The following is a 72,089-nucleotide window of genomic DNA, read 5'->3' as shown; positions in this document are numbered from 1 at the left end:
TCATAATTATGTACAATTGATTAAAATATTAAGATAACTATAATATTTTACAAAAAATGTACAAATCTTAATTTAGTATAATATAATTTATACCATCTTGAAGCATAAGATAAAATATGAAATTAACAAAGTAATGAAAGTACAAGTATTATTGAGTTCTTTGCTGTTATGCCCATCGAGTTTTTCGGAGACAGTGAACCAAAGTAAGGTACACAAGCACGTGCACGCATGACTAGGGTACACTCTCAGCTCTATCTTCTGTGATTGATGCTTATTGCTGTCCTATCTAATCAACCATCACGTGCCCATCAAAATAAAAATAAAAAAGCATATTTTTATCATGAAAGTATTATATTTACCTTTTTTTTATTTAAATTAAGCAACTGTTTTTAAATAGTGATTTTTTTGAAGCTACTGTTCACAGTTTAAATAGTGATTTTTTTTCCTGTGAACAATAAGAGGGAAAATTGAGTCGTTAGCTAAATAAATTCAATAATAATAAAAAAAAATCAAGCACAATTATGCTACAATGCTTAAGTGGATAACTCCTTCAAGAATTGTAAGAAATAAAATGTTTTTGATAAATCAGTAACTGATTTGGGTCCTTTTCTTCTGGCCCCTTAATGCTCTTTTTTTGTTTGTGTTTGATAGAATATTCTATAGGATTTGTTAATAACACCTCCTATGGTACGAAGTATACCCCCACCTTTGTTAAGCAATGCTGTGTCCTCTGAATCAAATCAAACTTCATCATAACAAAGCAATTGATTAATCTATTTTTAAGGATTTTTTGTTATTGACTATTTGTATACAACAATTTACAAAATAATTGTGCATGTCAGTTCAAAACTGAAATATAATAAATCTGTAAAAGAGAAGACCCCAAACATGATAAAAAAAAAAAAAATTCAGGTTAACATTTGACCAATATACTTTTCCAATCTTACCCATTCAACCAATATAATCTCATAAATTTACTTTCAAATTTATTCATGGTGGGATAAATTATAGGTCCAATTTGTTTGCTAATTAGTGCAAGGGAAGAAGTAAGGTTAGGAGAAAGTTGTTAAGAGCTTATGCATTTATAGCTGTTGAGTGTTTTATCTTCAAAAAAGATAGATTCTAATTTCCTATAATTCTGCATTTAAGATTAGGTTTTAGCGTCACAAAAAACATCATTGTCAAGTTGAAGAAGGAAAATAAATATTGTAAACTTGTCCGGTGGCAAACACAACCAAATTCATCTTTTAGCAAATGTGCTGTTAAATCAAATTTGATTTGAGTGTTAGTTTGAAAAAAATAAGAGCAAAGTCAGTCAACAAGCTAGGAACTGTATTACCATTAAACAAGAGGTAATAGAGTCAGCACTAAAAGCCTATTAAATACAAAAAAAAAAAAAAGATAACATAATTCAATTTCATAACTTCAAAAAAAAAAAAATGACTTAATCTTGCTTTCAAGATGAAGAATGAAACATGTTACTGGCACCATGAGAAACGATCAATTTCATAACTGTAATAACTGTTGTTCTTTTACATTTTTCAATTAGGCCTTATTGCACACGTGCATAACATAACATCAGTCACCCTAATCATTTTTTTTAAACTAGCACAAGTGTTATTTGAAATTACACCTAACATTCAAAATTATTACGTTAAATTCCAATTAAAATAGGATAACTGCTTCCTATTTACTATACTCTCCTATAATATTTATTATAGGGATATGATAGGTAGATACAAGATACACAGATACAAGGTGTGTAAATATTTAAACAGACACCAAAATTTATATTTGGACAATGATATGATACTATGATTCTTAATTTTTTACTCTATCTCATTATTTTCTGACGTAGTTTATTATAAGTTATTGATTAATGTATTATTATCTTTTTTTTTTGAAAGAATCAATAATTGACACTAAGCCACGTCAAAATAAACTATGAAAGTAAAAAAATAGAAATCAAAGTATAATTTTCCTTTTTATTTATATAATATTTTGTTGAGATTTTTAGGGCTTTTGAAAATATGAGAGATATGAGATATATGAGAGATATATGTGATATGTTATACGGAGGAACATGTTTTTGTATTTTATTGATATACCCTACATATAGAGCAAAATATAACAAATATCAAGTATAAAATATTTATAATATCTCATTCCTAATCTAAAATAATAACTAATTTCCTAAAACTGAAACATATATTTAAAACTAAAATATTTTCTAAAAACTAATTTAAATAAAAAAGATATTAAGTAATATTCTCAACATATTTTTATTCAATTAAAGTATTGAAACTGTTATGCTTAAAGAGAGTACATAATGAATCATGTTAGGTTCTCTCAAACCTTATTAAATATCTTGAATTTTTTCTTTCTCTTTGTCGATAAGACTATATTTAAAATATTCTTGACTGTTTTAAAATGAGTGTTGTAAATCTATAGTTGCTACTATGTTAACATAGTCTACTCGTCTATTTGTTATCAATACCACTTTTTAATTTGACAAGGAATATATGCATTGTAATCATTCAAATTAGCACATAATTATACCAATTTAAATTATTAATAATAAGTAACACATAAATATAAATTTATATAGTCATTATTTACCGTCTTCCAAAATTATAATTGATTTTTCAAACATAAAATATTTAATATTAATGAGGCAACATATATATCTATGTCCATTTCTATTCACCAACTCACAATTTTGTTATTGATCCTCAATACTACCTACAAGACCTTCTACTCATACATATCGACATAAAGATACAATCATCGTAGGTGAAAATCACATCCACAAAAGTGCAAGGGTAAGCAAGTGAAATAATAATATACTGTAAGAAATTAATAATAGTTATTCACATAACATTAACACAAATCATACTCAAATAATCTCACATACAAATTCTATACCATAAACTATTCATCTATGGTAATTGTATCATTCTTTCTTTATAAAAAATCTATCAAGATTAATTGAAGTTCGCAGGGGCTAGTAAGGATAAATGAACAAATAATATACTCATTTAAATCTCCAAGATCATACTTCCAGCAATGACTAGGAATGACAACAGTTCGGGTCAGGCACGAATAGTGCCTACCCGCAACCCGACCCATAACAAAAAAATTCACATGCTACCCGCCCCATTTCCCGAGCGGTTACCCATTTAAAAAATACTCGCGGATATTTTAAAATTCGCGGGTACTCGTGGATACCCGCAAATATTAAAAAAATATTTTATAATTTTTTAAAATTAAATTTAAATAAAATTACGAAAAAGATGTAAAATGAAATATAAATTAAATTTAATTTAAATTTAAATTAAATTTATCTAATAAAATATAAAGTAAAATTTAATTTTAATTAAATTTAACTTAATAAAACATTTTTAATTTTAATTTTAATTTTTTGCGGATACGGGTATCTACAGGTACATATAGTATGATACCCACATATGACTCGTTTACAAACGGGTATTAAAATATCTGCTACCCGTGGGTACCAACTATCTGTTGCGGATAAAATCTATGGATACTTAGAAACACATGTATTTTTGTCATCTCTAACTACGATAGATCAAATTTTCTTTATTATACTTTACAATAGCTAAGTAATTTACTCATTTAAATTTCCAAATTCACACCTCCAGCTACAACAAATCAAATTCTTTTATTATACTTTGTAGTGTCTAGTCAGAATAAATGAACAAATAATTTACTCATTTAAATCTCTAAGGTCACATCTCCGGTTATAATAAATCAAAATATATATTCACATAAAATTATATAATGTCACACTTCATCGATTCCATCATAACAAATCATATAACAAAAAAGTATATCACATTGCTACCTATATTGATATCAGTTAAATATAACAATTCTCATTGACTCAACACTTAAGGATTTCTAATAAGATACTTTCGGAAGACAAGTATACTTCGGACTCTATATCCAAGATACATGTATCTCCAACTGTACTTTCGGAATACATGTAACAGTTATAACTATTTTTTGAAATATACATAGTACTTCTAATTATATTTTCAGAATAGACATAATATTTTTAACTCTACTTTCGAAAAGTTACTACACTTACAATCATCACATTTAATTTATTTTATAATATTTACAACTTATTCAATTAAAATATTACCAAACTTAAATATACTAATTTTCTCAAAATAACATTATCATACAAATAATAATATTAACAATATTAAAAATAGAATATCTAAATTATAATTATATATTTTATACTAAATCGTAAAAAATAAGTAATATATAATTTACTAATGTCTCCTACTCATCCAATTAGCCAAATACCATACAATCTCATATTATTAAAACAAATTTCATAACATAAAATTTCAATTAAAGTTAGATATATATAGAATTATTGAAATATTAGTATAAGAATATTATAAATTTCTAACTAAATTGTGAGTCAATGATAAATAATTTATCAATCATAATTCACGGATAAATCATAATACTCACATAATTAAAATTAAGTTATTAACATCGATAAATACTATAATTAAATTAACTCCTCTTACTTTAGAAATGGTTTTTTTCTTAAAATCAAAATAAAAGACTCTACAAAATCTTTTATTTAAGATCTAACAAAATTAACCTCACTCCTACATAGATTAATAATTACGTAATTTTAAATCAGAACAAATTTATTTGAGTGAAAATAACTTAATATAAATATAAATTAAATAAATATATACGTAGTATAAATAAATAAGTAAATGAGACCGGTGCATACTAAATGAATAAAATCAATGTATAACTGAACATTAAATTAAATAAATAGATAAGTATGTAACTTAAGATAAACAAAAATTAAAATAAAGTTGATGATATTTTACTTAGGATAAATTTATAAAAGTAATTATGAATAAAAGAAAAAATAATAATAATATATCTGTTTCTTTACCTTAATTATAGAAGATATGTTTAAAAAATTTGAAGATAATCTTTATATTTTCTTTTTTCTCCTCTTTCTTTTCTCACACCTGCACAGACTCCGTTTTCTTTTTCTTACAGCCTCTGTTCTCACCTTCCATTTCATTTACCTCCCCAACCCTATTTATAATAGCTATTGTAATCATTACCTTAGTTTGATTCCAATTAAATTCGTTTAAATACTATTCCAATTTCATTAATTTCATTAGCTTCTAACGTTTCACTCCTAAATTTTTCTTCTTTCAAAAGAGGGATAAGGTCTACACCTTCCATGTACAATCTTATCTCACTTTAAATACTATTATAATATTTTAATAGATTTGTTTCGTAACTTAATTTTATATAAGGTAACATATAAAATACAATGATGTTATTCTATTATTCTATAAAAGAAATTAAATTTATAATATATATATATATATATATTATTGTTTTATATATATATATATATATATATATATATATATATAAAATTATTTTATCAAGATATTTACCATAGAATTTTGCTTTAAATTAAGTTTTTCTTTTCTTATATTTTATTATTATAATAAGAGTGATTATACATTATTTTTCATTAACATGTATCTACTCCTCAAATTATTTAATATTTTCTTTATAGAATATTCAATTATTTATATAATATAATTTGTTAGTAAAGAAATAATTAACTGAAGTTATTATTGTAAGCCCATTTTTTTTTCACTTCAGCTTATAAGTGATTGAGCCTGGCCTATTCGTAGGCCCAAGGCTAGGCCATAGGGGACCCCAATACCCCCTCTCCAGCCACTAATCCTTCACTTTGTTTCTTTTTTCAAAAATTTTCTCTTTTCCTTCTCACGGTGCTGAAGTAGGAGCTCTGCTAGGGCACAACTGGTTTTTCCCTCAAAGAGAATTGAACCCACCTCCACGTAAGTAGAAATCGAAGCTCAATCTCGTTTATGGTTCCTTTCACCTCTTAAGCTTGATTTCGTGTTGGTCCCAATCATAATCTCTCTTATTCTTGTCTGCTATGTTTCCAGCTTCTTAAAGCTGCTTTTGGTCTTGGAACTCCTCCTGCTACTTGTTTTCTTTCCCCTAAGCTCAACTTTACTCAAGGTAAGGGAAGCTAGGTCCTTTTTCGTATTTTGAAGTATGTGGTCTGTTTCTGCTTCTGTTGTATGCTTAAAATGATTTAAAAGTGTTTGTACTCGTATATGAATGAACTGTATGGATGTGCTTGGTTGTTTTTGGTGCTGTGTGCGTGAAACAGTGGGGGAGAACTGATATTCTCGCCCAAGCGAGCTCATCTCGCCTAGGCGAGAATTGCAGAAGCTCGCCCAGGTTCTACTCGACCATCTCGCTCAGGCGGAGAGTTCTTGTTCCGAGCGACGCATCATCTTGCTCAGGCGAGAACGGCTCGCCCAAGCGAACCCTCGAGAAAAACCTGGTGTTCTCTGCTTGAGTCCTCGTTCAGGCGAGAGATTTTTGGTTTAAGCGAAGAGTGGTCTCGCTCAGGCGAGAAGGTCTTGCCAAAGCGAGAGCTCGCAGAGTGCCACTATTAACGTGCTCGCTTAGGCGAAATAGCCTAGCTTAAGCGAGGTAGTCTTTGTCGCTTGGGCGACAACTTCTAGCTTAAGCGTCGCTTCTAGCTTAAGCGAGAGTAGTGCAGTTTGTGTGTTATTTTCCTGATTTTAGTTGTGGTGGGTTGTTTATCTTGGAAAGCATGAAGTATGTGAAAATGCAAGTGTTATTTAATTTGAATGAACTGAAATTTGTATGCTTGGATTGGTTTATGGCATGAAATTGATGGTTGGTGGTGTGGTAGCATGAGAATTGGATGCTTGAGAATAAAAGTGGTGATTATGGTATGAGGAACATGAGTTTGGTGTGAGATACGCGTAATTCCATGAGTCTTGGGGGAGATCTCATGGTGGTGTATAGTGTATATAATTAAGATAAGGATTCAAGTAAGGATTGCATCCCGAAACTCTAAAGGATCAGTTAGTCTCACATAGAACAAACTGATCCAAGTGGTGAAAGTAGTAGAAGGCCCTAGTCTTTGGCAGGATAATGACCTTAGATGCTTGAAGGCTAACCTTGTGTGTGGTAGGGTGAAACCCATTGGCAATGGCTCTATAGAGCAGTAGAGGTCACCACAAGTGCAAGCGTCCAGTGAATCCGATCTTATTATATGTATCCGGATAATTGAGTCATAGTGTTCTGCTTGTTTGCTATAACATGATTTTTTGCCTACTTTGTTGCATGCTTGAAACCTATTTTAAGTATTTGCTTGCTATAATATGAAAAAATAGCTTACCCTTTCATTTGTGTTTGTTCTTGTCTTACTTTCTCTTTTGCGATGATCACCTTATTGGTGGGAGCAGATGGGGGAAATCCTGAAGGTAGACTTGATGGTGGCAGTGATACAGTTTAGTTGGTCTGTTATATGTGGCTTTTAGAAGCAGTTTTAAGGCTTTGGTGTCTTTGTAATTCCTTGTTCTTGGAGCAACCTTTTGCAAATTGTTAAACCTTTTTAGATTATGTTCTGCTCATGACATTTTTTGTGTGCCTTAATATCTTTTAAACACTTGCATGGATGACTGTAACAATGAATTCTTATATGTATACTGTTCATTTGGTTGCTTTTTTATTATTATAATTATGTGATATTTTATTTTAGTAAATTTATTCTATTTAAATGGATGTCACAATTATATTAATACAATTTATTTTGTAAATTGAGCTACAACAACAGGTATAATAAAAACTACGAACATTTTTTTTATGCATAAAATGTTTTATTAATAAAGATCTTAAATCCAACGTAGTTTCTTTAAAATATATTGATTTGATCATAAAATTTTATAAAAATAGATTGTTAGTAATATATATTAATATGATTACTGGGGTTTTATTTTGGGATGTTACAAGTTTGATTTATATAACGTGTGTACTAGACATTTCTATCATAATCTAGTGAGTGCAAGTTAATCTAAAAAGTAACATAGGTCGGTGGTAGCGCATATAGTTACCATATGTTTGATGTGACAATATTCTTGGATATTCTATTTGGATTATGTAGGTGATCTAGATAAAATATGGTTTATAATTAATTGTCCTTTCACAATTAGGAATTTATTGGTTAGTTGGAAAATAATTCTACAACCTATTATTTACTAGTAGGTACACATTTTACATCAGTTAATATAATTGTAAGATTATTGGAATGACAAATATGTTTTTGTGTGAAATCATGATATTTTATATTCTTAGTTTTTTATAACATTATAATTATATGTATACTTATTGATGTTGCAATTGTGGTAATAGTGTAGGTCAATAGTGTCTAACTCACACAAAGTGGACATTTAAGTAGTGTCGAGTCGAAGGAGTTTCACGGTAAGTGTTTATAATTTGTAAAATTTTTATATAAATTTGACACTTATTATGCTTTAATTGATCATATTTTGTAAGTAAAGAATTCATTTTAGTTTATAATCACAGAATGAGGTATTAAAAAGAAGAAAAATAAGAAATTGATGAATTTTTGATGATTTTGTAGCAAATTATCGAAGAATTAAAAATGATGCACTTGAGCCCCAAAATTCACGGTTGAGCTTCAGTAAGGTAGTAAAAGAAGGATCCAAAACATGACTTTTGGAGCTAAGCCACCACAAAATGGTGCTTAGCACTTAAGGCGGTACCTGACTGAGTCACGAGAGATGTGTTCAACACGTAAGGCGGTGCATGACTGAGCCATAAGAAAATGTGCTCAACACTTAAGGCGGTGCATGAATGAGCCATGAAAGAATGAGATCGACACTTAAGGCGATGCATGACTGAGCCACAAGAGAATGTGCTCAACACTTAAGGCGGTGCATGACTGAGCGCCAAAAGTTGGGCTAAGCACTGCCCAAAAATTTCTATAAATAAAGACCTTGGGTCTTCATTCTAGGCACTGAGTGGAGGCTCCACAATGTAGCAATAGGATAGAATAGGTTCTGTGAGGCATGAAGGAGGTGCTCTTAGAGTAGATCTTATGTGAAAATGCTATTGGAATTGTATTGTAATATTCTATGAGTAATTAAACTCCCTCGTGCCCAAGTTTGATGTAATCAATTCTGATTCTATTCATTTCTACTTCTTGGGTATTTATCTTTGCTTTCATTCAATTGTTTGTGGTTTGATTTATGCTTAATGATGACTTGATCACTCATCTATTTAACTGGTTTAGATTGAGTTGGGAAATCAGTTTCAAACTGTGATTCAATCAAATTATCATACATGTACTAGATGCTCCATGGCATACTAGAGTGAATGTTGGAGGAGAAAGTCTTGCACATTAAAGCAAGGACTCATTCTACTAGGAGTTAAGGAATCACACCAGGTTTGGAGTCCTTAGGTTCTAGTGTATCAGGGATGAACCTATATCTACATAAAAAAAGTACTCTCAGGATATTGAATGATTTACATAATAAGTAAACAAGATGGTAGTAGTGTGGTACAAGAAGATGTGATGAAATCAATTTATAACCCCTACTTCACTCAATCTATCTAATAACTACTATCTAATTTTACTTGTACTCTTTATCACAAGTAAAAAAACCCAAAAATCAAACTACCAATATACTTGCTAAATCCCTTTGGATACGATACTTGCTGATACTACTACATACCAGTACACTTACTGGGAAATAGTTGTTGTGAAATAGTCATCACTCCACATGGTAGATAATATGATATGAAAGAGTATCATACTTAGGGAACTAATGGGATTAATTCTGTCATGGCTTGGTTTGGGAACATTGGCCTTGTGTGTTGAAACATCAATGGAGGAATTGCGAGAAGGCATGATAGGTGTAGAGTTTCATGAATCCATTCAATTCATTGGTCTTCCGAAAACATAATGTAGAATTATTTTTGTTGTTTGAGCAACATTAGGCTGATGGTTGTTTGAGACATTGGACTGAGCCATTTAGGCTAATACCTGGTATATGATTTGATGAATATGAATTGTTTGCACCTTTGGGATGAATTTTGTTAACTGGAATGTTTGGATAGAGCAATATGGTTTGATGTTGGATAATACATGTTTAATACTTAAGATGTGAGTTTCTATGTTGGACTTTGAAGAGAAGGTTCATTGAATGAGTAATTGAGAAGTAAAGATAAAGAGAAATGAGGAAGAATTGTTGATCTAATGAACAACTGATATTTAAATTTATTTTATATCCCTTCTTTAATTATAAATTATCTTTTCCTTATTTTTATTTAAATGTTTTAGCTTATCTTATAGTTCTTATTGGTGTGTTGTCTGTTTTTTTTTTCCTATAATGATCGTATGATAATACGTAATACGGTAGCAGCAGTAGGTGTAGATGAGACCAGTAACTTTGAAACTAAGACAAGACTTTGAAGACTAGATAATTGTATTTAAATAGGAGCATCTATAGTCTTTTAAGATGTTACATGTATGTAGGAAAAACTTCTTCATCTTCTGAAACTCTAAAATGTTATTGTGTTTTGTTTTAAATGGTCCTAATTGACATAGACATGGAATATATATATATATATATATATATATATATATATATATATATATTTTTTTTTTTTTTTGTTTAAGATAATTTTAGAATAATACATAACTTCTTTTTTAAATAATTATAATTACTTATTGGCTTGAACATCTCCATTATGTTGTAGTTAATCTTTATTAACTGTTGTTCACATGTTACACCACAGGAAATAAAAGATTTAACCTAATTGATAACTTGGTAGAAACCATATATTTATTTAGAAATTTGATATCTCGTAAATAAATAAATAAATAAATAAATAAATAAATAAATATATATATATATATATATATATATATTATATATATATATATGAACAGCCATAATTCATATTCATAATGTAAGAATAAGAATTTAGAATTTTGGTAAGTCAAAGTATTTCAAATTCACGTAAAAGAAATAAATCATTATCAATGGTCTCAAAACCATCTGTATCAAGGAGACATAGAAAAGTACGTCAATTATATAAAGAATCACAAATAGATTTGGATTTATGGTTTGCATGTGTGAACAGGGGGGAAATATGTTGTTTTCGCCCAAGCGAACAACCCTCGTCTAAGCGAGAATAGCAGAAACTTCACCCAAGTTTCTGCTCAAGTTGTTTTGTTGTTCAGGCGAGAAACTCCAGTTTTGAGCAAAGGGCAATCTCGCTCAGGCGAGAACGTCTAGCTTAAGCGAGAACACTTATGCCGCTTAAGCGAAGACTTCTAGCTTGAGCGAGACTGATGCAGGGATGTGTTTTATTGTTTGATTTCTTTTATTATTTGTTGTTTTACTTCTCAAGAGTGTTATTCATGATGATGTGCATGTATGGTGTGGTGTTTGAGACTGTATTTTATGTGATTGGCATGAGATGTTAATGTTATGAGATAACATGTGGACTTGGTGTGGGAATTTCATGGAGAACATCCCTTTTAATGATAAAGTAATGTGTGTAGTGACTTAAGGATTCAAGTAAGGTTGCATCCTGACACTCTAATGAATTAGTCAGACTCATATAGAGTAGATTGTTTCATGTGGTGAGAATAACATGAGGTCCTAGTCTTTGGGAGGAGAATGACCCTAGATGATCATGGACTAACCTTGTGTGTGGTAGGATGAAATCCACCACAAGTGCAAGCAATAAGTGAATCTGATCTCACTACATGTATTTAGATAATTGAGTTAGAGGGTATTTTACTGTTTACTACATGCTTTGGGTGTTTATGGGTTTACCTGTTTGTAACCCGCGTGCTTATATATCAAAATCATTCTTTTTTTTATCCAGCTTACCCTTTCTCTCTATGTCTGTTTCTTGTTTGGTTTTCTTTTTGCAATGATCACCTATATGAGTGTGAGCAGATGCGGAGACCCCTGGTGATCATCATGATGAGGAAGATGTTGCGGTGTAGTTTAGCTATGTTGGATCTTGCTCGTTGTTGAACCTCTTTTGAAGAACTTTTTAATTGTAATTCCTTACTCTGATGAGCAATCCTTTTGCCAAACTATTTAGCATTTTAAGACATGTTTATGACATTGTTCTGAGATCTTTGGTATTTCCTTTTCATTATAGTTTTGGATAACGGTAAAAGATTGATTTTGATATTTTGATAACTGTGCATTTTGATATTTTCTTTATGTAATTGCTCAACTTTATATTATATTTATTTATATTATATTTATGTAAAGTTTTATTTATTAGACTTATCTATTAAATAGGATAAGAGAATAACTATAATAACTATAACGGTAGTGATAGTACCATGAAGTATTTAGGTTTGAGGGTGAGTTAAATTTTGCTTTCTTAATTAATTTGAAAAAGTTATTTTAGTTTTTCAAGTTTAAACAAAGCACAATTTTCTTTTTCAAACATTAAAGTGAAAAATTAAAATTAGGCCTATTTTAGTTCTAGACATTAAATTTGAAATAATAAATTTATAAATTATAAAATTTGAGAAATCAAAATGTTTTTTAAATTAAAAGCACTGATTTGAACTTCTAAAACTAAATTCTTAAAGTAAACTCATTTTTATCTACCACATCACCTATATTGAAAGGTAGTCTTTTTTTTTTTTTTTTTTTAATAGTTTGTAACATGAGATTCTAGATTTCTACAATAAGATAACACATAATGGAAAGTTAAAAAATATATATAATAAATTAATTACTTTATTTATTTCTCTATTTATTTACAAAAGTTAAATTTCATTCTTTATCTTTTAATATGTTTTATTTAATCTATCAGTTTTTTATTTTAAATCGATATTTTCTAATATTTCTCAGATAATGATGATGAACAATGTGAAAGGTAAAATTATGCTACATCTTGTCGACAAAGAAACACAATATGGAGGTTTCCCATAAAGTCAGAGTTTGGGAAAGAGAAAAATCATTAAAGTGAAGCGGTTGAAAGACGGAAATTGAAATATACAACATTCATTCTCATAACATTATAATCCGGAAAGCCTGACACGTAACTGTACTGTTCTGTATTTGTTCAGTATGGTTGTTACAAGTGTTGTCAGATTTGTTTTCTTTATATTTTGTAAATAAAACACAAGTAAAAAATAATAATAAATAGGTTTGTCTGAGTATATTTGTTTTAAATAGTTTTACAATTTTTTATTAAGAAAACTGTTATTACACATTTTTTAACCTAGTAAATGTAAAAATAATTTATATTTAGTGATTAAGTAAAAATAAAATAAAATAAAACATAAATACAATTATTTTAAAATTATCCTTAAAAGTTGATAATCTTCTATTATTTCTTTTGTAGTGTATAGAGTATAAATTATTTTGAAAACTAGAGCTCAAAACGTCTTTCACTCAGTTTAGTTATTTTGTCATTCTTATCAACTGTTTTATTATTATTATTATTATTATTATTATTATATACATTTATTCATTTACCTCAGAAGGATAGTCAAATTATTAGTTAACTTTCCAAGACTGTGCATCTAACATGGTGCATTTAAATGTAATAAGTCACTCTTTATAATTATTACCATGACATGTCTAAACTGTAACACATTATCACTAAATACTAAACAATAAATATATATATATATATATATATATAATTTTTTTTTCTTCATATAATAAATATATGTCAGAGGATAATCAATTATTTATTATACAGAATAATATATATATATATATATATTTATTTATTTATTTATTTATTTATTTATTTAAAAAAAGTTGATTAAATAACATGATGTATTTAAATGTACTAAGTCACTCTTTACATTAAATTAATAATTATTACCATGACATGAGTAAGTAATAATTATAAGTACCATTCAAAATATTATGATTACCGAGTATGAATTCATACAACCACACACTACTTCTTCTTTTGTTAATATTTATTTATTTTTAAACTATTGGATATATAATATTTTATACAATCTCATAATTTATGAAGAAATTATTATTATTATTTTTATTATTAACTGATAAATAAATCTAAGAGAGAAATAATTTAAATAGAAAAGTAAAACAGGAAAGGTGAGAGATTTGTTAAATATAAGTGAAAGAATATAACTTTACAAGTATGATCTATTAAATTATGTGTTACAATATAATTTTGTACAATTAACCCACAAAACTCTGACAACAAAAAAAAAACAACTAGCGTTTTACTGGTTTTGTAATAATCATCGTCTGTTATTATTCAATTCCATGTTATTATTCAAGGTTAAGGTGACAAATAGTTTTTATACACTGTTTTCTCGCATAAAAGAATCAATATTTACTTCTCATATATTTTTTTAATGTTTTAATTTTTAAGAGTTAATTTTAGTAAAGTTCCAAAATTAAGGTGAACTTTTAAAAATATTTACATAAAATAGGTTGGATTTAACATGATAAAAAAACACTGTAAATTATTACTTAATCACTTCTTTGTAAGTTCTTTAATAAATTTAGTCAAGTAAATAAACTGAATAAACTACGTTGGAAGTTACATTTGTTGAGAATATATAATATATTATTAAAAATCCATTTAATCTATACCAAAAACGTAATACAAATAAATGAATAGAATAATGTTTAAAATACTAATGTTACTTAGGGGTGAGTCTAAATTACTAACAAAAGTATTAATGAATGTGAGATCTTAGATAAACTCTTGTATATTTATTACATTTTCTTTTTGCCTTGCACACCATCTCTCAATTGATTTTAAAAACAATTATAGTGTTGTCATTGATCCAACTTGACAACTAGAGAAGAAATACGAGGTTACTTGAAAATCAGTGAAGTTAACTGGTGTTTTTGTTGGATCTATAATCATAACCAAAATTTATTCTACTTTCATTTCTTTCTTACATAACAATAAAAATAAAAATATTATTATTATTATTATAAAAATTATTATTATTATAAATAGAAAGATCTTGGGTTTTATACATACCTTGGATTTTTTCTTCTTCACCATCACAACCTCTTCTTCCCCCTCTCTCTCTCTCTCAAACCCTAATCCTGGATCTTCCTTTGTCCCTCTTTCTCTATTTGTCTTTAGCTTCGGCAACAGGATCAGGTACATGACTCTTTTTGTTTTCAATGGTCTCAACTGTATTTTGATTTCTTTCATCTTATTTGTGTTGTTGAATTTGACTCATGAGGTATGAAAATTCCATTGATTTTGCATGGTTACGCTGAATCCAGATTTGGATTGCTTTTTGTTCTTGATTCATTGCTTTGTGGATTGATTCAAATCGATTAGCAATTGGGATGCTGAAAAGATTGTCTTGTGCCGCATGCCTGATATAATTCAGGTCCTGGATCTTATGATTATGTTACTGAATTATGCGTTCTCGACGTTCTCGACTTTCTCGGTTGCTAGGAATAGTTGGGATTGGTGATTTTTGAAAATTGAGTTTTGCTGTGTTGTGTTTGACGTTTTTCTAGATAAACTAATTGTAATAATGAAATTGTCTGTAGTACTCTTAGTTTTGAGTTTGATTTGTTGTTTCTTTTCTTTCTATTTAGGAATCAGAGTGTTGAAATGGAAGAATTTGATGTTGGGTATGGGTCCAATTTCTTCTTCTCATGGAAGTTTCTTAACAATAAATATTGGTACAAGTTTGGATAGTCTTTGAATTGTTTCACGTTTTATGTAGGTTTCATTAGGAATCTTGTAGGGTTGTTAAAATCCCGATATCATGTGGGATGTGGAATTGAGAAAGATTTGATCAATTGTTGCAATGATGTGATTGGCAATGGAGTAGGTATTTAATTCATTTAAGATATATTCATTGTTTTCTGAGTCATAAATTTGAATATACTGGGGGAGCATGGAGAAATCATCTGATGTTAGCCAGTTGGATGCTGATGTTCTTTTACCACCTCGGAAGCGTCTTCTTGCTGGATTGAAGAAACAGGGTTCGGATAGTGATGCTACTGCCTCACCATCTCCAGTTGCTGCTTCTTGTGTAACCGATGTTGCTTCCCCCTCATCATCATCCTTTTCATCTGAATTTGAGGCCCGGCTGAAGCATTTGTTAACTTGTCATTCAGATAACCCTAACCTTACACCTGAGGAGGTTGTGGAGGCCTCAAAAGCTGCAGCAATTGCTGCGACTAAAGCTGCAGAGGCTGCCAGAGCAGCAGCTGAAGAAAAGGCTGCAATAGCTGCGACGGCAGTAGCTGCAGCCAAGAGGGCTTTAGATTTGGTTGCATCTTTCTCCGAGGAGGCGGCAAACAAGGAAAGAAATCTGAAAAAGAACAAGTCAAAGAAGCATCTCCCAGTTCAACTGTTGTACAAAAAAAACCAGCCAATTGAAAATTGTAGGACAGACGAAGAATTAGCCCGTAAGTTACATCGAGCCATGAACAGTTCTCCAAGAATCTCTAAGAATTCTCCAAACTCAGACTCTAAAGGTAGTAAACATAAGAAGCCAAGAAGCTCTTCAAGTTTTGAAATGACAGAGGGATCTGAATCTGGTGTGGCACTTGGACATGATTGCTTATCTTTGAACAACGAGCATGCAGTAGCTGGCAAGATTGATTCTGAAGGATCCATCCAAGAGGTAAGCTCAAGTAAGAAAGATAAGAGAGGGGTGAAATATTATAGATCAAGCCAATTAGAGATAGATAATGGGGAAGCAGAGTCGAGTCAATCAAAAGGGAAGAACTGTGAAGAGTCATCTCCCATAGGTAAGAAGAGAGGAAGGGTGAAGCTAAAAAAGTTACCCTTAAGCATTTGCACCTCGAAAGATAAGGCGCTGCCAAAAGAAGAAATAAGAGCCAGAAGTTCTCCATTGACTGGAATGAACACCGGCAATAATGCTGTTGATAGTATGCATTTGTTTACAGTTGAGTCATCCACTGACAGAGCGTTGCCTATTGAGGCTACGTCAATGTGGAAATGCCAAGATTTCAAGGCACCGGCTTGTATCAAACAAAATAAAGCTGTGCAGTCATAAAATTCATATATTACAATGGAATGACCATGTGCTACTGTGATAGATGTTGATAGCTGAGGTAGGAATCATGATGCTTCTTTTTTACAATATGGAATTTATCTTTTTTGTTCATTTTGGTTTTGTAATGGATTTGTACTGATTAAATGTAAATTTAGATTTAGTTGCTTGCTATACATCTTTCAGTTCAAAGTTGTGCTACTTTAACTGGCAGGAAAGCTTGAATTTAAAAAAAAGGAGGATCCAATGAATTGATCAGCTTTTTCATTGTGCTGCTTATTTCTGCTCCTCATTTCTGTTGGAGAATAAAAAGTGAAGACCTGGTGGTTTTTTATTTATACTCTCTGTTATGCTGTTTATTTTTTTCTATATTCAAATTGTGTGAATGAAATGCTGACAGTTTTTTTCCCATTTGCTGCTTTAATATTGAAATATGGATTATCTTGGCATTAAAAGTTTAGAAGTTACGTACTGAATTGGTAGATTATTACTTTCCTGGCATTAAATGAAGGTAAGTTATGACTAAGTTGTTACAAATGATATTATCTTCATTTCAAATAACTATCTCTTGTTTAAGAGCATGATGTACATATTTTAAAAAAATAATTAATTGTATCAAAGAAAATGATAAAATAGTCTTCTTTAACTGAAATACTGTTACTTTAATCTAAGTGTTTCGAATGTATCTAAAAAGTGTATAAAGAAACGTTTACTGATCTAATCCTTTGTATTCTGAGTCACAGATACTTGTCTTGACAAAGAATATTATACAGAACAAGAATGTCAATACTTCTTTTAATTGGTTGAGCATTATAACTTTGACCACACAACAACCTATTAATTTTCTTCATCAATCAGAATGTGTTATAAGGATGCATATGCATCTTTATATTTTATCCTAGGAAACAATTATTTCACACTGAACATACATTTAATATATATTCTTTTGTTAAGTTTAATCTCATCAACATCTCAAATTTATATTTAGCCATTTAAATCTAACCTTACTCCAAAAACAAAAGTGGATTAAATAAATAAAATGTAATTTTTTTCTAAAACTTATTTTATCTATATAGTCTATTGTAGCTATACTTACGCGATGAGCTCAACTTGAGTAATACATTAATTTATTCTTCTAAAATTAAAATGGGATCAATATCCTATTGAAAAAAAATGTTATTCGAACTCTCAACGTTATCTACCATCATTGATTGTAGTTTCTAATATCAAATTTTGATCCTAGAAAGTTAGTGTATTTTTCAGTTAAAACAGTTTTGCGTTGATTGAGTTTGAAGTTAAAATCACCCTCAGCTAAATAATGTTTAAATATTGTGTTGGTTGACACAGATGGAAAACTAGTTAGGCTTTATTTAGATCCAATCTCAGAGTATATTTTTCAGAACTTTTATATTAAAATATAATTTTTGAATATAAAACATTGAAGACTAAGATAAATTATCATTAAGGATCTTGACTTAAGATTTTTTAAGACTATAAATTTATTGTCAAAAAAGGTGAAAAGAGGTAATGTGGTGTTTAAAATTGACATTTTCAAAGCATTTGATATTCTCAGTTGGGATTTTCTGACTCAAGTGTTAAACTGTTTTTTTTTTTTTTTTCATGAAATGTTTCTTCTTAGATTTTGGAGATTCTTAAATCTGTTAATTTATCTATTAGGATTAATGAGAGTTTTGTTGGCTTTTTCTTTCGTGGAAGAGGTGTTAGATAAGGAGATTCGTTTTCTCTTTTTTTTTTTTTTTTGTTTGGCTGAGGAGGTTCTTAGTAGAGGGATTACTCAATTGGTTCATTCTAAACAGATTTTTCCTATTACTGGTCCAAGAGGTTTGGAGCTCCTTTTCCATGTTCTTTATTCATATGACATCTTTGTTTTTGCAGTGGGAATAATAGATCTTCAAGGACTCTAATGAGGTTTTTAAATGAATATGGTGCTGCATCTGATCATATTCAATACAGAAAAGAAGACATTTTCAATATTGTCGAATCATCTTTAACTCTCACCAAAAGAGTTGAAAATGTTTTAGCTTGTAACAGAGGAGTAATTCCCTTGGTGTTCCTATATTCATTGGTGCTCATAAGTCCAATTTTTTTCAACCTTGGTGGATAAGATTAGAAATAAATTGACCTAGTTATTCATTATGATGGAAAGGGTTTAATTGGTGAACTTGGTGGTTGCTCGTATCCTCTCTTATAACTTTCAAGTTTATAAATGATCAATGAATATGCTTACTCAAATCGAGAAATGGGTCAGAAATTTTATATGAACCGAAGATATTCAAAAGCAATGTCTAGTAACTGTAAGTTGGTGGGAATGATAATGGTTTAGTGGTTAGATGAAAGAGAAAGAAAGGAAAGGTCGTAGATTTGAAGAAGGTTGGCTAACAATTTGAAAAAATAAGTCTGGTTTGGTGGGTTTAGAAGGGATGGTGGGAGAGATTGTGGGTTGAATCTTTTCTTCTCGGTGAAGATTGCATGGAATTAATTTAATTAAATTGATTTTTTCTTCCCGTGAAGGTTGCATGGAATGGATTTAATTGGCAATATGTTTCATCATTTTCTTCTTTGTGTGATTTTTCATTTCTTTGGTGATTGAAGACAGGGACGTGGCTAATTGGATGTTGGAAGATTTTGGACTATTGATTCAAAAATATGCTAGTGGTAAAGTTTGATCTGGTAAGGTTTATCCTGTCTGGTAAAACTCTTGTTCTTTGGAAGTTACTTCGTAATAGAATGTCGATTAATGATGTTGTCCATTATAGCGAGTATTTTTATGCTCTTTGTGTTTCTTATGTAGATAGAATGTAGAGTCTCTTTCTCATCTCTTTTTTTGAATGTGATATGGCTGATGAGGTTCTGGTTGTAGCTGCAACAAATTTCTCAAATATAACTTTTGATGATGAAGATGTTGATACCAAAAAAGTATTTAGAGTTTGGCTTTTTTTTTTTAAAAAATTTTGTTTGTCCTTCAAACAAGATATTCACAATGATTTTTTATTCAACATGGAATCTACCTTCAAAGAAGTTAAAAAGGAAATTATACCAAGTTAAAATTAAACTCGAACGTAAATAATAATAATAATAATATTCATAAATAAGGAAATATTAATCAAAATAAATAATAATAATAATTATATAACAATAAAAATAAGATAAGAATATGGATAACAAAATATTCATAAAGTTGAAAAACAAATAAAAATAATAATAACAATATAGAACAAAATTATAAATGAAGGAATGAATAGAAATAGTCTAGGTTGAGGTATACATAATGTTGTACTTAGAGAAAACATTTTCACTGTACAAGATAAAACAAAATTATTTGCACTTTTCTCCTAAAATAGAACAACTCGTTAGATCGATCAAGTGCAATGAAAGATCTATGAACACTATTAAACTCTAAACCCTAAACCTTATAAACACCACTATTTTAAAAAATAATGTACAGAAGAAGACATAACACTCTTTTGAGTTGTAGTGTTTGTTATATTATGTATTTTCCCATACAGATAGGTGATATTTATAGATAGAAAAAAGAGACTTAAGAGTAAATTATAACAATATGATTTTAAAATAAAATAATATGTAATCAATAAAATAAGGATAAAAAACCGTTTACCCATAACTAGGATTTACCTCTAAAATTAATATTGCATAAAAGATAAGTAACACCAAAATTTTATTTTAATTATTTACTTTATAAATTATATTAAATATTTCCAACAACTGCATAATTTAAGAAATAAAATAAAATAAAATATATTATCTTTTAAAGCAAAATATGTATTTCAGTGTAAAGAACCTTCTAGGTTTGAGCCTTACACCTAATGCTTATAAACTTCAACTCGAGAAGATGCAAAAACTCAATTGTTTTGAACTATATCTTCTATAATTGGGCTTTAGTAAATAACACATACAATATTGATGTTCATTTTAGGTTATAATCAGTGGGTGCATGTTACGGCCTTGTGCATGTATCTTGTTTCATGAGTGTCCCTTAGAGACCTATCCAAGTCTGATAATGGCGGCCCCACCATCACACTCACTAGGTAAACTCTTAAACGATGATTTGTGACTCACACCCCTACAATAATCGTCATTGAATTTATTAAGAGGTATTTTAAAATTTAAGCATAATAATGCACATATCTCAATCTAATTATTGCCAATATTTATAGTGCACATCACCATAAGAATGACACATAATATTCACTCATATCATTTGGTGTCCTTTAGTCAATAACTACTTCTTTATTGTCTATTGAACTCCATTCTATGAGATTGTCATTCATGTGGTGAGTGTTCGCTGTTGTAATTAATTTGTGAGTTTTAATCTCATTGTCCTTAAGGACTCAAATACTTGTTAATGCATCAACCTTTGTAAGCGAATCTGCAATATTTTTTTATATCGTGACAAAGTAAAAAAAAATAATATCATGAGTAATAAGTTTCTAATATGTCTTACTCTCATATATCTTTTTTTAATAAATTTTTGCTATATTATATATATATATATATATCAACTTGACTATCACTAGGGGTGGGCAAAGTTAATTGTATTGTACTAAACTATGGATTAACTATACTAAATTAAACTAAAATAATTGAACCAATTTCAACAAAGTTTGAACTGAACTATTATACAATTCAGTTTAAGAAAACTGAACTTCTACGGATTAAGTTCAGTTAACTGTGGGATAATTGAAACTGCTGTCCAACTTGCTCTGTTGTTACAAAACACATTTCATTTACATAGATGTGTGCTTCTGTAAAGTTCCATTGTGCACAATTTTCTCGATGTATGATTTGTCAGTGGAAGTTGAATAGAAGTGTAGCGTCTGTCAGGTGATAAATCAAAGATCAAATATTTAGTTTTTAAACTTTATTAATTATTCAGGTTAGGATTACCTCAAGGCTGAAATTATAACATAATGCATTTTGTAGTATTTATCTTATACTGCCATAGACTAACCTCTAATCAACATGGTTTATCTTATACTATTTTGACATCAAAGAAGTTTTTATTAAAATATTTCTTTTAAAAAAGTAATAAATTCTCTTAACCATCTCTTCTACAGTATGCTAATTTAATTATATTTGTTTTAGGAGACTTAACTTGTATTTTATATTTAACATAAAAAATATTTGTTTAAATTAATTTATTAAAGTAATATGTGTAAGGTTTAAAATGAATAATTTTTAGTTGAATAAACCACAAGATAAAATTTGTCTAATTATGCAAAATAAATAAAAAATCAAATATTATTTCAAAAATTTAACAAAATAGTGAAAAACACATTGAAATGGTTAAAAAATAGTACAGTTCATAAAACAGTTCAGTTTATAACGGTTCAGTTCAGTTCATATTATAGTGCAGTGCAGTTTAGTACAATTCAATTCAATTTAGTTTGTTAGAAAAAAAAATAGTTCAGTTCAGTTCATCTAAACTGTTTCTCAGTTCAATGCAGTTCAGGTGAACTATTTTGTAGTTCAGTGCAATTTTTAATGGTTCAGTGCAGTTCAGTACAATTTGGTCAGCCCTAACTATCACAATGCAATATGAGGTATGTCTCAATAAAAATAGTATATACAACAAGAATCTTTGCTTCCGTTGTACATCATGCAACAATAGTTTTCTTAGCCGCAGTGACGGATCTTGACCACTAATTTTGGAGAGTCAAAATAATATTTTTAAAATTTATATGTTTTATCACTATCACTAGTACAACAAAAATAAATATATAATTTAATTATATCTATAAAAGAAATCACATATATATAATAGATTTTTCTCTGTAAATTTAAATTATTGAACCCATCAATAATTAAGCCAAAACATACATCTTTTTTCAATGTAAATAATTATATTGTATACAAAAAATTTATCTTCTATTTTATTTCACAATCTTGTTTAACAAAAAAAAAATCTTTTTGTTTAAGTAAAATGTACTTATTCTTGTTAAAGATTGCTATAGCTCAAAGATGATTGATAGATTTTTAAAATTTGAATAATAAAGAGTATTAACAATAAAATACTGAAGTTAAAATTTTAAATTAATTTTCTATTGAATATGATATTAGCAATTTAGTTATGAAATTACTAATTAATCATAAGTGAATGAGTAAAAAGGTGTTAATAAATAGTTTTATCCTTTTTAAATTCATTAAATAATTAAATTTTACCTATAATTAAATTATTTTTTTAAAAATCATAAATATATTATAAATTTTAGTTAGTAACCTATAAAAAAAATATTGGGAGTGAGGGCCATGGCCCCCTGTGGACCAACTAAGGTCCACCCATACTTACCCGATTTTCATGATACTCGCCTCCATTCTAAGTAAACATGACTAATAGTTGATTTTTTGTCTTCAGAATCAAAATTAAATTTGCATTAATATATTAACATTTGCAAGACGTTCCATATTATGAAATATTTTAAATATGGTTCTCTTTTCATTCATAACTCATTAGAAGTTTTATCACAGCCTTTATAAGGAATTATGTTCAAAATAGCAAGCGAAATATAATGTTTCACCTTATATAATTTTAGGCAAGTTAGAACTTGAAGTATAACATTTATATCAAACAAAAGCATTTTATTTTTCCTTTCACTATACCATTAGATTGACATTATATGAAGATGTTAGTTAATGAATAATACCATAAATTTCACAAAAATCACTCATTTATAAAGACATATATTCATCAATTTCCTTTTTAATTAATTTTGTACCTCTAAATTTTATATTTTGAATAATCTCTAACCAAACTTCTCACCAATTGTAATAATAATATGTCATATATCACAACTTTCGAATTTGTAATAATCAAAAGAACTATTAAATATTTTATTACAAGATAAATGTATAACACTTAACTCAAACAAACCATCACAAATATACCATTTACCAACAAAAACACTAAAAAATACTTAGTAATAAACAAAATATTTTATTTTTATTTTTGGTATAAACAAAATAAATTTTTATTAGCATACACATTAATATTATCCACATAAACCAATTGTTTGAATTAAAAACATAATTTAACTAAGGGTTAATGACATGATACCTTTCATATTAGAAATCATATGTAACATCTATAGTAATAGCATAAACTTCAGGCTTGTAATTAAACCGAAAAAGTCTGAACAAACTTTAAAAATAAAAATGATGTTTTCTCAACACAAATATACATAACCAAAACATAAAAAAATAATTTAATAATTTTTTAGGCTTATGTTTTAAACATCGAGTATAATCAAACTATGAAGGAAGTAATTTTGAAATCATAAAAGTAATAAGTATGATGTCAAGTAAAACAATTATTTTTATTTTCATTTAATAAGGAAAATTTTTAAATTCATGAATTTGATAAAAAACATATATTAATAATTTCAAATTCAACTATTTTTCACAAGAATATTTACATAAAACATTACAAGAGACTCACATTTCAAATTAAGTGATTCCCATTACTTAATACCAGTCTAGTATAATAAATCATTTTATAAATATGATTAGACAATATGTCCATCAAATATGTATATCTGAAACATCATAACATATTAATTAGTAGCTCTATATATAAAAATAGAAAAGTATAATCATATTTCAATAAGCCAACATTTTATTTTTTGTTATTTGTAGAAAAAGGAAAGTTTATCCATAATTTTTTTAGATATACTTGAAAATACTTAATCATATCCATGACAAACACATTACATAACATCATCTCTAACTTTTGCAATTAAAACAAATAATCATGAATGAAGTAAAATAAAAATACTTTTCTCTCTAAGAATGTTAGGAAAATATTAATGAAAATTTTGATAATAATTATATAATAATAAGAATGAGACAAATATATGGATAACAAAATTATAAATGATGTAAGTAATAGAAATAGCTTGGGTTGAGACATGCATAACATTGTTCTTAAAGAGAAAACGACTCCACTGTACAGGACAAAACAAGGTTATTTGCATTTTATCCCAATATACTACAACTCGTTAGATCAATCGAGTGCAGTAGTGAAGGATCTTTGAACTTTATGAATATCATTATTTTAAGAAATAGTATAGAGAAGAAGATGGAAACTCTTGTGTGAGCTGTATTGTTTGTTGTGTTGTGTATTTTATCCATGCACATATGTGGTATCTATAGATAAGAGAGGATTAGAAGTCCTCACATCGACTAGAGATAAGACAATTTCATAGTATATAAGTGAGGTACAAACCTCACCTTACAAGGTGGTTTTGTGAGGTTGAGTTAGGTTTAAAACTCACATTCTACCATGGTATCAAAGCCTTTGTTTAAAAAATAAAAACGCTTATCCTAATGAGATTTTTTGGATATTATATAATTTTAAAATAAAATAATATGTAGTCAATAAAATAAATGTAAAAAATCATTTATAAATAAATAATATTAATCTCTAAAATTAATATTGCATAAAACATTAGTAAGAACCAAATTTTATTTTAATTTTTTTTTAAATTATATTAAATATTTGCAAGGTACAATTTTTCTCTAAAGTTATCCTCTTTATTGCTTAATTAAGCGCTCATACCATCGTCAAACAATGATAAACACACTAAAGCTAATCATACCACTTAAGTGGTATTGCACTTTGAGAACAATGGTTATCAATTCTTAAAGAATTCAACAAGACTAAGACCTAAGCGTATTCAAATCTATCCTATATATCAATCCTGTTTATAATTAATTCCAAATGAATTACTATTTTTATACACAAACACACACACACACACATATATATATATATATATATATATATATATATATATATATATATATATATATATATATATATATATATATATATATATATATATATATATATATATATATATATATATATATATATTAAAAAAAACTTTTAACGTATGTTATTATTAAAGGTTTGACATTAATGCGGGAATAATATAGATTACTTTTTAAAAAATATTTACCAATATTTTTCTTCACCGAAATTATGAAAAATTAATATACAATATAATAATACATGACACATATTTCAAATAAATGTGTAAAATATAGAAAATACGATACTTCGTACCTTCACATGCGTACTAATTTAAATGTAATACTCCGTACATTTAAACAATCATTTTGATGATTATACGCAGAATAATACCTTCTTTTACCTAAATTTACAACCCTTACAATTAAAAATCTTTCTGTGACACTTCTATAAATCCAACTGAATTCCATATAATTCACTAAATCCCGAACATCAAATCACAAATTTGATCAATTTACTTTGATATCTTCTCGATGATGTAATATAGTGGTTAATTTACAAAATGGAATTAATTTACTTTTTTATTTATGTAATGGGGTTGAGTTTATAAAATATTATAGAATAAGGTAAAGTCTTGGTAGGTATGACGATTTCAACTCTTTATTTTTTTTTTAAATACTTTTTCATAACTTTTTCTTTTACTTTTTAAAATTTTAAGTAATTTATATTAATCGAATGATTCAAAAATTTAATAAAATAAATAGTTTATTAATGTTATAATTATTCTTAATATTTGAATTAGCTTAATTAAATATAGTTATCTGTACTAATAGAATGACTAATTAAAAAGTTTATTATAATAAGACTAAATATAATTCTTAAGTAATATTAAAAATCAGTAAGCAAATAAATAATACAAAATGATACATCATTATTTATATGGGCAATTTTCCTGATTGATACATTCTTTTTAATTTTCCTCAAATTCTTACTTAATAATATGAATCACTACAACTTTTCTTTATTTTATTATTTTCGTCATGTATTTAATTAATTTAATTAATTTTAAATATTAATTTAAATAAAAATTCAAAAAATATAATAAAATAAAAAGTCACTTTATTTTAAACAAAATTAAAAATGATGTTGGCATAATAAATATTATTTTTAACTAATGTTTTCTATCACTTAAAAAAAACGGGCTAAACTAAAGTCATCATGCGTGACACAACTTCAAATTCTTTTTCTTTTGTAAGTAAAATTGTCATTCCTACGAAGATTTCACTCTATTCTCTAATATTTTAAAAATTCAATCCCATTGCATAAATAAAAAAATAAATTCATCCACTTTAATAAATTAACTTTAATATAGTAGCATGATAGAGTTATGTTATGGATATTCTCTGAACTTAGGAAGAATTATAGTTATTTTCCAAACTAAGGGAGTATAACGAGTCATTATAAAAATTAGTCTTATTCATTACATCAAATTTTCTCTAAACACAAATTATAAAACAAAATCAATAATTAAAGAGTTGTTAGTTATCTTCCTATTATATAGAATGGATTTCGAAATAGAAACATAATAAAAATGGATAAAAAAAAAGGAAAACTTTTCCATTAGAATTATCCAACATTTTTATCTTCATGTTATTATCTTAATTATGTATAGATTGATTCAAATACGATTTAATCTTGAGATATAATGATATCTATTATAATGTTAATTTCATCCAAATTATATATAGAGAGAGAGATTTAATTTAATTTAATTTAATTTAATTTAAATTCAAGTTTAAAGTATATGAAGAAGGATGAATTAATTTGATCCAATTAAAGAATCTTGGATTACAAATCCGATCTATGAAGAGTGATGCGTGTTTTGTGTTCCTCACCCAACAAATCTGAAGCTGACAATAAGACACCAGAGAATGGCCATTTTCCCACCTTAGTATTCCACAATTCAATTTATATATTTACTATATTAGCATTTGCGAACCTTGACTTAAGGTCACAACCACACCTCATCGCTACACAAAATTTCTCATTCTTCCACCTTCGTTTCCCTTTGCAGGCTCTTGCTTCTTCTGCACCCATCGTCCTCCATTTGCAGAAGAACCACCACCTTCATTCCTTGTCCAAATGGGGTTTCACGGTGCTGAAACCCCACGAGAGGACGTGCCTCTTCTCTCGGATGCACCCCGTCTCTCCTCAACATTCAAGACCTTCGCCAACATCTTCATATCCATTGTGGGTTCTGGCGTGCTCGGTCTCCCTTACAGCTTCAAGAAAACGGGTTGGGTCACGGGTTTGCTCATGCTCTTCCTCGTCGCCTTCCTCACTTACCACTGCATGATGCTCCTCGTGCGCACTCGCCGCAAGCTTGAATCCAACAAGGTGGGCTTCCCCCATCTCAACTCTTTCGGTGATTTGGGGTACGCCATTGGAGGCCCTCCTGGCAAACTTTTCGTTGATGTCATGATAGGGCTTTCTCATTGCGGTTTCTGTGTCGGCTACCTTATTTTCATCTCCACCACGTTGGCCAATCTCGCCGGTGACACCTCAACATGGTCTTCTTTTCTGGGTTTGACGCCAAAGGTCTTGTTTCTGTGGGGTTGTTTCCCCTTTCAGCTCGGCCTTAATGCTATCCCAACTTTGACCCTTTTGGCTCCCTTGAGCATTTTCGCTGATGTTGTTGATATTGCGGCCAAGAGTATGGTGATGGTGGACGAAACGTTCGTGTTCATGAAGAATAGGCCTTCTTTGGAGGCCTTTGGGGGTTGGTCCGTGTTTTTCTACGGCTTAGGGGTGGCAGTGTATGCGTTTGAAGGGATAGGAATGGTTTTGCCGTTGGAATCAGAGGCGAAGGATAAGGAGAAATTTGGTGGGGTTTTGGGTGCGGGAATGTTTGTGATTTCTCTATTGTTTGCAGCGTTTGCTGCTATAGGTTACTTTGCTTTTGGTGAAGAAACTCAAGGGGTTATCACTACCAATCTTGGACCAGGTTTGGTAAGTGCTTTGGTGCAGTTGGGTCTCTGCATCAACCTGTTCTTTACTTTTCCTTTGATGATGAATCCGGTGTACGAGTTGGTTGAGAGACGTTTGTGTGATTCTAAGTACTGCTTGTGGTTGAGGTGGTTGTTGGTGTTGGGGGTGAGTTTGGTGGCAATTTTGGTGCCTAACTTTGCAGATTTTTTATCATTGGTTGGTAGTAGCGTCTGTGTGATTCTTAGCTTTGTGTTGCCAGCTACGTTTCACTATTTGGTGTTCAAAGAAGAGATGAATTGGAGTTGTCTGGTTTCTGACGGGGCAATTGTGGTTTTTGGGTTGGTTATTGCAGTCACAGGAACCTGGTCTTCGTTATTGCACATGCTTCGCTAAACAACACAAAAACTCTCTTCTTCTTACTAAATACTACGTACTTAGTCAACAGTTTCATAAAACAGAGGCAGTTTCTTTTTTGGATGGAGAAATTTTTGAGTTGCTGAGATCATTTTTAATGGATGTGCTTTTTAAGGGTTTTTCCATTAATACAAATATTATTTTAACACAACCTTGTACACATTTTTTAAAAATTAAAGCGAGCTGGTTTTAGAAACCCTACTATTATGAGGTTTCTAGGTGAAATATCAATGAGTTCATTTTGGTTCGTAATTGTGTACTGTTTACTTAAATTATTGATCATAGTAAACCAACTTTGTAAAAGGTTTGACTTTTCTCTCAAAGGGTAAACATGAGTTGTATCTATTTCTATATATCATAATAATGGTTCTAGTTCAAATATATGACATTATTTATTTATTTTTATTTTTGACCAACTTTTTTATAATAATTTTAATAATATATTGACATTATTGATATTATTATTGATGATTATTTATTTTATTATATTTAAGAGATGTATTCTTATTTTAAACAGACTTTTTAATGACTGTATTTATATTGGTGACTTGATGAATAAAGAAAATGAATTTTATTGTAATGATATCAAAAGCTCGAAAAATTTTAGGGAAAATTAATTTTTTCTTCAAAATTGTAAGAAATTATGACGAAAAACAATATGGACATTCTTATACTCTATCAACTTAGGTGAGCCAATAGAAATATTTAACATCATTCCAGCACAATGACAATAATTTCTTAACATTTTGAATGTTCTCAAATTCAAGGATCGTCTTTCTGACAAGAATGACATTTCTTGAATTATTGAGTAGAAAGCCTCATAACATGTGCTAGAAATTTATCTTGTCTGATAAATGTAAAAAAAATCTTTATACTCCAATTGGATAGTGATATTGACATTATTACTAGTATCAATATGATTATTTATTATTATTGATATAGTTATTTATTTTATTATATTTATGAGATATATTCTCGGCTTAAAGACATTTATCACTTGCTATAATTTTACTTGTTATCAATGTTTTGTAATATACATTTACATTGGTAACTATAAATAAATGTGATTTTCCTTGTAATAAAATTTATCACGATAAATATTATTAAAGTGACATACAAAAACAACTATAATTGTATACACTAGAAAAAAAACTCTTAAATAATAACTAATGTTAGTAACAAAAAGTTTTTAGTCACTATAATGACTCAATTAGATATCAATTTACAAAATTAAAAATTATTGTTTATTAAAATAGTCACTATTATGAATAAAAGATTATAATTGGTCGCTAAATTAGTCACTAGTTAAGTAAAGACCAATTTATAAACTAATTTCTTCGGTAGCTAACACTACTAAAAATTTTCATATTTCGTGAGATTTTTCTTCCAAATTTGTTATAAAATTTTGCAAGAAAAAACTTTTTTTTATTAGACAAATGGCCTCAAGAAGAGGAGTTGAATTGATACTTTAAAAAAAATTGTCTTGATGTTTATACTTAAAAAATATCATTTCTTTTATTTATTAAGTGCATTACCAGAAGCATAAAAGAAAATAAAGGAAAGAAGAAATTCACACAGTAATTTATATTGATTCAGTTATAGCCAACCTTACATCCAATTTCTAGTCACCTGAGAATGACAATCCCAATTCACCATCTTTAGAGTATTTCAATTACAACCACAATGACCTAGTGAAACATGCAAAAGAAAAATTCTAAAAACTGATAAACACTTCCCTTGAACCATTTCAAGATATGACAATTCCCTTGAATCACACAAGGATGACACCTCCTCTGTAAAAAAAATGATGAAAATTACAATTAAAAATTGGAACACTATCACCTGGAAAGTAAGAGTACAAAAATAGAATGCTCACTAGTCAGTTCCTTTCACAAGTGAATTTTCTCAACCAACTTGAATAATAAAGGAAAAAACTTAAACAATATTTTCGTGCTTCCACACAGTAGCAATGTGTTGTATTTTGTCTCTTTCTCAAATTGGGTTATTTAAAGAGTTTTACTTGAGTTTTCTTAAAAAGAATAATTCAATTAATTCAAAAATAAAATCAAATAAATTTGAAAATTAATTTTTATTCTTTACTGAAAATATGATTTTTAGGAGAAGATATAGTCAGTAGGGAATGGCAAAGGGACGGAGCGAGAACTGATTTTGCTATACTCAAATCCAACGGGTGTCAAACTTTGTCTCATCCACATCCCTACCGAATAACGAGTATATACTCATACCCATACTCGTACCCGTCTTCTTACTGTTTCAATATTAATTAACATTTGGTGAGAATCAAAATATTTATTAAATATGCAAAAATTAACAAACCTAATTGATAAAATTTAAAAATATCTTTAAAAGAATATAAAAGAAAAAAATATTTAAATTAAAATATATTTTAAAGATTTGTTTACTTCAATTTTTTTAAATATAGTTATAATACATCACTTATCAAAATCACACAAAGAACAAAGATTAAACTAATAATAATAAAATTTTAACATATATCTTGTATCTTTTGAACTTCAATATATGTTTGATGGTGATAAAAAGAAATTCATGACAATTACATTAAATTTTTATATTACAGTAAATAAACTTTATTTATACAATTATAGTAACAAAATTATAGTATAATAATCAGTTAAAAAATAAAAGATAATCATATAAAATATATCAAAATAATATTTTATATGATAAAAATAAACAACAAATAAAAATATTAAAAAATTATTAAATGTGTGTGCTAGAAATAATTTGAGAGACTATTGAATGAAACCAAACAAAGAAAAACAAATGTATAATTAAAGATATGATAAAATAAAAAATACTTTAGAGATCTAAGAAAACTTTTAAATATCAACATAATCAATGGTTGAGAAACAAAATAATTCTTCAAATGAAACAAAAATTTATATTATCTAGTAAATGAAATGTTTATGCTATTGAACACTTAAATTGAGATGTTAAACATTTTCATGTTAAAGGAAAATATACAATAACAAAATATTAAAAAAGATAAAAATATTCAAATGTGAGACATAAAAAATACATAATTGACATACATCATTTGAAGATCATTGTATAAAGGTTATGATAAGATAAGATGATAAGATGAAACTATATTGGAGACACAAATAACTTTTATGACAAACCAAACATTTAGAAGAAATAAATAATATAAAATGTGTAGTAATATATATAATTTTACTTAATTGATTATGAATATTTTAATAATTTAAACGATGACAAGGATATGGCGGGGACGGACGTTATGGCGGGTCTAAGGACGAGGACGAGATGGATATGTACATCCCCATACCTAATTGAAAAAGTCAGAGATTCCTCATACCCAATTGATAAAGTGAGGGATTCCCTATACCCACACCCAATCAATGTGGGGATTTCTCGTTAGAACAAGAACGAGTTCGGACAATATCCACGGGAACATGTCTATTCGTCATCTCTAATAGTCATAGAATACTTGATTTAAAATCCAATTTCAATTCAAAAGATATTTTAATTTTTTGAAAATTTGTAGAAACATAATTTAATTAATTCAAATAAAATAAAATAAATTCTCTGTAGAAAATATTATTTTTAGAAGAAAATATAGTCATAGAATACTTGATTTAAAAATTAGTTTCATTTCAAAAGATATTTTTATTTTTGAAAAAATGTAGAAACATAATTTAATTATATTTTAACCTTAATTGATTATGTGCGTGAAAAAATGATTTCACTTGTGAAGATAGATGATTTGACTGATAATTTCTCTTATGTTTCCTCTTTATCCAGAGTGACTTGACACCCTAAATACTCTGTATCTTTATCTTGAGTTTCTCTTCATCTTGTAGTATGTTTGCTTGAGTATACATCAAAATCTTTAGTTTCAAAGGGGTAGTGGTGACATCCTTTTTGCTAACATTTTTTTGCTATTTTTCCTACGAATTTTAATTGGCAGATATTTTTCCTATGTAATTATTTCCTATAAAATTATAAAATTCGCAAGTATTTTCTACAAGATATTTTCTGCGAAAAACATTTTGTACAAAATATCTTTGCAAAAATATTGACAGCAAATTCTTACAAACCATTATTCATAATAAAATTTGCAAGTTTCCTAAGAAAAAAATTATAAAGAAAATTAGCAGAAATATGTGTTTTTTTTGTAGTAGTGTAAAACTTTGGTAGCTAATGCTTAGTGATTAATTTATAAACTAATTTTTTTGGTAGCCAAATCTATGGTAGTTAAATTTTATAAACCAATTTAAAGATCAATTATAATTTTTTATTCATAATTAGTGACTTGGTAACCAATAATTTTTTATTTTGTAAATTAGTATATATAAATTGGTGTAATTAACAATTTTTAGCCACTAAAATTGGTTAATGGAAAATTTTCTTGATATATTATCTTTAAATTTCTTTTACTATATCGTGACCTGGAACATGCATATTAAACCAAATATCAAACATATAATTCACCTTCACAATTAATTAGGTTTTGTTTTATGTCACATTACATACTTATAAAGTAATTGTTTGATGTGATTACTATCTAAATCATTACGTCTATAAAATTATACTACTTTGTCATATCCATTCACATAATACTTCTGGTTTTTCTATCATAGTCACGTTCTTTTCAGCCTAACGATCATAATTCATTGAAAAAACTGTAATGCATTGATTAATTATAGGTTAAAATACTTCGATGGTCCTCGTTTTGGTTCAAAAATCTCAAATTGGTCCTCGAATTGATTTCAATTTCGTCCTCATTTTAGTAAATGTGTTTTAAATCAACCCTTTCCGTTATCAATTGACAAACGGCGTTTATTCCTGATGATGTGGCTGTTTTGTGTATTCTGACGTGTCATTCAGTTGTTTTGGCACATGTGTTCTTGGTTTCTCTTTTAAAAAGAGTTTATGTTCATAACATTTGAAGCTTAGGGTTTGAAAAGGTTGAGATGAAGTTGTCTCCTGCGTTCTGATTTGGTAAGATTGGTAATGTCTCCCTCTCATTCTTGCTCGTCCTGCACTTGCAATGGTTGGGAATTTTCTTTTCATGGAGGTGCGGTGAGGAGGTTCGATTTAACACCTGTTTACTATTGCGGTGAAAAGGCAATCACGAGAACTGCTAGAACTACTAAGAACAGGGGGAGAAAATTTTTGGGTTGCCCAAAGTTCAAGGTATGATATTTGTTGTTTTGGTGGACGTTTTTTTTTTTCGTATTTTGGTATTGGAAAACCTAATTTTGTAATTGGTATTTAATTGGTGGTGTTGATTTTTTGTTGGACAGGGTGGAAGTGAAGAAGTTGTTGGCTGCAATTTCAATCTCTAATTCAGTAATTTAGGGTTTCAAAGATAGTGTTTATTTTAATTATTAGGATCCACGCACCAATTTTTTAGTCCTCAAAATAATAAATAAAGTCACGTCAGAAAATTAAAATGAAGTTAACGTTATATATAAGTTTCAAAAAGCAAGATTCAATTTTTAAAAATAATACATTCATTACCCACCACTAACCCATTCATTACTGAGCCAATGTAAAAGAAGGTACCACGGAGAGGATGGTGGAACCAGTTGTGAAAAGAATGGATCTTGAAATGGGTCACAAATGTTATGTATTGTAAATTTGTCTTAGTTATAACATATGTGAAATAAGAGTGTTTGTAAGACCTACCAAAAAAGATAAAGAAGAGTTTTTTTTTTTTTTTCATTTTCTAAAAGTAATTTATATTTGAATCATGTATGAATAGAGACAATTTTGATGGGATGAATGGTAACTATCTTGTCTATTCTTATTATAATTAAGTTTTTGAAAGTTTCGCATGATTTGTTTGATTTTTTTGAAATTTTCAAAACAAGCTATTTTGTTCATATCTTTTAGTTTATTTATAATTAAAATTAAAAGAATTTAGTTTTTTGGATTTTATGCTAATATTTTAAAATCAAATTATAATGGATTGGACTAAAAAGTACTTTCATATGATTTAAAATCAAAATAATTTACTAAAGAGAAAATTAAGATATACAATTATGTGAGGTTTTTTAGGGAGACTTGAAAGAATTTCAACGTCAATAAATCGAAATAAAAATTAAAAAAAAAATTATGGATACTTCTATATATATATATATATATATATATATATATATATATATATATATATATATATATATATATATATATATATATATATATATATATCATATTTTTTATATGTAGAATATGTTGTAATGGAAGAGGGTGTAAGAAAGTTACAGCCAATCTCAAAATTTTGGAGGTAGGTTGTATAACGTTTTGAACAATTTAACGTTTAAAGATATAATACAATATAATAAACAAGTTATATTATTTGTAGAGTTCTATTTAATTATTTATAGTGTTATGTATTTTTCCATAAACTCACGTCTTAAAATATATCCTAAAATCAAAGGGCTTTGTGTTCGGACAAAATTGTTCTTCTTTGTAAATTGTTAACTTACTATTATATTACAAATTTTAATTTTTAAATGAAATAATTTTTAGAGTTGTCTGTTTCTCATTAAATCACAATGAACTTTATTTCATTAAGTATATTATTATTATTATTATTATTATTATTATTATTATTATTATTATTAAATACATGTATGCGTTTTAATTCTTTTCATGTATATCATATATTTTTGTCAACACTATCAAAATTAATAAATATAGAAACATGTGTTTCGATTTAAGTAATTTATTTATAACTTCTAAATAAGATTATGTTAGGCACATGAAATTTGACATCTTAACTAAATTATACTTCAAAACTCATCAATCATTTTATCTTCATATCAAATTTTATTAAAAAATAAAATAAAATAATAAACAATATGAGAGACCACATCAAACCTATGACGAGATTTACACTTTAAGAAATAAGCAAACTATAATTACTATGAAAAAATATAAATAAATATATGGAAGCAAAATATTAAACCTTATATTATTCTTTATGAATGAAAATTAAATTAACTAACTTATGAAGAGTGATTTTCTTCACAAAAAGCATGAGAGACTTTGAACTAACTTTGAACTACATTTGCGTACTAAAGTACAAGTATTGATGTCATCTCCTTCTAAGATTTCAAGGAACCATTCATTAATCCAAAAAATCATGATAGACTAAAGAATAATCACCCTACAACCAATGCCCTCCCTCCAAGCATGCTCCAAAGCATGAATGACCTTTATAAACTTAGCATAATTAGGAGTCTGTACCCCTAAAAAAGCTAAAAAACTACCTACATATTCATCTGTGGACTTCCTTCACAAATACAATCATATGAAGCCAAATCACGACAACCCCCTATCTACACCATTAATATTCACCTTCAGCCAATTAGTAGATGGAACTTGGCATATTACGTCCATAAATGAAACTATCGTACCCTCCTAATTTGAATATTGAAAATTTTCAACACAAAAAAATCAAGGACATATGCTTCTTAGATTTATTCACAACTATACTTACTAACTCCTTAATTTGAGAAATAACACAAGGAAATGCAATTGGATTCTAAAATTTACTATGATTTCTCATCTTCCAAATCATCCGAATAAATGCAGTAATAACAACGCTTTGATCACTTTAAGCAAAAAATTACAAGGAGACTTCATAACTGAACAACCAAATAAAAAAAAAAAAAACTTTACAAATCCTAAAAAACTTCTTGCAAATATTCCCACAATCGTATAGTAACAAAACAATGAAAGAAAAAATGAGAGAAAAATTTAACATTATTACCATATAAAGAACACAAAGCATAAAACTATTCCTTTTTGTTGAACCTTCAAACCAATAGGTAAATGACTATTCAACAACTTTCAAAGAACCAAAGTTTTAGCTAGCAACACCTCATTTAACCAAATCAAGTTTTCCCAATCCACATGTTTTATACCAATAGAGTAAATTTTTTTTGTAACTTTTTGAGATTCAACCAAATCAAGTTCTCCCAATCCACATGTTTTATACCAATAGAATAAATTTTTTTTTTGTAACTTTTTGAGAAAGTATACCAATATCGTCCAAAATATAATTAGACCCATCTTGATACTCATTAACCATGAAAAAAAGAAAAATCACATAAACTATCCACTTTAAAATCCATAGACCATTTCACAGTAACCAATTATTTCTACGACTTCTTCTCTACATTACAATTAGGGGTGGGCATGGATTGGATTTTTAATGATCCAATCCATATCCATTTTAGATCCAAATAATTGGATTAGATTTTTGATCCAAATCCATTTTTTCATCAAAACTAGTTTGGATTTTTTTAAAATCCATATCCAAATATTTGGATCAAGATTTAAATCCAGTCCAAATATTTGGATCAAGTTCAAAATCCAGAATCCATTTTCTATAAAATAAATTTAAATTGAATTTTCTAAAACTTGTGTCCTTAAGGCCAACACAACTTAACTTGTCCAAGTCGTCGAGCTCGTTGGACCCATCAAGGTCTCGAGCCTGCTTAGTCTGTATACGATCCATCTGAATTGTCATGCCGACCCAACTATCCCATCCAAGTCTTTGGGCCTGCCTGGCCCATTCTAGCATCGGGCCTACCCGATCCATAAGGGTCATCTAGCACGGTCTGTCTGAGTCGTCGGGTCGACTCAACCTGTCCAGGTCGTCGGGCCCGCTCGGTCCATTAGAGTCATCGAGCTCGCTCGGTCCATCAGGGTCGTCGGACTTGCCTAGTTCGTACAGATCATCGGGCACGACCCATCCGAGTTGTCGGGCTGACTCATCTTAGCCCATCTGAGTCTTCGGGCCTGCATATCACATTCGCGTCTTTGGGTCCACCTGGCTCGTTCAAGTCATTGGGCCCGCTTGGCCCGTTTGGGTCATCGAGTCTGCCTGGACCATTCGGGTTATTGGGCCTGTTTGGCCCGTTTGGGTCATTGGGCCCGTTGGCCCGTTTGATTCTTCGAGCTCGCTTGGCCCCTTCGAGTCATCGAGCCCACTTGGCTCATTCACGTCTTCAGGCCCACCTGACCCGTTTAGGTTATCGAGCTTGCTTGGCCCGTCCAGTTCCTTGGGCCCCATAACCCGTTCGGGTCTTCGGGCCCACTTGGACTGTTCACTTCATCGGGTTTGTTTTACCCGTTCGGGTCATCAGGCCCATCTGGCCTATTCGATTCTTCAGGCCCGCCTGACTCGTTCCGGTCATCGGGCCCACCTAGGCCGTTTGGGTCTTCGGGTCCATTTGGCTTGTTCGTGTCATCAGGCCCACCTAACCCATTCGGGTCATCAAGCTCACTCGACTTTTTTGGGTTGTTGGGCCCGATCGACTCATCTGGTTTGTCAGGCCCGCCGAGCCCGTTCATATCTTTAGGCTTGTCCAGCCTGTTCTGGTCGTCGGGCCTGCCTGACCCTTCAGGGTTGTCGGGCCTGCTCGGTCCGTACAGATCATCGAGCAAAGCCTGTTTGAGTCTGAATTAGGCTAGTCCATCTCAACCTTTAGCCTAACCCAACTAAAAATTTAAATTGAAAATTTGGATTGGATTTTTTGGATTATCCATATTTGAAAATATTGATTTATAGAATGGATATTCAATCCATAAAATATATAAAATGTAGATTAGATTGAAATCTAGATCCATTAAAATGGATTTTAAATGAATTGAATTTTTAATAAAATAGATTTTAAATGGATTGGATCGGAGCAAAAGTGGATTGGATCAAGAAAATTAGATTTTTTGCCCACCCCTAATTACAATGTATTTTTTTTAATAAAGAAAAGATTTAGTTGTATTAATGTAAATATTTACTACATTGATTTATTAATAATTTCATTATTCTTGAATAATAACTATATCTTTTAATTTAAAATTATTAAAACATGTGAATATTATTTTTTTAGGAGCATCCAAATATTCATTTAATTCTTAACCAGTTGCTTTTTGTACAGATTTATTATTAAGAGAATACATTAATTGTATTTCTAAAAAAAAAAATCAACAAATCATTAATCTCTAGTACTCTTTTATGCTTTTTTTCCACCTATCCACATTTTGTTGAATTTATTTAATTCATTTATATTTCATTTATAAATTTAATGTAATATTAATTACTACCATTTTTTTAATTGTATTACCATTTCTACTTATAATTTATAATAGTTTATACGCTATCATAAATGAAAAAGAAATAATAGTAGAGGATAAGTTAAAAAATTAACTATGTTGTTTTAAATAAATACTGATAATAATTAAAATTTAATATTTCTATCATCTAACCAAGTGGAGGAAAAAAACATAGAAAGAATATATGGCATATATGGTAACGGAGAACTCGATTAACCCTTATTGGAAAATTTCCTCCGGATAACATTTGTAATATTTTTGAAAAAAAAAAAAAGTTATCAAGATATATATTTGATAAATAGTATATGGAGAAAGTATCATTAACTGTTAGTAGTTTGTTTCAACACTGGTTTGAGCTTCAATCCTAAAAAGGAGACAAATAAAAAAAAAAAGTAGATAAGAATATTCCTCTAACTTATTTGAATCTTAATATATTTTATAGTTTAAAATTGATTACCTATAGTAAATAAAAATTTATTTAATATTTGTGAACTGTAAATATATTTTTTAATATATTTAAAATATTTGTAAGCTTATAAAATAATTTATTCTTTAAGAATAACTTACATATGTATGATAAGTACACGCAATTTTCTATTTTATTTATAGTATTCATGTATTACTACTACATCTTATCATCATTATCTTCGTCGTTATTATTATTATTAGGTTAAAATGTCCACGTTTTTATTCAAAAATCTCAATTAGGTCCTAAGATTTTTTTAGTTTCAATTAGTTTTATATTTTTGAAAATGGGTAACAATTAGGTTCATTTCGTTACTATGATGATAACGACGTTAAGGATGTGTCACCTATCAGTTCCTTGTTTTTTTGAATTATTTTATTTATTTTTTCAATCTTTTTTCTGAAAAATATTCATGCCACGTGTCACATTAATATTGTACCACGTGTCAAGTCAGTCAAGATGACACGTGTCAAGTCAATGTCTAAATATCAATTTGGTCCATATATTTGTTATTTTGATTACATTTCAGTCCATTTATTTTAAAATTTTAAATATATTTATTTTAACTCTTTACAAAATTGTTTTAAAATTTAATATTTAAATTTATAAAATTGTTAACCAACTCTAACATTTGTATATAAATTATTTAAAACAATTTTGTAACAAGTTAAAATAAATATTTTAAAATTTTAAAACAAAATATAGGTAAAGTTTAATGTAAAATAAAAATTTAAATAAACTTAATATTATCAAAATGTTTAATAAAAATATCATTATAAAATTTATATAAAAGTTAAATTTGATCTCAATTTGGAGATCATGAAATTGAAAATTAAAAAAAAAATGGACTGAAATATAATCAAAATAACAAATATATGGACCAAATTGAGATTTAGATAATGACTTGACATGTGTCACCTTATTGACTTGACACGTGGTACAATATTGACGTGACATGTGGCATGAATAATTTAAAAAAAAATTTAAAAATTTTAAAAAATTAAAAAAAAATCAATAGAATGAGGAGCTGTGACACATCCTTAACACCATTACCACCATATTAACAGAATGAACATAATTGTTACGCATTTTAAAAAATATGGACCTAATTGAGACTAAAAGAAATCTTAACACCTAATTGATATTTTTGAACAAAAACGTGGACCAATGAAGTATTTTAACCTTATTATTATTACATTACAATTTTTATATATCTCTATGCCATTAGCCATTTTTCTCTCACTTGTTTTACAAAAATATTCTACTAATTTATCATGCAAATGTAATTTCTCTTTAAAGTTAACAACAAAGTTGTCTTAAGTTGCTTGAACAAATTAAATGCAGAGATTCTTTGGCTATCATGATCTCGTGTCCCTTCAAAATTCAAGTCGATGTTATGTTAATACTATGAAGATTCTTTACTAAAATTATATCCATACTCAACTTTTAACCCAAAGCCTTTAATTGCCAAACACGGCAAAGTCACTGAAGACTTAAAGCATGTTGTTGTGTAACTTTCAAAACTACCTTTAAGATTTGCGAGTTTAGCAATGTCACATATTTACTGCACTTTGCAAATACTTTGAACACGTTTTACTTAATTTTTTATATCTAATTAAAGTAATAATTATTAAAATAAAAAAATAAATATAAAAAACAAGAATTAATAACAATAACATTTATAAAAAATAGAGTTAATAATAGACTTTAATTTTAGTAACTTTTTCACACATTTGATTATTCAATTTCTGGTATGGTCTTATCTTGTAACTCTTATATTCATTAACCCATTTTTTTTTTCATAACCTACCAGAAATTATCCACAATAATTGTTTCTATTTTTATACTTGTTATTTATACTTGTTATAATAATAAACTTTGTTAACTGTGTTTTTTTTATTATCATAAAAAATATAAACACAGTAGAATAAATTGTACTGAATTGGACCGTACACTCTTTAATTATTGTATATTTTGAAAAACTTGTTACACACTCCAATGTATGAGTGAATGAAAACATAAAAACATAAAAGTAAACATAGGATTTGGTCTTAATTGCCCTTTAAGATAAGTAGCCTTGATAAGGCATTGATAGGTAAAGTTGTGATGAAGTAAGAAGACAAAACAAATGGGTGGTATAATGTTGAATTTGCAGAGGCTAAAAGAAGGTGTTGAAGAAGAAGCAGTAGCACCACATGGTGAGAAACAAGTGTGAAGGAAAAAGAAAAAGCACGCAAAAGGGCAAAAGTATAAAGATAGGAAGCAGATGGGTGACGCAGGAAAGCGCAGCAACTCACAACTCTTTTTCAGGACTCTGATTACCCCTCTCCACCTAAAATAACATCCAAAATACTCATCTTCCCTAAAAGCCCTTGCACTGTTCATACAAAATTCAGATGCCAAAGGGCATAAACGTAAGGGAGCAAGAAACAGTTAATTTCGGAGAAAATGAACAAAAAACGAACCGTATGAAAATGCAAGACCCACACAAAATACACATCGTTAGAGAACATTGCAGGAAGCAAAAGAGAAAACAGAGAGAAAAAAGTGGAGGATTGTTGAAGAGAGAGAGACTCGTGATTTCAGAACGCCACACACACCCTCCCATCTCCGAAACAAAAGCTTTAAATTTTGGGTTCAAGAAAAGGGGATTTATTTAAAAACTAAAAAGAAAGAGAAAACACCACAACAAAACTTGGGTCTGACAAAACGGAGAAAGAAGAAGGATCATTCATTTCGGAGTGTTGTTTTGAAGGAAAAGGTGAAGTTTTTTCCATAGATCAGAGGTGATGTCGTGTTCTTCTTCATCTGGGTCTGAAGAGGAGGATGAGGGGTTCGACTCCTACCGGAAAGGGGGCTACCACGCCGTCAGAGTCGGCGATCAGTTCGCCGGCGGCAGGTACATAGCGCAGAGGAAGCTGGGTTGGGGCCAGTTTTCCACAGTTTGGCTTGCCTATGATACGTCAACATCTGTATGTTATGTTTGATCCTAATTCTTTTTCTTCTGTTCATTTTCTGGTTTCTTCCTTCCAAAGGGGTTGTTTCTTTTGAATTATCCGAAGTTTTGTTTTTTGAGATTGATTTGCCTTGTGATTTGTGTTTTGAGGTGAAAAGTTGTTGAACCCCCCTCCCCCTTAATCGTTATGAACAATTAGTTCTTAAGTGAACTGAGTAGCATCAGGTGACCCATGTAGTCAATCTCAGATACTGAGATATGATTTTGTTGTTGTTATCGCAATCAGTTTTGAATCTGCAGGGCGGTTGTTAGATTCTGTGCTTGTTTTGCGTGTTGCATTAGTCATGTTTGTCTGCTTTGAATTATGTAGGGGTTAAAAGGTTTTCATTTTTCTGATTCATTGTGGTCTCGAAAATGCGTATGTGTGTGTGGGAGAGATAGAGAAAGAGAGAGATAGAGAGAGAGAGAGAGAGAGAGAGTTTAAATATATAATTTGAGGTTTTTAGTGAAATGTTTTTTCTGGTGTTTTTCTGTCTCCTGATATTTTTTTCTTTGTACTATAGAAACATTGGCTCTTCGGCCTAATGTGTGTATTTGTGTTGTCGGTTTCTGTCTCAAGGGTAACATTTCATTGAATGGATCAAATTGGGATATAAATCTTAAGGGTAACATTTGATTGAACGAATCAAATTGCGATATATATATGTGTATATATATGTCGAAGAATCTTGTTTTCTTCCCATGTCGGTGCCACTTCTTTGCTGGTATTTGTATTTTTTAACACGTGTCAGAGATACCTGACGGATCTTGCATGTTTGGGGTGACAAACATGGTCAGATGATCGTCATCGTACAACGTGACCAACTGGAACACTTAGATTTCTCCGCTCGCAACACCTCTTTGTTTTTTTAGGTTCTTGCTGATTTGGTAAATGTGTTAAGCTCCTTTTCAATACTAATATATGTTGCTTTTGTTTGTGTGTATTAGTTTTGTTGTTTGGGGTGAGCTGCATATAGAAACATTTTTATTCTGGATTTCAGTTCTAATTCAACAAAGCTGAATGCTATGTTGGATTTAATCTCTCTTAAGTAACAGTTGATGGGCAAATTACAATAGCAGTTTTCAACAGTTTGATATTTTGTTATTCTCGTGTCATGCTTAAATTATATCTCAATCTCAACTTATGAGTTGCCCAATCAATGAGTATTACTTCATACTTTATTCTGTAAAGTACACTCCACACTTTAGAGTAGTTCAATACTTTAGTTAGAGACTAATTTGTGAGTCTATTATAGATACACTCACTAGTTTATCGATCCAGAACTTCTGCTACCATTAAATCACTTGTTTATGGTGACAGATCTGGCTAAATGCTTAAATTGAATAGGAACCGATAGAAAGAATAAACAGAAGATGGTAAGATAAACTGAAGCCTAATGCTAATGCATGTAGCATTATACACTGTTTTGTATATCCAGGAGGGGTGTTTTGGCAGTAGCACAATCCCTTTGGCACTTGCTATGAACTAGATCCAAGTATTACCCTTTATTGATCTAAATTCTCATGTATTCATCTAAATTTTGAATTTGGATTTTCAGGCATATGTTGCTCTTAAGATCCAGAAAAGTGCGGCCCAATTTGTTCAGGCTGCCCTTCATGAAATAGATGTTCTTGCATCGATTTCTGAGGGCGTTGATGTTAATTCAAAATGTGTTGTCCAGTTGATTGATCACTTTAAGCACGCAGGTCCTAATGGGCAGCACCTTTGCATGGTGATTGAGTTTCTCGGGGATAGCTTGCTTCGTCTAATAAAGTATAACCGGTACAAAGGGCTTCCATTGAATAAAGTTAGGGAGATTTGCCATTGCATTTTGATTGGTTTGGATTATTTGCATAGAGAACATGGTATTATCCACACTGACCTAAAACCAGAAAATGTTCTTCTGATTTCTACGATTGATCCCGCGAAAGACCCTGTTAAATCTGGAGTGAGTCCAATATTAGAGAGGCCTGAGGGAAGCATAAATGGTGGAGTTACTAGTCTTATTGAGAAAAAATTGAAAAGAAGAGCTAGGAGAGCTGTTGCTAAAATCTCTGGAAGAGGAGCTTCAATGGGAGGAGCAGAAGATCAAAAGTCTATGAGAAATCTTGATGGGATTGATGTGAGATGCAAGGTGGTAGATTTTGGAAACGCTTGTTGGGCTGATAAGCAGTTTGCAGAAGAAATTCAGACAAGACAGTACAGAGCTCCTGAAGTAATACTTCTGGCTGGCTATTCCTTCTCTGTTGACATGTGGTCTTTCGCTTGTATTGCTTTTGAGCTTGCCACTGGTGATATGTTATTTACGCCCAAAGTTGGACAAGGTTTTAGTGAGGATGAGGTATCATACTTAATTATTCTTTGGTTATTCATTCCAGAACTGCACAAGTAGAATATCTAAACTATGTTGCTTTCAGGATCACCTTGCCCTCATGATGGAACTCCTTGGAAAGATGCCTCGGAAGGTACAAATTGTCTCTGTCTATCATTTATTCAAATAGCTATCATGCAAAATCTAATCTTGCATCTTGCAGGTTGCTACTGCTGGAACAAAATCCAAGGATTTCTTTGACAGACATGGCGATCTCAAAAGAATTCGAAGGCTAAAGTTTTGGCCACTTAGCAAATTGTTGGTTGATAGATACAAATTTGCGCAGAGTGATGCTCATGAATTTTCAGAGTTTCTTCTACCACTTCTCGATTTCGCCCCTGAGAAGCGGCCAACAGCACAGCAGTGTCTGCAACATCCATGGATCCGGGCCATGGAGTCAAATGAAAAAAAGGAATCCAGTGTGGAGAATGTGGGTGCTGGAATGAGCAATCTTAAAATCAAGGGGGGAAAGTGAAGAAAAACCATTCAACACTCACCCTTCAAGACCCTTCCTTCCCCCATGATTGACTATTGAATGTAATTTGATTTTGGTTTGTGCAAATTTAATAAGATTTTTTTTTTTTTACTGGACTAACTACACAGATGTAAATTAGTAAAGAATTTTGTTTATTCAGAGATATCTCTGACATAATTTGTGTGTATATTTACAACATCATGATTTCATCCAATGTCAGGTCTGAAGTTTTTCTCCCCAATTAAATTACTGACAGAGAAGGGATTTCTGTTTAATATGCTAACATGAGGTCAGGGATGTTAACGCGGTATGGTTATATATGTTGGATAAATATCTATTTAGCATCTGAGTCATGCAGAGTATCTATTTTGCCATTTGAGTATTTACTACGTGGATATCCGTAGTATTTAATAGAAATATAATGTATAAAATTCATATATTTCAAATAAAATGTAAATAATCCATTTAAACCGTGTTGAATGTAGTTTACAAAGAAATATAGATTTTTTAAAATTAATTGATAAAAAGTACTCATTTAAAATCAATGTATTAATGTTTTAATCATATTTTTTAATTTAAATTATAGTATAGCAAGTAGAAGTATCCATGAGTATAGATATTATAATAATCGTATCCGTTCTTTTAATATGCGGATATAAAAAATACTTGTACTTATTATCTGTGAGTATCCATCTACAGTATTCATTAGCTATCCATTACGAATTATTTGCTGATACTGGTTTTTTTTTATATTCCTACTATCATCCACTGATGATTTCACCTATTAACATGAGGTCTGAAGTATTTGTTTATATTTTTTAAGGAAAAATAAAATAATAATAATAATAATAAATGTTTTCTACCAAACTATGAGGAACTGATTTTTATTTAGTTTTTATCCGTACTACTTTTTAAATTTTTATTCAAATGATTTTGTCATTAAATATTTTAAATTAAAAGTAATGTATTCTGTAGGAATTTCCTATCAAAATACTAAAGTTAAGAAAACAGAATTCATTTGAATTAGTTTGTGCAAGTGGTTGTACTCCAACAATAGGAATACAATATTTGTTAGAATTGTATAATGTTTGAGTGGTGGATTGAAATGGATAGTGAAACACGAGGCCCTTTTAAGTTAACTTATTAAACAAATAAATTTAGTGCTCTGACTTGATCAGAAATAGATGAAATGAAGCAGTTCAATGAAACTTGGTAATGATTTGGTGTTGTCATCAAAAGTATGAAATTGTCATCTATCTTTATCTCTATTAGGTCTCAACATTTACAGAGTTGTTAGTGCTAGTATGAACAGAAAACAAAACTGAGTCATGCCACCGATAATCTCCAAAACAATTTCAAATTAAAATATGATCATCAAAGTTTTAAGTTATTGATGTCAAGAATTCGAGTATCTCTGATTTAAAAAATAATTTCAACTCAACCTTAATTACATATATATATATATATATATATATATATATATATATATATATATATATATATATATATATATATATATATATATATATATATATATATATATATATATATACACTCATGTATATCAAATAAATCTGTCACAATTTTACTGTGGATATTCGTGAGTAGGTATTCTTTTGTCATCTCACTCACTACCGTATATAGAAGAGTATTATTAAATCTTGAAGAAAATAAGAAATGAAGTTAAATTTGGAGAGAAAATGAAATACCAGAAAGGGGCGAAAGAAACATTTGTGGTAGAAGATTTTTCTTACGAGTGTGACCATGGAAGACATCTTTTATATTTAATTACTATATACAAAATAACTCTCCTTTTTATCAAATTTTAAAAAGAATCAGTATATTTTTCACGTTGACATCTAAGTAACGAAAACATTCGAATTAAATTATCAACAATTAAATATAACCTGGAAAATAAAATGCATTAAATTGAAAAATTATTAATTTAAAATGAAACTTAACATGTACAGTATGTATTATGAAGTATAAAAAATAATCTCTTAAAATTAACAAGTCCATTCAAAATTCAACAAAACAATTAATTAATACTTATTAATTGTTATATTGATTTTCAGACAACATTCACCCTACGCATAATTTGAATATAAAATTGTTCTCGGTCACTAAATAAATTAAACATAACATATACTACTCTTATTAGTATATTAGTATGAATATCAAGCTACCAAGGTGCATTGTGATCTGGACTTGCCTAAATAGAATAATCAAGATTGTGTCAAGAATTGCATAATAACTCTATTAAATATTTCGATTATAATATATGTTTTAAATAAATTTTGAATGGAGAGAGATGTAATTGTAAAAAGAAAAAACTGAAAATTGTAGTTGCCTTGACCCACTCAGTGACGCATTGAGAGTGTGCAACACATGGAAAGTCACTACTACCTGTTGAAAATGAAGATAATTTATTCAATTTGTAAATATTTAAGGTTGGAAACACATTCAAGTTTCTAAAGCTACATAAGAGGAAATTTTGGTAGTAAGTATTTTACGTTAAGGTAGGGACTTTAATTAGAGTGTGTATTTCAATTGCATATATTGAACTTTAGCATGTGAAATGCATTGGTTTAAAATGGAATTAAAGTTGAAGTTTTGCTTTTACAAATTTCAAATTAACTTTTAAATATTATCAGAGTAGACCGTATATTCTAACACAACGTAAAATATAACATTTCAAAAAAATTAAAAAATATAAAATCGAATTTAAATTTTATTTTATATTATATGCGAAATGTATACGTCGGTTAAGTTAAGGTATATTATAAGAATAGAGTCGACTTACTTACTCAATTTTAAGCTAAAGTTACCTTTTAATAAGTAAAAGTATTTAACATATTTATGTTAATATTATATTAACTGAAATTAATATTAAAGATCAGATCAATATTATATTAAAAGTATTTGAAATATTTTAATATTATATTTGTGTCGACCAGTTAACACTAAGTTATTTATTTGTAATATTTATATTTAAGTTAGTATCAATACCACTTTATATTTTATGTAGTTGTGTGTCTTGGTAACAACAAATAAGAACTATAAATTATTTTTAATTCAATATTTTTTTTTTCTTACTTTTTTATATAAATATTTTCATACTTTTTTTTCATCTAGATTCACTTATTTTATTCACACACATCTTCTTCATTGACTGCAACCTTTTTGTATTTGTTTTGTTGTTTGCGTTTTATTTTAATTAAAGATAAAGACGTTATAACTTATTTGAAATTAATTTTACTAGCATCCATCAGATACAAATTAAATTAACATTAAAATTAAATTTTATTGAGCGTCAATTTAATTGATGTTAAATTAAATAAATTTTAAAATAAAATATATTAGTGTAAGTTTTGTCGATAATAAATTATTTTAATTAAAGTAAATTTAAAATTTAGTGTTGAATTAATATCATGATTTTAGAGTACGTTAGTTGTTACATGTACAAATAAATCCGGTGCTATAATTGTATATTTTCTTATAGTAGTTATGTAAAAATGGCAATGATGAAATGTTAAATACTGGAATTAAATTTTGTAAACACTAAATTAAATATTTATTCCACCCTTCATTCCACACTAAAAGACAAAAATACATAACACTCTCCTATTGTGAAAATGTAAGACCCTAGAAAATGACGTTTTAAAAGTGGTAGTGGTTTAAAAATAGTGAGACTCGATTATTTTAATATTAAAAGGGTTTTAGTATAAATAAAATTATTATAAACGAGTTTCATTATTTTAAAACACACAATCTCTCTAGAAACCACTCTTCTAGAGTTCTCTGATTTCTCTCTAGAGGTTCTTTCTTTCTGGTCGTCTGATTGAAGTACCGAGACCGTAGGATTGATCCTCTCGGCGAGCTCTTCAAATTGGACCGATCAGTTTCTTCGTTCGCGTAAGTTGAGTTTTCGCTCTCTTTTTAGTCTTTTTCTATTTTTTGTTGCATGCAAGCCCTCTTCCACTTGCATGCGACGTTTTAATCATCAGTATGAGTTTCTGCTGATCTGATGAGTTTCTGCTGATCAGTGATCATAACGGTATGTCTTGATCGTTCTTGTGATGTTTCTATGTGTAGATAGAGCATCCTGTGGAGTTAGAGGTGTTGACGTTTTAAGGCGTTAACGTTTATAAAGCTGTCTAAACAGGATAACAGGTAAGGGAAGCTAATTGTTTTACTTGAATTTTGTATAGAAATCATTCTGATGACATTGAATTGCATGATTGATTGTTGTATGAGTGCTTGAACTATGTAATTGAGTGTATGCTTGGATTGTGCTAGATTTCTTTACTGTTGCATGTGAGAACAGATTGAGAATATGGTATTTTCGCCTAAGCGAGCAGCTCTCGCCTGAGCCAAAATACCAGAAACTCATCCCCTGTTTCTGCACGAGATCTCGCCTAGGCGAGCCAGTCTCGCTTGAGCGATAGTCACTCTCGTCTAAGCGAGACAGCTTAGCCTGAGCGAGAATTCGCCCAGAGTTTGGGTTGTTCTCTGTTTTGAGCCTCGCTCAGGCGAGAATGACTCGCCTAAGCGCGAGACCTTCCAACTTGGGCGAGAACCTCTGTAGCTGAGTGTTATCTCTCTGTTTCTAATGGATGAAGCTATGTTTAAATGTTAAAATGTGAACTTAGTTACGATATGCATGAATTGTTATGACTGGTAATATGTGTGGTGAAATTGCATGAAGTTGGAATATGAGAAGAAGTGGTTGAACTAGGATTTCAAGGGAAATTCTAAGAGGAATGTTTTAGTGTATGTAAGGACATAAGGACTCAGTTTTGGTTGGTATCCTGACGCTCCTATAACCATTAAGGCTCATGTAGAGTATAATGAATTATGTCGGGAGGAGTAGCAAAAGGTCCTAGTCTGTGGACCCGATTCAGTCACAGACGCGAAGGAGACTTACCTTGGGAGTGGTTGGGTGATAACCCCTTGTGTCCAAACTCTGCAGAGTTTGGGAACCGTCACAGGTGCAAACCACCAAGAGATCCGATGTCGCTTACATAATCCAAATATTGAGTCTAGAGTCATGTATATGTGTTGTGATGGTCTATATGATTCTGGTGATAAAGAGAAAGATTGCATGGTTTCTGTTTATAACTGAACTGCATGATTCCTTTAATCAGATTAGCTTACCCTTGCTTTTCGTGTTCCTGTCTTGTGTTGTATGTTTCCTTTTGCGATGATCACCTATTCGGTGGGAGCAGATGTGGTTGCAGTGTCAAAGGCACTTCTGGAGGATGAAGAGCCATCGTTTTAGGATTAAAGAGGAGGTTTCCATGGGAGCTTTAGCAATGGTCAATTTAAGTATAGAGTTTATTAGTTTAGTTTAAGTGTATAAGTGATATATTTTTATAGTCATATCTTTTGTGAGACTGTATTAATATATTGTGTACACTGGATTATCTGTTTTGGAACCATGATAAAACTCCCTATTTTTATTAGTTTTAAACTGCGGAAATTGGGATGTTACATAAACTCTTTTCCAAATTTATAAATTAGACTTCAAAAATCCCAAACATAAAATTTTGAATTAAGTTTATTTTTTCATTATAAGATTTATGAGCTCTTTATTTTTAATATGTTTTCGTAATTTAAATAGTATATTATGGTATATTTGGCTGAAATAAAACATTTTTTAGCATGAAATTTTATTAAAAAGAATAATGCTATGAAAAAAAAAGTTTTCACTTGACCAAAGATAGTAGACTTTTTAATTTGGATAATAATATTTTAATAATTAAATCTTAATAATTTTTTCTTAATTTGAAATATATTTTTTAAATGATTTTAAAATATTAAAAATAAAAAAAATAAAAAAAATACTTAAAAAATATCACTTCAAATAACAAACAAAAACCATCACAATTTAATCGTTAAAAAATTATTTTACTTTTAATTTACCATTACACGCCTTGAATGTTTAGTACAGTGCTAGTTGGGTTAAGCATTACATGTCGTCTTAAATGTACATGGTACACTGCCAGTTCCAGTTGGATGGATTTATTACAAGGATAAGACTTTTCAAATAAATATCCTTTCCATTCCTTTTTTCTTTCTTTTGTTACTAAAATTTTGTAAAATGTGTAATACTTTTATGTTATTTATTTTTTAACAATACATGCTGTTTCAAAAAAATATTTAAAATAAATATATAAAATTGTTTCACAAGATTTATTTTTCAAACAAATAACATTATCATTGTATATGTACAAGCGATGCTAATAAGAAAAAATATACTTCAAATAAGAGAAATTAATAAAAGAAAACATGTGTTGAATACATTAATATAAAATTAATTATATTTATAAAATATAGTTAAATATTCACTTTATTGCATTATCACAATGTAATTTAAGTTACTATTCCTTTGTGAAACGTCAATGTTATATATGAGTACCATCTCTCTTTGTGGTGAAAGTGGCCACTTATAATTTAAGTGCTTATAGAATGTCATTATTGTTGAAGATGATGTTAATTGCTGCTAAGGCCACTTAATCTCATTATTAATATAATTTGAGTACGAATTATGTAATTAGTAAATCTAGAAAAATTAAGTAGGATATCAACCTAATTAGATTGAATGTTACAAAAAATGTTAATATTTCTCAAAATCTTGATAAGAAAATACCTTAAAAATCAAGATTTTAATTGTTTCACGGCAACACAATGCAGTTATGGTGTACAGTACTCTTACATTTTTCGTATTACAAAATAATTACTAATATTTTATTTTTATCTAAAAATATAGGAATATATGTGTACAGTTTCTCAGAATTGCGACAACAAATAAATATAACTTTTATCAGTGCGTCTTTATACAGAATTAATATTAAAAAAAACATTAATTACAAATAATGATATTTACTCGTAGTTTACCATCACAAGCCACGACGACAGTTTGGGATAAAATAAAGAGAACCTTTATGTTTAAAAAGAGAAACAAACTTATCTTAGTTCATATAATAGTACTATAATATTATAACTCATCAAATCGTGATGCCCCTGCTATAAAATGGTTCCTTGCCATGCTTCTTCATCAGGGCATTCAATATCAAGCAGAACTCGCATGCCCCTACGCACACAAAACCTTTGTAAGTGTGTGGAGACACTTGTTGTGTTCTTCTATTTCACTCGAAGCCTTCAGAATCATCTGTGTATTCACATTTTTCAAAGTACTATTATAGTCCAGATATTCATTTTCTACTTAGTTAAAAAGAGTGCACACATGTAGCAATGATTTTCTTAACTTCGTTTTTTTGATTAATCAACAATTACAACTACTTATGCCTTTGTTATGTTCTTGCAGTACAGGACAATACACCATGAGAAAGATTTGGTTTCTTGTCCTCGTCATGTTCTACCATGGCTTTCCTTCAAAGGGAATCAGCAGTGTTTCTACAAGACCAAGAACTGTTAACGTAGGCGCACTCATGTCCTTCAATTCAACAGTTGGGAGAGTGGCTAAGGTTGCTATAGAAGCTGCAGTGGATGATGTGAACTCAGATGCAACGATTCTTAATGGAACTGAGCTAAAGATTTTAATGTTGGACACCAAATTATCCACTGGGTTCCTAGGAATCGTTGACTGTAGGTTTTCTCAAACACGTTTGTTTTTTTTCCACTCTATACACTTTTGCCCTTTTTTCTAAGGAAAAATATGTACGTTCTTAAAGAATCATTGTTGGTTTATTTTTGCAGCATTAAGATTGATGGAGAATGACACTGTGGCCATAATTGGTCCCCAGTTCTCCGTGATGGCTCATGTGATTTCACACATTGCAAATGAGATGCAAGTGCCTCTCCTATCATTTGCAGCCACGGACCCCACACTCACTTCACTGCAGTTCCCATATTTTGTTAGGACAACGCAGAGTGATCTGTATCAGATGACTGCTGTGGCAGAAATTGTTGATCACTTTCAATGGAGAGATGTCATAGCCATTTACATTGATGATGATCATGGAAGAAATGGGGTGTCCGCTTTAGGGGATAAGCTAGCAGAGAAACGTGGTAAAATATCACACAAAGCACCACTTAAGCCTGGTAACATTACTCGGGAAGATATAAACAGTGCACTAGTTAAGATAGCTCTAATGGAATCAAGGGTAATAGTCCTTCACATATACCCTTCGTTTGGTCTAGATGTATTGAATGTGGCTCGGTCACTTGGCATGATGGTAAATGGCTATGTGTGGATTGCCACAGATTGGCTTTCTACAGTAATAGATTCAGACCCATCCTTGTCAACATCTCCAGCCATGAATGACATCCAAGGTGTTATCACCTTGCGCATGTATACCCCTGACTCAGAAATGAAAAGAAAATTTAGTTCTGGTTGGAACAAAGTGAGCAAGGAAAAGGATCCTGTTGAGGGTCCTTTGGCATTGAACAGCTTTGGGTTTTACGCCTACGACACAGTTTGGGTGCTTGCTTCTGCACTGGATGCGTTTTTCAGGAGTGGGGGAACTTTGTCATTTTCAAACGATTCAAGTCTAAACATGTTAAGAGGGGGGAGTTTTGAGCTTGATACGATGGGAGTGTTTGTTGATGGTGAGAAGCTGCTTAAAAAAATATTGGAGGTGAACAGAAGTGGTGTAACGGGCCAAATGATGTTTGGTGAAGATGGAAACTTAGTGCATTCATCATATGAAGTCATTAATGTGATAGGAAGTGGGATTAGGAGGATTGGTTTCTGGTCTGAAACTTCTGGCCTCCACACTGGGGAGTCTCCTAATCATTCCATTTCTGGTGATGGACTCTATGGCGTCATCTGGCCTGGTCAAACAACTCAAACCCCACGTGGATGGGTTTTTTCCAGCAATGGAAAACCCTTGAGAATTGGTGTGCCACTTAGAATTAGTTACCGTGAGTTTGTGTCAAGAACTGAGGGAACTGAGATGTTTGGTGGCTATTGCGTAGATGTGTTCACTGCTGCTCTCAGCCTGTTGCCTTATCCCGTTCCCTACAAGTTTGTTTCATTTGGAGATGGTAAAACCAACCCACCAAATGCAAAACTCCTCAACATGATCACTGTTGGGGTGAGTGTTACAATTAATTTTCATTGGTTATCCAGTTTCTATGAGCTTATTCTAACTTACTGCATAAAAATTCCTTGTAATATGCCCGTAGGAGTTCGATGCTGTTGTTGGGGACATTACCATTACCACAAACCGAACAAAGATAGTGGATTTTACACAGCCATATATTGAGTCGGGGCTAGTTGTTGTGGCACCTATAAGGAAGATGAAATCCAGTGCTTGGGCTTTCCTGAGACCATTCACTCCAATGATGTGGTTTGTGACAGGAATGTTTTTCTTAGTTGTGGGAGCTGTTGTATGGATTCTGGAGCGTCGCTTAAATGATGACTTCAGAGGCCCAGCCAGAAGGCAGTTTGTGACCATTATATGGTAATTAATTATTCCCAAAAATATGACTCCTTCTTTTATACCGAGACAGAATACAAATAATTGCTAACATCTGAATTATATCTCTATGCAGGTTTAGCTTTTCAACCCTGTTTTTTTCTCATCGTAAGTGGTTGAAATTTGAAACTTTTCCTTTTCTAGTTTGGTGGGGTATTTTGTTGCTTTACATCTAAGTTTTTGTTTTTAAACTAATCTCTCTAAGATGAGTAATTATTTTCAGGAGAGAAAACTGTGAGCACCCTTGGTCGCTTGGTGCTGATCATATGGCTGTTTGTGGTTTTGATACTGAATTCAAGCTACATTGCAAGCCTGACCTCAATCCTAACAGTGGAACAGCTCTCATCCTCAGTTAAGGGAATCGAAAGCTTAGCAACAAGCGATGAACGGATTGGTTTCTTGAGTGGCTCCTTTGCTGAAAATTATCTGACAGAGGAGCTGAACATACACAGATCAAGGCTTGTTCCTCTGAACTCCCCATCAGAATATGAAAAGGCCTTGAAAGATGGTCCTGCTAACGGTGGTGTCACTGCCATAATAGATGAACGTGCATACATGGAACTCTTCCTGGCTACCAGATGCGAATACGGTATTGTTGGGCAAGAGTTCACCAAGATGGGATGGGGCTTCGTAAGTGCTTTTATTCTTTTCTTTTCTGTGAAATTCTTCACCACCACCCAAAAATTCATAATTGGAGTTTTATTACAGGCCTTCCCGAGAGACTCTCCCCTGGCAATTGACATGTCCACTGCGATCTTAAAACTTTCAGAGAATGGTGATCTTCAGAGAATTCACGACAAATGGCTAACCAGAAGTGCTTGTAGCTCAGAGGGTGCAAAACAGGGCATAGACCGACTTGAGCTGAAAAGCTTTTGGGGTCTGTTTCTACTTAGTGGCATGGCATGCTTCATTGCTCTTCTTTGTTATGCTATTCGAATGGTTTACCGTTTTAGCAGACACTCCAACAGTAACTCCAAAGGCTCTTCACACTCTGCTCGTCTTCGATCATTCTTCACCTTTGTCAATGAAAGAGAAGAGGAAGACAAACATATGTCAAAGAGAAAACGAACCGAAAAGGGATCTAGTGGTAGGGTGGCGCATGAAGAAGAATTTGATGGCCCCACCGTTAGTGTCCGTCTTCAAAATTAGACCAGACCCATAAATTTCAGGAGAATAATAATATGATTTTATTTTTTTTACTTTTATTTTTTATTATTTTATGTGATTTAACGTGGTTTAGTATAAGTCATTAATTAATATATTATTATTTAAAAAGAAAATTAGTGATTCACACAGTAACGACAGTAAAAAAAATGGAAGTAAAATTATAATTTTCCTAAACTTTGCAAATATATGTTGGAAAAAATTACGGTTGATGGTTTTCTATGGTAACCTTTTCAAATGTTAATATATCATACCCGCGAAATGTTATTGGCAGAAGGTCGGCAGAGAGTTGTGAAAATGGATCGTTCGTTCTGGTTTAACCCGATTCATTACGGATCGGTTATTTAGTGGGTCAATCCAACCCATTTCATTTAAGTAAGTTAAAATTTTGAACGGTTTGGTCCATCATGGGTTAGTGGGTTAAACGAATTGACTCATTAGCCCACTTTATTAAAATAAAATATAATTTTTTTTAAGTCATAAATTATAATTCGGATTAAAATTTAAATAAACTTCAACATAATCTAAATACAATTCAAAATGATATTAAACTCCAATACAAACCAAAATTAGAAAACAAAAAACAAATTACTATCTAAGATCAAAGCACTCTTGTCACTTATCCAACTATAATATTAGATTCTTGAAAGGATAAATCTAGAACATTTTCATCTCTTGAAGCATCTTCTTTATCTCCATCTATTTGGAGTTGGAGTTAGGTTTCTATTTGTCAACCCACTAATATGTTTGGTTAAAAAAAACAAAACATTGCAAAGCCCAACATAATGTGTGTGACCATACGGGTTGGTGGGCCAACCCGGCTCACTACGGATTCAACCCGGGTGAGTCGAGTTCTTGGTGAGTCAGGTCAAAAATTGATCCGTACTAACATTTGTAAAAAGATTTTAACCCAACCCGGTCCATACCCATGATGGATCAGATTAACTCACGAATTCTTACCCACTTTGACGACTTTAGTTAACGGTCGATAAAATGCAGAAGAGAAGCTTTCTAACGATAGTATTTCATTCATATATTTTAACTCACTTGCATTCAACCATTTTCTGATTTCTTCATACATCAACAAGTGTTCACATGTAATTTGTTTTCAAGAATTCAAACTTTTCCTAATCACAATGTGTTACTAATGACTTTTTTTTATTAAATATTTAAATTTGATTCTAACAAATCTTTTTTATAGATTTATTTTTGTTTTATGAATTCATTTATTAATCAAATTCAAATCTAACATTAAAATCAAAAAGTTTTCTTGTTAATGTGAAATTGGAATGAGGTATTATGATGACATGAGTTAATGACAATGGAGTACAATATCGTTTTATGAGTAACGTTTTAGTTTTAGAATACCTTAACAAATGACCGTGATGTAAATATTAAAATGTGTTAACAATAATGAAAGAAAAATCGTTTTATTTGAAGACAGCATTGAAGTATCATAAGGAAATAATTTTGGAAAGTAATTATGAATGTAAAGGCTTTCATCAAAATTAAAACTATTCTCATCAAAATGCTAATAAACTCCTAATAATTAAATCCAAACATTTCATAATGTTTCATATGGAAAGGGTCTTCTCATGATGAGATAAATCCATTCAAAAGAATTTTAGCTCTTTGATAGATACATATTGGTAAGATTGTATTAAAAGTTATACTTGTTGGATTTTTTTTTTCTTGAATTCCCATAAATTCATTTGGTTTGTCAAAAAATAAGAATTTTTTTCCTAAGATTTTACGTGAATATAATATAAAAATATTACATGAGAAAAATAATTTAATTGTTAATACTATTTTCTTTAAATATTTTTTTATTTGATATTTCAAATTTACAAAATTATTTTTATTATATATATATATATATATATATATATATATATATATATTATATACTTGAGACACATAAATATAAAAGTAAGACAGAAAATTTTTGTTTAATCATTTATTTGCATTTTTTTTTAATTTTCTATTAATCTATACCTCTATATATATAAAGATGATCGATATATATATATATATATATATATATATATATATATATATATATATATATATATATATATATATATATATATATATATTATGTTTTAAGTAAAAATTTACTTTAGACTCAAATAATTACATTTTTATTTTTATTCTCTTACGGTCGGTCCAAATTTAATTATTTTACCATTTAATCATTTTAATAACTTTTTTTAAAATTTAAATAATTATTTTGATAAAAAGAAGTATTTAATAATATTTTTATAATCATTTTTAATAAAAACTATTTTATAGTTTAATAAATGTTTATCACGAATAAAAGAAAATACATGTGCTAATGGCAACAATCCAATTTTTAGCATTTTATTACCAATACTAATAGAAAAACATTCATATAATTATATTATAGCATTTTATTACCAATACTAATAGAAAAACATTCATGACATGAGCACAACTAAAACTATTAAGATGATGTAAAGTTATCCCATTGGTAATAAAAAGTACTTCAAAAAAAAGAAGCGATTGAAATCAAAACTAATACATTATAACATAAGTTTTGTTAATTCAAAACTAGCTATTGGTCTTAGTTTCTCTTCCAAACCAGCCCCACGGTTACTTCTTTGCCCCACCTACATTATTATCATATGAATTATCATGATCATAGCAAGCAAATAATAATATCATTCATAAAATATACAGGGTAAGCTAGATATGATTTAAAACTTATAAGTTTTAAATAGAAAATAGAACAAGACTACTAATTCATAAATATGATTATTCGAAAACAATGTCAAACCATCTATCATCCACATTCATGTTATCAAATTTTAAGAGTCATTCAACATATATCATTACTGACACGACCTTAAGAGGATTGATGTATTGACTAGCACTATAAGATTTTGCATATGTCAATGCTCAAACACTCTTGCTTCACAAGAGCTATAGTTATAACATGTTTGAACTTCTCCCGATTCATAGAGTATGATGGGGTGAATTTTATGCCTATTGAGCTCGAATTCTGCCGATACTCTAGACAAGAACGTCCTTCGACTCTCACCTCTAACCCTTTTTCTCTATTTGATTTCAAGGACTAGTAGAGTCAGAATAATCTTATTTCAGTCCCTATAATCAATACATATCGTACAAACCACAAACCATAAACCAACATGATAGTTTTTCCCCTTGGGAATAACTAACTTCATAACTCTTCATACAATCATCTATCATCCATATAGCTCATATATTTCTTTTTGTACAATTAAACTTTTGTACTCTTAATTTCTTGTACACTTCAATCTTTGTACAATGATATGTACACATATATGCAAGAAAATTTCGTAGTTTATTCAATTGATCCGTTTTGGTACCTATCACTCTATTATAAATTAATTAACATAAAAATATGCATTTAATTTAAATTGTACCATTAGGGGTTACTTGCTCAAACCTCAATTTCTTCGAACAATTTCTCAACAAATTAATTGAATTCAACTAATCAAATGGCCAGTGACAAAAATCCCCAACTTTTACATATTTAACACAATTGACTTCATCAATTGTAAACTATTTGCTTAAATAATTATATAATGTCAAATCAAACTAACTTCCCTTATCTCTATTTGAGCTCTCAACGAACCATCAACCCTTACGTCCTACGTTACTCCAACTTAGAGATGCAATAGAAGTTTTGATTTAATGATTTGAACACACCTTTGCATTTATAGAGGATCAAGAATGTTAAAGAGATTGTTTGAGACACATGCAACACTTTTATAGTCACATTAGAGTCAAACACATATTATTTCAAGAGAGAGAGCAAAATTAGAACTTATTCTATAACTGAAATTTATCAGTTGGAATGATTGTCCTTGCTGCTAGGATCCCATAGATGTGTTCAAATTTATAGTTTTGTCTTTCTTTTTTTTGAATAATTACGAATTTGGTATCCCAATTTTTTTGTTAAGTTCAATTTGGTCTCCATACTTTTGGTTTGTTCAATTTAGTACTCCAATCATCTAAAAAGATTCAATTTGGTCCTCTCCGTTAAGTTGGAGTTAACACCGTGTCTGTACAGAACACGTGTCAAGCGATAGAATTTTTAATTTTTTTAAATTTAAAAAAATATATTTTTTTTAAATTTTAATTTATTTTCAAAAAATTTAATAAACTGCCATGTGTCAGTTTACCATCACGCCACGTGGTAGCTTACAATCATGACACGTGGCAGTGGTAATAGCTGTTTTCAATTTAGTCCTCTATTTAAATTTTTGGTTCAATTTAGTACCCGATATTTTAAAATGATCAAATTTCGTCCTTTCCAATTTGAGACCAAATTAGTAACTAACTTTAATTATAACTTATATATCCATGTTAAAATAGTTGTTTTGAATTTATACATCAAATCACTATACCTAAATATTCAAATTATTTTATTTTTTACACGTGTAAAAAATTTCATGTGTAAAAAATTACAAAGGTAAAAAATGTACAAAAATAAAATAATTTACGTATTTAGGTGAAATGATTTGATGTATATATTAGAAAAATTTATGGTAACATGTATATATAAGTTATAATTAAGCTTATTTATTAATTTGGTCTCAAATTGGAGAGAATGAAATTGGATCATTTTAAAAAAATTGGGTACTAAATTGAATCAAAAATTTAAATAGAGAACTAAATTAAAACCAACTATTACCACCACCACGTGTCATGATGGTAAGCTGCCATGTGGCACGACGGTAAACTGACACGTGGAAGTTTATAAGTATTTACAAAATAATTTAAATTTTTTTTAAAAAAATAAAAAATTTCATGGCTTGACACATGTCCTGTACGGACACGGTGTTAACTCCAGCTTAACGGAAATGACCAAATTAAATCTTTTTAAATAATTGAAGTACTAAATTGAATAAATCAAAAGTATGGGAACCAAATTAAACTTAACCAAAAAATTGGAATATCAAATGAGTAATTATACATTTTCTTCCTAATATGTATATGCATTTTATAAGACCGATTTTCTCTTATAATTATTTTATTTTATATTATTAATTTTTTATTGTTTTTTTAGGATCCCACCGTATAAGATTTTAGATTTAAACTTGAGTGAAAACTCGACTAAAATGGATAAATCAGATTTTTAATGGAAATTAATCCTTAATAAAGATTAGTATATGTTTTACAACAATAGAAAAAAGAGTTCATTTTTATAGCCACATAACTTTCATAGTATATGACTTTTTTTTTCTTATAAAATGTGGATTTTAAATAGTATTTTTTTTTTACATTTCTTAAAAAGATAAATAAATTACATTTTACTTCTTTTAGCTCGTACCTCCTACTTTCGCAAAATCGCCCCTATATTTTAATTAAGTTGGGGAAGTATATATGGAACTGAAAATGAATCAAATATACTTTACCTAACAACTTTTAAATGTTTATTTTCTGCATTTAAGTTTCTTTCTTCTTTCTAAATCTGTGTTGCTTAAAACTCTCAAATCAATTTCTTTAAAAAGCTAATTAATATTTAAATTTTTTCTGCCATAATCTCCTCTTATATTCATTTTTCTCGGATTAAGATTTTTCAATCCTATATTTGCATATCAAATTTCAGATGCTAGGTTGAGAATAACTAAATCTTTTCGTGTACTATTTCTTGAAAAATAACTTCTGTAGTTTTTATTTTTATTATTAAAGTCGTATATATATATATATATATATATATATATATATAGTGATGTACAATTTTTCATCCATCCATATCCAATGGACAGAAAAAAAAAAATTGATGTTCCTGAAAATTTTACTTTTCAACAAAACAAACAATGGATTATCTAGGATTAATACGAGGCCATGATATCACACACTTGTGGAAACATGCTTTCATTTAGATTATTTAAGATTAAGCTAAGATTATCCATGGGTTAGATAATATTCAATAGTGTTTAGTGCTTCAAGCATTTAGTAAGCAAGTTGCAAAAGCACTAAGATAATTCCACGAATTTGAGAATTCACAAACATTTTGCATCTAATTAGAAGCCACTCTCATTACAATTCATGATTATTTACTATAATTAATCTATCCACCACTCAAATTAGAAAGCATTCATGATTATTTACTATAATTAATCTTTCTACCACTCAAATTAGAAAGCATTCATGATTGAAATTAGTAGATCACGACACGATACTGAGGTTTATTAACGAATTTTATTGAAAACTATGGTATGATTAAATGCAAGAAAATATTGGTCAATATATATGTTGTCACTTACCTCCATTTTTATAGTTTACTACTTGAATTGCATCAAATAAAAAACATCATTTTGTTGATTAGGTCAATTACACCAATTGCTGTCTTCATCTTTGGCTGGTGACAAATTGAAAGTCATGAATTTTTCTACTTGTAGTGATTCAACGACACCAAATCTTATAATTGTATTGATTTTTTAGCTATGTTATTCCAACTTGATTCCCCATTCTTCAATTTGCTACGTAATTTACATTTTTTTTTATCACTATTTATCATACCACTTTCGTAATCTTACATTTTTCTCTCATTTCTTATTTCTCTCGTGTGAAAACTATTGCACAAAAAATTGATTGCAAAAACAATTGTTTATAATTTTTTCCATTTTATCAATATGCTATAAGATTGAAATGGAATTGCCAAAACACGAGGGGCTCAACAAATTTCCAAAGGGCAGCATATATAAAGAGGGTAACCCCACATTAATAGGGACATATCACTATATTTGTAAAAAATGTAAGGAACAAATATTTTTGTTTTCAATAAAAATAAAACAAAAAATTATTGTTAAAACATAAACGCCCACACAATATTATGGTATTAGTTATTTATAATTTATTTTTCCAAATTATTAACAGTAATTAAACTCATGATCTTTTCCCTTTCGTTCCTTTTAATTATTAGATCACCTTATCAGTCCTATTAATTTTTTCTACTGCAAACATTACATTTGTACTCAATCAAAAGTTAATATTTTTTTAATTACAAAATATTATCGATTATTAGGAGTGAACAAAAAAAGTCCCATGAGTTAGAAATATCATATAAGATACATAAAAACTCGTCTGATATATTATGATGTAGAGAAATATATGCTTAAAGAATAACTCGTTTATCTTTTCTCTATCATTTTTTAGATTTCTAGACAAATTACAATAGTACTTATCTTTTCTCGTTATTCACATAGTTTGAACAAGTCACGTGTCTAATCCAACAACTTTAAAACTTTATATTAAATGTTTTATGTAATGTGGCATTGTTGTACTTACATATCGTATAAAATAAAATTAAAAACTCTATATGAATAAAATTAAAATATTTTTATGTTAAGTACCAAAGATAAATTATAATTCTTAATAAAATATTTTTATAACATGCTAACCAAATAAAAAAAATTAAAAATAGTCAAACACAATTATTTTAATATTAAAAAATTTTAATATTAAAATGTTTTAGTACAAATAGAATTGTCATAAACGAATTTCATTATTTTAAAATACATTATTTCTCTAGAAATTACTTTTTCTAGAGTTCTCTGACTTCTCTCTAGAGTTGTGTCTCTTCGGTCGTCTGATTGAAGAACTGAGAAAGATTGATCCTCTCGGAGAGCTCTTCAAGTTGGATTGATAAGTTTCTCCATTCGCGTTAGTTGAGTTTCTATCCTCTTTCTGGTCTATTTCTATTTTCTGTCGCATGTGAGTCATCTTCCGCTTGTACATGTCGTTTTAATCATTAATATGAGTCTTAGGTGATTAATGATCATAATAGTATGTTTTGATCATTAATGTGATGTTTCTATGTATAGATAGAACATCCTCTGTGAAGTTAGATGTGTTTTGGCATTTATAGAGTTGTCTAAGCAGGATAACAGGTAAGGAAGCTAATTTCAATTTTTTTTATAAATATATTAATGTTTATAAAAAAATTGAAATTAGCTGATTAGTGATCATAACAGTATGTTCTGATCATTAATGTGATGTTTCTATGTATAGATAGAACATCCTGTGAAGTTAGATGTGTATTGGCATCTATAGAGCTGTCTAAGCAGGATAACAGGTAAGGAAGCTCATTTCAATTTTTTTATAAAACATATTAGAATTATAGATTGTATGGCTATATAATTGATATATTTATATAGTCGTATCTAGGGATGTCAAAAAAATCCGTACCCGCGGGTATTCGCAGATAAAACCCGCAACGGGTAGGAAATTGATATTAAAAATGGATACCCGCTACCCGCGGGTATGGGTATTTTTGATACCCGCATGTTAACGGGGTGGGTACGGGTATCATAGTATCTGTACCCGTGGATACCCGTACCCGCTAAACTTTACCTTATATATATATATATATATATATATATATATATTAGTAAACAACATTATGAGTCTTCATCCAATAATGGTGGTCAAATTCTTACCCCACAAATGAGTAAATTACTTCCATATATTGTGGAGGTATTGATGTGTCTCTAAGACTGGTTATGGACCAACATGGAAGGTAATGAAATTAACACTTTTACTTAGATATTTTAATTAAGTGATTGTTAGAAATTTTTACTGAACTTCTTATGTTTTAAGGCTCTTCTAGATTAAAATTGGACAACATAAAATTTTATACAATGTTGCAAGAGGTGGACATTGATGAAGTTAGTAATTTCTTTAATATTTTATTCAAAAATAAACTACAATATAAATTGGTAGTGATTTTTTATTTGTTTGTTTTTCAAGAATCAATCGGAGAAAGGGGACTTGTTGATCTAAGCACTAATTATGGTTAAATATTTATTTTTTTAAATATTTTTGTAAATACCCGCGGATATGAAAAAAATAGACGGGTACCCGCATAACGGATACCCGACGGATATGGGTACGGATACGGGACAAATATTTATCCAGCGGGTAGGGTACGAGGGAGCTACTACCCGTACCCTACCCACCCCGTTGACATCCCTAGTCGTATCTTCTTCTTATGTGAGACTGTATTAATATATTTCATACACAGATAAACATTTTATTTTATTAGTTTTATACTGTTAAAATTGGGATGTTACAAATACTCAACATGATAGGAATTTAATTAAAACTAATAAACATAATTTCAAAATAATTAAACTTTAACTATGATACTTATCACTTCTCTTGATTTTGGGGATCGAAGGATGATATCAGTCTTTGAGAACGGAAGGAAACATGCATTTATCATTTCCTCATCAAAGATAAATATTGCATTTTAACATTAACTTTTAATTCAATACTTCTTCATTTCGAATCATTAGTCTCCGATTCTTTCATCTTTAAGAGAATGCAAAACATACAATAACATCCACAATACAACATTTAAATCATCTTACGATATTCAAATCATCAATGTACAAAGTGCATTATAGTAACATACAATTTTCATTCAAGAAAAATATATATTATTGTGTGTCACATTATCCAAACACTTCAATTATAGCAGGAGATACAAAAGTCATGTAATCAACCAATAATTAAAAAATTCTCGTACAAAACCAGTACAAAATTACTACTTACGCATAAATTTATTTAAATTCCAAACTAAACCTTACACATATTAATTCATGAATTTTATATAAACATATATAAGTCAATTAGAAGAAAGGAAAATTATAGGGTCTAGGTTTGCTTAGATCTTATGCATGCCTTCTTTTCTCTCTACTATTTTCTAGGTTAAAAGTAACGATTTATGAATGACTAGTATAACTATATGCTCATTTATTGGATTTCTCTTGACTTATTTGTATTGGACTATTTTAATAGTATGTCTTTGTACCTGATTTATTTCATATTCTCATTTATACTTCTTAGAACATAAACATTTATATTATTATTATTGTTATTATTATTATTAATTTATTTAGTCGAATTAATGTCACATTTCTTCCATTTTAATTAAATTTTGAAAATTTGAAAACGTTTAACTCTCATGTGACAATGGTTTCGGAATAATAGTCACTATAAGACTGTTATTTATTGGTAGAGTTAGAAGGGACGGTAAGGAAGATTGTAAATTAAACTTCTGTTAGTAAGGGTGTGTTTATTTGAGAAGATGAATTTAGAAGAGAATATGAAGATAGATTTGTGATTTGAGTGGATGAATATGTGTGTTTCTTTAGGTGAATTTAGAGAGTAAAATGAATGGATTTGAAGATGAATTTTGTGAGAATTAGTGAATGATTTGAGTGATGTAAAAGATAAAATAAAAATTTATAATGGATAAAATTTGAAGATTACTAAAATACCCTTGATGATAAATGTATATTAAATTATTTTTGGGTTAGTTAAAAATATTATTTAATAAATTTTAATAAAAAAATAAATTATATTAAATTATTATTATTTTTATAATAATTACTATTATTTGAAAATATTAATAATGATAATAATAATAATTATTATATTTTTTTTATTATTTATTGTTATATTTAATGACATTATGATTACTATTATATATTTATTTATTATATTATTCTTATTATTTAATATAATTTATACATTATTATACATAGAGGAATTGGTTTACGTGAATTTGTTAGGAGGTGGTACATGAATTTGGCCTAAGAATATTATGGTAAAAGTTCTATTTAGTCCCGTAAATCTCTTTATTTTGGTAAGATGTAAATCTCTCAAATTCTCTTATTCACTTCCTTACAATTACTAGAATCGAACAGCTACCAACATCACAAATCCACTTATCTAATTTCGTCTGTAGAATGAATCCGCACAAATGAACAGACCGTAACACTTGAAAATTATAAGATTAATTTAGCGGATTTAAAAGGAATGATGAAAGAGATTGTGAGTTCAACTCTCAACACCAATACAATACTAACGACAACATTTGTCGACAACAACATTTGCATATATGTAGGAGTCGATCTTAAGAAATATATGTGGACTTTCCTCAACTCAAAATGAATGAGTCTTACACTTGCAAATATGATAAAGAACTCATAATGTGTCATACGACAATACGATGGTGTACCTCCACTATACAACTTAAAAATTTATATAAAGGTTTATAACCGAGCTTCTATTTTAGTAGGGATGATAAATAGGAGAATATAAATAATTAAAAATTGAAGTAAAACTATAAATATATTAATTAAAATAATTAAGAAGATAAGAGATGCCAAACATTCTATATTAATTATATTTTAACTCATCCTTCCTCACACACGTAACATTAATTGTCAACCACGATTCTTGTTCCTCTGTATTCACTTTGTCAGTGTTCTTCGTTTTCTGCTTTCTTCCTTATAAGATATTGATGGCTTTGACGTTGTTGTTTTTGCTGCTTCCAAAGTCAACTCTGCAACAACATATGTATGCGCATTAGAGGTGGAAAATCAACTTAGTCATAAATGTATCATTACAAGAAAAAAAAGAAAGAATTAAGAAGGTATTAGGAATAATGCAGATCTATCAATTGCAACAGTCTTCCAACCGTGATGATCCACATATAATGTAATCTTTGTGCTAATTCTATAGCTACTGATTCAGATTAGGTTGATCTTCTTTCCAGCAACTTTATTGGTGGTTTTATAAGCATCATCGCATACCAGGAAGCCAATCAATTTGGTTCCTTTTAGTGTTATGGATGGAAAACACATGCTCAATATTTCACCGTCTCAATAATTTTGAATATACGATTAAATTATAATATATAAGAGTCTTATTTTATTAAATCGATTTTAACAAGTTAAATTGAACTTAAATTTTACTTTATTATGGATCTCAATAAATTTTATTATAATTTAATCATTTTACTTAGAATAACCCAATTAAATCACGATCATTTTATTGTTAACTCTTTGGTAGATTGTTCAAGTAATAATTTGGAAATATATTCTAACATAAACTCAAACACTCACACAACAAGATCACAAGTTCCAATTCTTTAAAGGCAAGTTTTAAAATTCCATATAAAAATATTAATTTTTTTAGTTATTTTAACATAAGATTTCCATTAAAAAAAGTTCATGATAAAAGTATTAATCAATCTCTTAGTTACTTAATGATGATAAAAGTATTAACTAGTTCAAAATCAAACGCAACTAACAAGCATCACAAACATTTTAAAGATTAGTCATACAATTTTTCTTATTTGTAACAGAAAGTTGGAACCATGGATACAAAACAGAGTGTGAGAGATTAGAGAAAAAGCAAGAGATCACATCATATTATCTTATATATTAACTAAAAGAGAAAATGCTCCTCTGTTTGAGATTTTGCTACTGTTATAAGTCTATATAAATGTTATATAAATGTTCTTATTGTCCTCTGTCGTTTTCTTTTTCTTTTTTACAAAGGGTTAATTAGTGTCAGTGTCCCTTATCGTGAAGTCTTATTATTCTTCATTGGTCAGTTCTTTCCTGTAAATATGGACCATGATACTTATTCTATTATTTTATTTTTCACTTTTTCTTCTTTTTTATAAATACAAAAAAATATTTTTTTAATAATTATATTATTCTTAAAAGTCCTCAAAGGCTTGTTATTGTGTTAAAAGGATAATTTCTCTTAAAAAGAACCCACTAGTAGTTAAAAATCATGTTATCAGAACATGATTTTTTATTAATGTCAACCACCATTACGAATAACACAGTTCCCACTTTGGGGTGTGTGACACACAGTTCCCACTGATAAAAGTTATTACTAAACATCATGATGGAGATTGTAATTTGTAACACACCCATTCAATATTTTACATTACTTTCTGTATTTGAGTTCAAATGATAGGCATACTTTTGGTCGTTTCAAAGAAGATATTTTCACCTTTATTATTTTTTATCTATTATCCCTTTTGCACTTTTTTCCACAACAAACAATTACTGTTTTCTGAAGGAGGATATTTTCTACGCACAAAAACGGGGTTAGTGCCGTCTCTTCCATATGATTTCCAAAATGCTATTCAATATCTATAATATTTCGTCAGAAGCACCAGATTTCCGACAAAATCACTTGTTTTCTTGATTAGTATTCCTTATCTTTAAGTAAGTCATAGTTTCGCATCTCATTTATATATATAACTTACAAAATTCAGTACGTATAATGAGATTTGAGCTCTTTAAAGACCGATAAAATTTGATTACTTATAATACGCATAAAAAATTATGGAAAGAAATAAATTCATTTTAATAATCTCTTTCTACAGACTCGTGATTTATCTTACTTAACCAAAAATGTTAATTTTCTTCTATTCGCTAACAAACATTATTATTATTATTACTATTATTACTATTATTATTATTATTATTATTATTATTATTATTATTATTATTATTATTATTTTCATCACATCTTACCCATTTAAAAGAATGGCCTTACAAAAAATCAAAAACTTCATTAGATAAAGAGAGTGCGGAGGAGCACGCGAAGATGAAGAACGATCATTTATTCCACACGAAGATATGAGTTATATATGATTAGGGATGTAAAAAAATTCGTATCCGCGGGTATCCGCGGATAAAACCCTCAACGGATAGGAAATAGATATTAAAAATGGATACCCGCTATCCATGGGTATGGATATTTTTGATACCCGCATGTTAACGGGCGGGTACGGATATTATAGTATCCGTACCCGTGGATACCCGTACCCGCTAAACTTTAATTCAGACAAATTATTACCCCACAAATGAGTCAAAACATTATGAGTCTTCATTATATTAGTAAAAACTTTAATTCAAAAAAATTATATATATATATATATATATATATATATATATATATATATATATATATATATATATATATATTAGTAAAAACATTATGAGTCTTCATTCAATAATAGTGGTCAGATTCTTACCCCACAAATGAGTAAATTACTTCCATATACTGTGGAGGCATTGATGTGTCTCTAAGACTAGTTATGGACCAACATGGAAGGTAATGAAATTAACACTTTTACTTAGATATTTTAATTAAGTGATTGTTAGAAATTTTTACTGAACTCCTTATGTTTTAAGGCTCTTCTAGATTAAAATTGGACAACATGAAACTTTATACAATGTTGCAAGAGGTGGACATTGATGAAGTTAGTAATTTCTTTAATATTTTATTCAAAAATAAACTACAATATAAATTGGTAATGATTTTTTATTTGTTTGTTTTTCAAGAATCAATCAGAGAAAAGGAACTTGTTGATCCAAACAATAATTATGGTTAAATAATTATTTTTTGTAAATATCCACGGGTACCTGTGGATACCCGCGAATATGAAAAAAATAGACAGGTACCCGCATAACGGATACCCGACGAATATGGGTACGAATATGGGATGAATATTTATTCAGCGGGTAGGGTACGGGGGAACTACTACCCGTACCCGCCCCGTTGAGATCCCTATATATGATAAAGAGTATCATACTAACAAAAAAAAAAATAGAATCAAGAGTTAACTATCTACAGTTAATAAGAATCTCCTCTGGCTAAGCCAGCTCGGAACAAACTTGAAAAAATATGGATAAAGAAGTTTGGTGGAGATTTATATGTTAGCTTTTCCATCAATTATGTGACACTCAATGTCGACATATTTCGTACGCTGGTGAAATACTGGCTAAAATTAGAAAGCAAAATGATTGTTAAGGGATAATAGAGTAGGACTAGTGAACAAAATGCCTGTATCTTCCAATATAAGTCATTCAAGCTCGCTAATGTTCAATAACAAAGCTTTGCAGTTGACTTTAGAAGAATTCGAATAAATAATGGATTGTTTTTTGAATAATATTAGAAGTTTTACATCAAATAAAAATAAGGTCATGAAATTGATGAAAAAGTTGATTTTGTAAAAATGAGTTAAACTTAAAATTCAATTCTTAACATAATATCATAATCATGTGTTAAAGTTTATCCTAATAAATTTTGATGTTTGTTAAATCTATTATTTCACACACTATCGTACAATTCATTGATATCTACTCTCATGTACGAAATGTATATACTTGATCAATGTAAAGACAGTAGTGATATAATGACAAGAATTGTTGTAACCAGCCCAATCAAAACTATTGACAGGTTTAAGATTGGTGGTAATCTTGGAACATATATGCCCAAATTTGGTGAAGACTTTAAACTAAGTAAAACTCAAAAAAATATGGATGTGGTGTTGGTGTGAACTGAAATGAGATGTTCAATCACATGGTGATATTTGGATAGTTATTTATAGTATAGTGAGGTAGAGTAATCTAGCAATTACACAGTTAATTAAACGATTGTAAACAAAACATATGAATTAGGATTATACTAAAGATAGCATGTATGTGACTATAATAATCTACACGAGTTGAACTGGGATGAGAAACATGGATGTCAATATTTAAGAGAATGAGTATATTTCCTTTCTCCCAAATGAATACTATTTGTACTGCGAGCAACCTCAAGCTTAAGAAAAGTGTTATAATTAAAGTTGTTGAAGCTATCAATTTTAAATAATATTTAAAGTAGAGATAAGATGAATTATGGAATATTTTGTCGTTAGTGAAAAGGTCTTGAGAAAGTTGAGTCTTCTATTTGACTGTATCATTTTGCAATAAGACAAGCTTCCTAACATTCAATGGAATCATCTACATGATATTTTACTTTGTAGATCTAGGAACAACCAATAACAATTTATTAAGAATGGATGCTGGTGAGAAAACAAGTGACATTAATCATAACTTCCATGACATCTAGGTTTCTTGCAAAGAATTTGTTGCCTAAGTTACAAGAGAAAAATAATAATTAGAAATTGATAAATGATTTATAAGTAAAATTAGTGATTTGGTATTACTATACGATTTAATTCACGTAAAAATTACATAATTCATTGTTCTTTTATTTATGATTAGAAA

General features: G+C 29.3%; 3 protein-coding genes and 1 pseudogene across 7 annotated transcripts; all 4 read left to right on the top strand.

Annotated features, from left to right (window-relative positions):
- The first annotated feature begins 14,830 nt into the window (after positions 1-14,830).
- LOC114178298 (uncharacterized) lies at positions 14,831-17,127 on the top strand. Of its 5 annotated transcripts, XM_028064123.2 has the most exons (4): positions 14,918-15,066; positions 15,195-15,304; positions 15,519-15,554; positions 15,650-17,127. In XM_028064123.2, the coding sequence occupies exon 4, from the start codon at positions 15,824-15,826 to the stop codon at positions 16,952-16,954; it is 1,131 nt and encodes a 376-aa protein (XP_027919924.1). In that variant the 5' UTR covers positions 14,918-15,066; positions 15,195-15,304; positions 15,519-15,554; positions 15,650-15,823; the 3' UTR covers positions 16,955-17,127. The 5 variants fall into 5 exon arrangements, with proteins under 5 accessions (XP_027919923.1, XP_027919925.1, XP_027919924.1 ...); XM_028064122.2 differs by lacking the exon at positions 15,195-15,304 and having other exon boundaries at positions 14,831-15,066; XM_085671660.1 differs by having other exon boundaries at positions 15,519-17,127.
- Positions 17,128-27,744: 10,617 nt separating this feature from the next.
- On the top strand, positions 27,745-29,493 carry LOC114177604 (amino acid transporter AVT3C pseudogene; annotated as a pseudogene).
- Positions 29,494-42,218: 12,725 nt separating this feature from the next.
- Positions 42,219-45,832, top strand: LOC114178981 (uncharacterized). Its single transcript, XM_028065152.2, has 4 exons — positions 42,219-42,716; positions 44,299-45,081; positions 45,158-45,205; positions 45,275-45,832. Exons 1-4 carry the CDS (start codon positions 42,534-42,536, stop codon positions 45,584-45,586), a joined length of 1,326 nt encoding a protein of 441 aa, XP_027920953.1. The 5' UTR covers positions 42,219-42,533; the 3' UTR covers positions 45,587-45,832.
- Positions 45,833-52,597: 6,765 nt separating this feature from the next.
- Positions 52,598-56,231, top strand: LOC114176038 (glutamate receptor 3.6-like). Its single transcript, XM_028060941.2, has 7 exons — positions 52,598-52,701; positions 52,917-53,197; positions 53,309-54,648; positions 54,740-55,017; positions 55,109-55,140; positions 55,256-55,662; positions 55,741-56,231. Exons 2-7 carry the CDS (start codon positions 52,933-52,935, stop codon positions 56,179-56,181), a joined length of 2,763 nt encoding a protein of 920 aa, XP_027916742.1. The 5' UTR covers positions 52,598-52,701; positions 52,917-52,932; the 3' UTR covers positions 56,182-56,231.
- Positions 56,232-72,089: the final 15,858 nt, after the last annotated feature.

This window comes from Vigna unguiculata, chromosome 3 (genome assembly GCF_037176805.1).
Source record: "Vigna unguiculata cultivar grain cowpea cultivar isolate G323 ecotype 2 chromosome 3, ASM3717680v1, whole genome shotgun sequence".
Lineage (NCBI taxonomy): Eukaryota > Viridiplantae > Streptophyta > Magnoliopsida > Fabales > Fabaceae > Vigna > Vigna unguiculata.
This window is presented reverse-complemented; position numbering and strand designations above follow the sequence as displayed.

Bases quoted from the DNA above. Each gene is read 5' to 3' on its own strand.
- LOC114178298 (XM_028064122.2), top strand. From the start codon at position 15,824: ATGGAGAAATCATCTGATGTTAGCCAGTTGGATGCTGATGTTCTTTTA.
- LOC114178981 (XM_028065152.2), top strand. From the start codon at position 42,534: ATGTCGTGTTCTTCTTCATCTGGGTCTGAAGAGGAGGATGAGGGGTTC. The intron at 42,717-44,298 runs GTATGTTATGTT...TTGGATTTTCAG, and splicing joins CCTATGATACGTCAACATCT to GCATATGTTGCTCTTAAGAT. The intron at 45,082-45,157 runs GTATCATACTTA...TGTTGCTTTCAG, and splicing joins AAGGTTTTAGTGAGGATGAG to GATCACCTTGCCCTCATGAT.
- LOC114176038 (XM_028060941.2), top strand. From the start codon at position 52,933: ATGAGAAAGATTTGGTTTCTTGTCCTCGTCATGTTCTACCATGGCTTT. The intron at 55,141-55,255 runs GTAAGTGGTTGA...AATTATTTTCAG, and splicing joins AACCCTGTTTTTTTCTCATC to GAGAGAAAACTGTGAGCACC. The intron at 55,663-55,740 runs GTAAGTGCTTTT...GTTTTATTACAG, and splicing joins CCAAGATGGGATGGGGCTTC to GCCTTCCCGAGAGACTCTCC.